The 72,089-nt window shown below is 35.3% G+C and overlaps 2 protein-coding genes and 1 non-coding gene across 3 annotated transcripts; 2 read left to right on the top strand and 1 right to left on the bottom strand.

The window, feature by feature from the left end:
* The first annotated feature begins 17,354 nt into the window (after nt 1–17,354).
* On the top strand, nt 17,355–17,466 carry LOC125492111 (small nucleolar RNA R71). Its single transcript, XR_007268558.1, has one exon. It is a non-coding gene; the product is annotated as a small nucleolar RNA R71 (small nucleolar RNA).
* Nucleotides 17,467–25,259: 7,793 nt separating this feature from the next.
* LOC104899389 (subtilisin-like protease SBT1.2) lies at nt 25,260–27,693 on the top strand. The gene has a single exon (XM_010686565.4). It carries the CDS (start codon nt 25,279–25,281, stop codon nt 27,598–27,600), a length of 2,322 nt encoding a protein of 773 aa, XP_010684867.1. The 5' UTR covers nt 25,260–25,278; the 3' UTR covers nt 27,601–27,693.
* Nucleotides 27,694–28,717: 1,024 nt separating this feature from the next.
* On the bottom strand, nt 28,718–31,244 carry LOC104899390 (photosystem II reaction center Psb28 protein). Its single transcript, XM_010686566.3, has 2 exons — nt 30,982–31,244; nt 28,718–29,494 (listed from the first exon to the last, which is right to left on the bottom strand). The coding sequence occupies exons 1-2, from the start codon at nt 31,058–31,060 to the stop codon at nt 29,019–29,021; spliced, it is 555 nt and encodes a 184-aa protein (XP_010684868.1). The 5' UTR covers nt 31,061–31,244; the 3' UTR covers nt 28,718–29,018.
* Nucleotides 31,245–72,089: the final 40,845 nt, after the last annotated feature.

Here is a 72,089-nt window from a genome sequence, read left to right as displayed (position 1 = left end):
GTAAATAAAATTTATAGAACCGAGGATGAAACCAAATTGTCGCAACATGGCAAAAGCATTGTCTTAAAGACAATTTCACACTAACCTAGTGCAAGAAGAAAATCGCGATTGCCCTCTAAGATTTGCACAACATTGCAGTTCGTATGCACTCATAAAACATTTAGTTGGAGATCAAGATGATAGTTTAAGGATTTTGTGTGATAGATAAAGCTCATAAGAGAAAAAAACATCTCATAAGATCAATAAGGCTAGGGGAAAAAATGGGAAGGCTAAATATAAGGGAAGAAATGAAGGTGGAATTCTCGTATGTTAATAATACAAACTTTTCCCATTTTACTCATAATAATACAAACTTAAGATTATTTTGTAATATATCAAAATTTGCACCAAAATGTCTACAGTAGGTCAATATGACTTGGAACCTGTAAAACAAGTAAAAAAATGTTAAATTTTAAAAGCCCAAAATCTCTTTCTCTCCTCACGTCCCCCAAGGACCTGAAACCATCCCCATGTCATGCTCCCATCCACACCTTCCCCAAGCAACGAAATCACCCCTCCCTCACCACAAAACAACCTTCACCTCCCTCTCCTACCACAAAACCACCCTCTCTCCCAGCTAATACACGTCATATAACACCAAGACCACCATTTTGTTCATCACAAAACAACCCTTACTTATGAAAAGTTACAAACATGACAAAACCACTCTCATGTATAACAAGTTGTAGACATCACAAAACCACACTCGTGTTCATCGACCAAAATCTAGGAGATCTCAACCTCAACCAACCATAAATCTCCATGCATCTTGGATGTGTAATTTCATCGATGCGACGCCATTCTCCCCCTATCCTGCCGCTTTTATAGGAACTCAAAGGCTTGGTTTGGTAGGTAGGGTGGATGGATTTGGTGTTTTTTGGCAATGAAGGAGTGGAGGGGTGGTTAAAGAGGGTAGGGTAACTGAATTTAGTGGTTTCGGCGTGTGGGGTAGATGGGTTTGTGTTTTCGGGGGGTTAAGGAGTAGGGGTGGATGGTTTTCTGGGGTGGGATGGCTAAGTTTGGTGGTTTTCGGGGGTGGGTGGTTGGGTTCAGAGGCGGAGGCAGCATGGGTCACGTGGGGTCACATGACCCCGCAAATCAAAAAAAATTTAAAAAATTTTCGTTAAAAAAAAAAAGAGAGAGAAATGAGCAATTTAAGGCAACAGGAGTGCAGATGCTGGGGCTGGGTGCAGTAATCAAACGGCTATATGCCAATATTAAAGAGTTTTCTTTAATTCTTTTTGGCTCACTTGGCCACTTGCCACTTGCATATATTAATAATTAATGATAGTGGTCCCCAATTCTCAACTCCCAATTCTTATCAGATTTTAAATTAAATTAAAATTATTAACAATCATTTAATTTTAAAAACTATCAATTTCTCTCTCCTTCCTTTCCAAATTCCAATTCTCACGCTCAAATTTTTTTTTACTCACACTCTCATTGCTGCCAAGCCGACTGCCAGTCTGCCACAGGCAATCAGGCACCGCTGCACGCCTGCGCCGGCATCGCCGCACCACAGGTCGTCACCGGCAATGTTGTTAAAATCCCGATCCGAATCTTACGATTCTACGATTTTACGATCCTGGAGGACCTCACCGATCCCGATCCTACGTAGGATCTTAATTTTGTAGGATCTTTCGATCCTGCTCAACCACAAAAAAATCACATGGTAGGATCTTAACACGATTCTACGATCCTACGACTCAACGATCCGATCCTACCATATAAAAATCATAAAGTAATTTCACATATTATATTTCTCCTATTAGATTTGATCGCATGTTACTTCAATCTTATTGTATTGAAAAACTATCATCATTTGCTAACTAAGAAAATCATTATTAATATGTTTAAATTTTTAACATGAGGTTCTCACCATATTTTAGTATAATTATCTGTATTTCACCGAATTGTAGGATCTTACGATCCTACGATCCGATCCCACCGATTCGATTCTACCAGCCCCTACGATCCAAAGTAGGATCCCGATCCTGATAACATTGGTCACCGGTCACCGACTCACCGCGTCAGTCAGCCGTCAGCCCATCAGGTATTATTGATTTATTGAATTCAATTTTTAATTCTTTTACATTATTTATTTTCTAATTCCTAATTTTTATATTTAAAATCTTATTTGGTTGATATTAATTGTAATATTTGCATATATATGTGAATTTTTGAATTTGTAATGTGTGATAAGTGATTGATGCATTTAGCTAGTTTGTTGTTTATTTTTTTTGTGAATGTTGAAATTGTGAGATGTAAATTTGTATAAATTAGGTAGTGTTAATTAATTTATGGTATAATTTTCTATGATGATTTAGTTTCTTTATAATGGTAATTTATTGATTGATTTTCATATAATTTAATAGTTAGTTCATAATTTCATATGTGTTAATTTGTATTAAATAATGAATATAGGAAACGATGAGTGATACACCTAGATAAAAAAAATCAAAGACAATGGGAAAACAACCCGATCTTCGACAAGTTATATTCAAGAAAATGAAATCTCAAGATAATTCATGTTCTTCAACGCCACCGGTAGATAGTGGTACTCCATCATCTAATGTTAGTGCATCTCCATCTTATGATTCTCCTCAAATTAACCAAAATGATATGAATTTGGGTGGTTCAAATACGGATAATGTGCCATTAGAGAATGAAGAGTTGGTTTATGATGTTGAACTTCTTCCTCATGACCCGGGAAAAAGAATAAACATAATGGATTATCCTTCAAATCAACGTAATGCGATTAGGAGGGCATATATCCTTAAAAAACCTTGTCAACCAAAAACTCATAACTTTCCTCAAAGAGATCTTGGTGGGCCGCGTCCTTCAAATCAACGTAGAGCGATTTTTTGGACTTGTTCATGTTGGGGATACCACCACTTTGTCTCTTAGAATTGCAATTATATATATCTTTGCTTGTTGATCATTTATTAAGTCCTTCTAAGATTCGAGGGCAAGGTTATGATGGGGCTAGTAACATGAAAGGTGAAATTAATGGCCTTAAGACTTTGATTATGGATGATGCTCCAAATGCATACTATGTTCATTGTTTTCCTCATCAACTTCAATTAACTCTTGTTGCCGTTGCTAAAAAGAATAATGAGTTTGGTTGGCTTTTTGATACACTTGGAACCTTGTTGAATGTGGTTGGAAATTCTTGTAAAAGAAGAGAAATGATTCCAGACATTTGATAAGTCATATTTATATATAGTTTTTAGGTGCATTTAGGTTGCATTTTAGAGCATTTAGTTTCATATTTAGGTTCATTGTTGCATTATATTCTTAAGTTATGCTTTTCTATTCCTATTCGGTATGTTTTCTTTTTTTTGATGAATTTCAGGCATTGAAGACTTATTTGGAGTATGATTAGCTAAGCTTAAGGATTAGGAGCACTTGGAAAGAAGCTACAATGAATAAGGATCGTATGGATATGTCATAATACGAGTTTGAGCAAAAATGAAGCGGAAAATCATTAGAAGAAATGTGAAAAAAGTCACGTCTACTCTTCTGATCATAACTTCTGATGTGCTTATTAGAATCGAGTAATTCCACCAGATTTGGAAACTAGACTTGAAGATCTTTCCAACGATAGGTGGCACCCCGAGGAGACTTCTATGCAAGGAGTTATGCCTTTCGGAAGATTGCACTGTTTCTGCTGGAATCTGCCACGTGTACGCGCGGATCACTAATCCGCCTATTAATGATTTAATTAAGACTTTCCTTATCTTGTAAATTACTTTCCAGGTCATATTAGGTTATTGAATATTTATTTAGATAGGTTTTTCATTCTTTCTTTCCCTCCCCCCTCCCACGTTATTCTTAGGTTTTAGGTTTTAGTTTTCTCTTCTCTCTTTTTCTCTAGTTTTTAGTGTAAACCCTAGTTTTATTCTTTTTCATTAATTCATGAGTTCTATTAGTTTCTTTCATTGATTTCTTTAATTATGTTTTCTTTTATAGTTTTAGATTTCATCATTTATTTCATGATAGAGTAGTTTCTTTTATCTATGGTTAAGTGAACCCAAGTATGATTTAATTCATGATTGTTTCTTTAAATTCTCATATTAATGGTTGATTGTTCTTGCTTAATTGATTGTGCATATTCCAATACTAGATTAGGGATAACTAGTATTGTTATTATTCCATTGTCTTGATCACAACGGGAGTTGGATTTTGACGGATTTGAGTATTTCAATTAAGGACATAAAGTTCTCCACGGGAGTAGGTAGAATGGATTGTTAGGAAGTTAAAGTGCCGTGTTTAATGTCTTTAATTTGCATGATTCCACGGGAGTAGGCTTAAATGCATATTAGAGAAGCCATAGATACTCGGGAGAGGTTTATGGTACTTTATAGGGAGTACTTTTCCTTGTGAACATTTAATTGATTAGTTTGGGGTAGAAATTATTTTGTATTACTTTGTGCTAGTGGGGATACTTAACTGTAGAATCTTTTATTTATATATTGATTAGTATAGTTACTTCGACGATCATTGATATTAATCTCCTTTAGTTTTACCATTATTTAAGCACTAATCATAGAACAACTTTCTCTCTGTGGGATCGACTCTGACTTACCCTACTACATAGTTAGGAGGATTAGTTAGGTTATTTATTTTTGTTAGGTGTGCGACACGCCTATCAAATTTTGGCGTCGTTGCCGGGGAGATGGTTTTGTTCTATTTAGTTTTTATTGTTGGTGAGACTAAACTGTATATATATTATTTTTTTTCTCTTTTTGTGAAAATTTATATATTTTTTTTAACCTTTTTGAGTGAGTTTTACTCACTTTGGTGTGTTTATTTTTGTGTTTGTTGTAGGTGGACGGAGATTAAAAAAAAAAAGTTCTCCACACGAAAAAAAAAATCAAGAAAAACACAAAAATCTGCACCCTTTCACCACGCCACCACAGCCCTACACTCCTTCGTCATCACGCAGTTCTGGTTCCTCAGGCACCCTTTCACCACGCCACCACGGCCCTACAACCGACCACCACATCACAACGACCCAGACTACTGGCATCTTCTCTTTCTCCTCGCCGGCACCCACCATGTGCCATACCGCCGCACCACCACCATAAACGGCCGACACCCCCACGCTCCCACCCTCGCCGGAATCCCGCGACACAGACCGCACCACCACTCGCGCCGGATCTTTTTGCCGACGCCCCTGCCACCGGAATGTTCACCTCTATCCCGCTTTCCGCCCAGTACCGCGCCACTTCCACAACCAGCGCCCCCCTACCATTTGAACACACCTTTCGATTCTTTCTTTCCTCCTTTTTCTTTTTTCCTTTTATTTTTTTATTATTCTGATTTTTCTTTTCTCTTTTATTTCTTTTCCTTTTTGTGTTTAATTTTTTTGTTAGTATATTTTTTTCCCCATGTTTCTAATTTTTTTTTATGATCTTATAGGTTCTTTCAAATAGGCATCAAATTGGTCAAGTTGCCTTCGTGAAGCATTATGACATGATTTTTGAGCAATTTGACTTTCTCCCCAATTAATTGGGTAGTAAGCATCTTTTCTCACTCTATATTGTTTAATGTTCATCTCAGATTTTTGCTTGGATTTTTGTTTTGATGCCATCTTGTTGAGAATCTTGTACATTGATTGAATTATTAGTTCGCGATGTTGGGATTTGTGTAGTTTTTTGGTGTTGTGGCTTTGTTGGGGTTTTGGTGATTTGGTGATCTAGGGTTGGTTTTCGTTCTTTTCTGAACTGGTTTATGCAGTGAGGACACTGCAAATTCTAGCTTGGGGGAGGAATATTCTATCTTTTATTGCTTTTTAGTGTAGATTTCATTGCTTTCGTAGGATGTTGCACGGTTTGTACTGCTTATTAGGAGTGGGAGTTTACGTGTAACCAAAAAAATTGTACTGCTTTCTTAGTTGCATTAGCATATTTCATCTCATATTAGATTTCATCTCATTTTAGTTGCATCTATGGGACTACTGCTAGACTTTTTGAGCACTTTGTTGATATTTTACTACATTTGTTAATGTCACTCATCTTGTTCATGATACTTCTAGCACGATTGTTTCAACTGATTGTTTGTGGTAAGATTGATTGATCTCTCTCTGGCTCGATTTAACATTACTATGCAGACACCTTAACCTAAGTGAGCTTTTGTGCCTATAAACTGACGTATCTGTGTCAGTTCTGTTCTTTCATGTGTGATTAGTTCCTCGTTGTTGCATTGATCTTGACTTTGACTTGGTACTCCTTGATATTTGATAGTGCATACTTTTTGATATGGTTGAGGCGTTTCATTTGATGATCTTAGCTCCAGAGTTATTCTTCTTTTCATATTATCCTTTACCCCGCTGAGCCTTTTCTGACTTTGTTGATTGATTACCTACATTACAAGCCTTGACCTCATTTGATTCTTGTCCCAAGCCCAGCTTGGGGGAGCGAGTATTAGTTTTGGTTTGGTTTTTATTTAATTGAAGTGCTCTATTTGTGGTTTAGAAGGATGGAAAAGTATGTTTAGTGAGCTTGGAAATTGAAATGAAAGTTTGAAAAAAAAAAAGAAAAACAAAAAAAAAGTGAAAAAGAAATGAAAAAGAAGTGAAAAAAATGAAGTTAAGTAAATAAAAAGGGTTATGATTGAATTTCTTGAGTGAAAAGGTTGTTGATTATTTTGGAGATTGTTGGTCGTTGCATGGAGTTGTTATGACCTTTATGGTCATGTTTTCAGTTATATGATGCTCCCCCTTCTTGGTTTTTCCACCACAATTCCCAAATTATTTCCATACCTTTAACCTCAGCCCCATTACAACCCTTAAAAGTCCTCTTGATCATTATGTATTGTATTGTTGAGTATTAAGTGAGTCAAAAAGTCAAAGTTAAAGAGTATTTGCTTCATCTGAGTCGACTGATTTAGGTTGAGAGTCATTATTTATCCCTTAAACACATGAGAGATTTGAGTGCACATAACTATAGTGAGGTCTGTCAGGTTTGGTTAAATCTAGCTTGGGAGAGATGGTTTGTGGTATGATTGGAGAGTCGATTGCGATACATGATATGCTATGCGGCTTTGTTCGAGCTTGTTTCGATGCTTGGCTTATGTAGTGATTATATCTCTTGTGTTTTCAATTGAGTGTTTAGCCCTGTTGTAGTCCTATATTGTAGGTTGTCTAACTTTTCCGTGTCTGTGTCTTATTGCTTGAGGACAAGCAATGGTTTAGCTTGGGGGAGTTTGATAAGTCATATTTATATATAGTTTTTAGGTGCATTTAGGTTGCATTTTAGAGCATTTAGTTTCATATTTAGGTTCATTATTGCATTATATTCTTAAGTTATGCTTTTCTATTCCTATTCGGTATGTTTTCTTGTTTTTGATGAATTTCAGGCATTGAAGACTTATTTGGAGTATGATTAGCTAAGCTTAAGGATTAGGAGCACTTGGAAAGAAGCTACAATGAATAAGGATCGTATGGATATGTCATAATACGAGTTTGAGCAAAAATGAAGCGGAAAATCATTAGGTAGAATGGATTGTTAGGATGTTAAAGTGTCGTGTTTAATATCTTTAATTTGCATGATTCCACGGGAGTAGGCTTGAATGCATATTAGAGAAGCCATAGATACTCGGGAGAGGTTCATGGTACTTTATAGGGAGTACTTTTCCTTGTGACATTTAATTGATTAGTTTGGGGTAGAAATTATTTTGTATTACTTCGTGCTAGTGGGGATATTTAACTGTAGAATCTTTTATTTATATATTGATTAGTATAGTTACTTCGACGATCATTGATATTAATCTCCTTTAGTCTTACCATTATTTAAGCACTAATCATAGAACAACTTTCTCTCTGTGGGATCGACTCTAACTTACCCTACTATATAGTTAGGAGGATTAGTTAGGTTATTTATTTTTGTTAGGTGTGCGACACGCCTATCAGACATCCAAGCTCAAAATGTTGCTCGATCCTTAGAAATGGGTGAACATGAAACGGGATCGGGGTTAAATCAAGAACTTGGTTTGAAAAGACCGGGTGACACTCGTTGGGGGTCTCACTACAAAACTCTACAAAATGTCATGAACTTGTTTCCTACACTTGTTGATGTACTTGTGATGATTGGAAAAAATGGTTCAAATGTGGATGATAAGGCAAAAGCTCAAGGTGTTGTGCTCTTACTAGAATCGTTTGATTTTGTTTTTATGGCACAATTAATGTCTACAATATTTAGATACACTAATGACTTGTATAATGCTTTACAAAGAAAAGATCAAGACATTGTTAATGCCATGAGACTTGTTTCTTTGACTAAAAAAGTATTGCAAAAAAATGAGGGATGGTGGGTGGGAGATTCATTTGAGTAAGGTTACCTCATTTTGCAAAAATTATGACATTGTTGTTCCCAACATGGAGGATAATTACATTCCTCAAGGAAGATCAAGGCGTTTTGTTAAAGAAGCGACATATCTTCATCATTTTCGGGTGGAAGTGTTTATAGAAGTAATTGATCTACAACTTCAAGAACTTAACAATCGCTTTGATGAGGTTAATATGGAGTTGCTTAAATGCATGGCTTGCTTATGTCCCAAAGATGGATTCTCTTCTTTCAACAAGGAAAAGGTACTTAAACTTGTCACTCTTTATCCTTCCAAATTTACAACTAATGATTTAGATACTCTTGATTGTCAACTTGATATATTCATGGAAGATATGCGAGATGATAATGGTGAATTCCAAGATGTCAATGATCTTTCTTCCCTTCCAATGAAGTTTGTTGAAACAAATAGAAATGAAGCTTATCCACTTGTATTTTTGCTCATCAAGTTGATGTTGATTCTTCCGGTTGCTACGGCAAGTGTGGAAAGAGTGTTTTCGGGAATGACTTACATAAAAAGTAAGTTGCGAAATAGCATGGGTGATCAATTTTTGAATGATTGTTTGGTTACTTTTCTTGAAAAAGATATGTTTCTTCAAGTTTCCGATGATGATATTATTGATCGTTTCCAAAAAATGAAGACCCGTCGAATGCACTTGTAATTTTTTTTATTTTGTTTGTGTAATTTTTTCTTAGTTTGGAATGTATGACAATGAATATTAGACAATGTGCCTTTGCGTTGTAAAATTTCAATATTGAATATCCTTTGTCTTTTTTTGCGACCCCTGGATTTTGAAATCCTGGCTCCGCCACTAGTTGGGCTTGGTGGTTTTCAAGGTGGTGGAAGGGATACATGGTGTTTTCGAGTGTTGAGGAGGGAAGCAGTGGTGTTTTCCGGAGTGGAGGAGGGGATACGTGGTCAATGGTTGGGGTGGGGGAGGGGTAGGGGTTGGGGTTGGGGTTGGGGTTGGAGTTGGGGGAAAGTTCAGTGAAGGGAAAGAGGAAGAGAGAGAAAAAGAAAAAGGAAATTTTATAGTTTGTTTTGTTTAGCAATATCCATTAAAAAACAACCAAGGAAATAGCGATAAGTGTCCCATTTAACCTGTTTATCATGTTGAATTCGATTTTGTCGTACTCTGGATTTTCGGTGTAAAGTTTGATACATTACAAAATAGTCAAAAGTTCGTACTATTATGAGCTTAACGGTCGAAGTTTGAATTATTCTAGTTGTTTCAATCTCATGGTTTTTAGAAATACGCATTTGAGTTTGAATAAGCTCAGTTCACCAGATAACCTCGAACAAAAATTTAGGTGAAAAGAAGGAACACACATTAAGGAAGAAATATCTTCTGATAGGTTAAGAGATGTATGATACAAAAATTCTTCAAATCATTAAATGAAATTCAAATTCAGCATCACTACTGACTACTGAGAAAGGATGAAAAAACAGGCATCAGTTAACAGGAAAGGTGTACTATTCTATATCTCAAAGAAAACACAAGCAAGAGCAATGGATCAACAAGCATTCACATGGTCAGTTCCAAAAAAGTAACAAAGTCCATATATCAACAATAACATACTAGTAAAATTATATAGTACTGAATATTTCTTTATATCGTGTTGACTCTATATGCTAGAAATAAACTAAAAATCAATCCAGGTACTTCAAGAATTTAACTCCTAAGACAGTAATTAAGCAATTAGCTAAATAATCAATATATACTTTTAAGATGATAAGGTTGAATATTATTCCATAGCAATTACATATCATGCCGGTCTAAAAGGATTGGTAACTACACGCGCGTGAGATATCATGTTTATACGATTATGGTACATTAAGGAAGAAAGAAAATTATGCAACTCTTTGTATCTCAATGAATATATGTTAAGATTATAGCATAACTAAAATCTATTTCATCACAAATAGAGTAATATGTAACTAATATTAAACCAAATTTATTCCATCACACAAAATTTTCAGATGTAAAGAAATCGACTGATTATTCTATTGAAACTTTTATAGAGTCCTATTAATCATACTATATAAGTTCAACGTTATAGATTCAACTTGATGTGTTAAATTTCATTAAATATATGAGATCATGATATTTACGTTGGGACTACATAATATCAATAATACTTCCTTTGTCATAATGGTAGGTAATAAGTTATAGCGGGACATTTAATTAATTAATTAATGAATATGACGCAAGATATATTTGATAGATGAGAAAGTCTGTGAAACCTAAATTTTTAGTATTGGGTAAATAGTTTACATAAAATGATAAAATATAAATAGTGTTATGATACAAATTATTAATACAAATACAAATGTTATTATAGAACAAAAGAGGAACTTTTGAGATTGCCACCTCTGCCTTACAGGCCGAAGCCATAACTTGCCTACGTGGCTATACGCAAGGTCTTGGGCTCTGCAACAAAGTCTTACTCATGTTACCTTTTTCACTGATTCTACAAATCCAACATTTTTTTACAGGGCAACCCTGCTCCAAATATTCGTTTACTATGGACGATTAGGAAAATTAAAAATCTTGTCAAATCATTTATGTGGTCTTCGGTTATTAATGTTCCTCAAGCTAATATAGAAGCAGACAACATAACCAAACAACGTCTTGCTACTATGAAGACTTTTAGTACTTCTAGTTTGTAATTTTTTTTAGAATAGTGCCTTGAATGTGTTTGTCAAAATGCGTCAAAACGGGGGCTCTGGGGTACCGCCCGATCGGGTCGGGCGAGACCGCCGGATCGGGCCCACGATGAACTTGAGAACAGGCCAATTGGGAAATCGTCTGATACCATCGGGCTTGGTTGCCAGATCAGGTGAAGTACCGAACAACGAGTCGGGCGAGTCTCGCCCGACCGGGCGCGCAACCAATCTGGGGAAGGAGTAAAACCGCCCAATCGGGCGGTGTCGCCCGACCCGATCGGGCGGCTGCCTGATAAACGCGAAAACGCGTTTTCTGAACGGGGATATAAATATGTTATTTATATTCTAGGTTTTAGAGTACGAAAAACACTCTGTTCTCTCTGTAATTTGGTTTCTTCTCATTATAAAATATTCTCTCTCTCTGCCGTGGACATAGCCAAATTGGTGAACCACGTAAATCTGTTGTCTTATTTTATTGTTTTTGAGTTCATTATTTGTTTCTCTCTCACATCTGTTATAACAAATTGGTATCAAAGCTTTGGTGTTCCATCTGTGTGAGAAAGATGTCTGGGATGAATGTCAAAATTGATAAATGTACTGGGAGGAATAGTTTTAGTCTGTGGCAAATCAAGATGCGGGCTTTACTGAAGCAACAGGGGTTGTTGGCACCGTTAGCAAAGAAGGCAACGGATTCAGTTACCACTGAGATGGTTGTTCTGGAGGAGAAGGCTCATTCAACGATTATGTTGTGTCTGGCAGATGACATAATTACTGAAGTCGCGGAGGAGGAAACCGCATCTGGTCTGTGGTTGAAATTAGAGAGTTTGTATATGACAAAATCTCTAACCAACAAGTTGCTTTTGAAGCAACGTCTGTTCAGTTTACGAATGCAGGAAGGTATGCCTCTTAGAGATCATCTAGATCAATTAAATACAATTTTGCTAGAATTGCGTAATATTGATGTGAAGGTGGAGGATGAGAATGCCGCTTTAATTCTGCTTGTTTCTTTACCGATATCGTATGAAAATTTTGTGCAATCTTTCATCGTTGGTAAAGATTTTGTGTTTTGCATACTAAGGAATTGCGCCATAAGGCATCTGGTGGTAGTACAAGTACAGAAAATCAGTATTCTAGGGTAGTGGCCAGTAGTAGTGGTAAAGGACATGGTAAAAAGAATTTAAAGAAATCTGGATATTCTAAAGGGGGTCCTAAACCTTATGATATCTGTAATTACTGTAAGGAAAAGGGGCGTTGGAAGAAGGAATGTCCTAAAAAGAAGCATCTGGAGAATAAATCTGGATCTGGTTCAGCTGCTTTTGAATTCTTAGGATGACCTTGCTCTAGTTGCAAATGAGCAAACATATTGTAGTGATGCGTGGGTTCTTGATTCTGGAGCGTCGTATCATTGAGTCCTCATATGGAGTGGGTTACTACTTATGAGCAGGTAGATGGGGGTAATATTTCGACGGCTAACAGTGCAGTCTGTAAGACAGTTGGAATATGCTCTATCAAGATCCTGACACATGATGGTATTTTCTATACTTTGAAAAATGTTAGGCATGTTCCACAAATGACTAAGAATCTAATTTCACTTAGTTATGGTGGCTTATGCACTGCAGGTTGCTGAAGAGGTGGATGTCTATGAGCCGTCCACCTATAGGGAAGCAGTTACATGTAAAGAGTCTACCCATTGGCTTGCTGCAATGTGGGAAGCCATGGAGTCACTTCATAAGAACGAGACTTGGGAGCTTGTGTCTAAACCTTCAGGGAGAAAAATTGTTACTTGTAAATGGGTTTTCAAGAAAAAGAAGGGGATAACATCTGAAGAAGGGGTCAAGTATAAGGCTAGACTGGTTGCAAGAGGGTTCACACAAAGGGAGGGTGTAGACAACAATGAGATTTTCTACCTGTCGTCAGACATATTTCCATCAGGGTGCTACTAGCAATAGTTGCACATCAGGATTTTGAGCTTGAGCAGCTAGATGTAAAAACAGCTTTCTTACTTGGAGAGTTAGAGGAGGAAATATATATGGCTCAACAAGATGGGTTCCAGGTTCAGGGGAAGGAAAACAGTGTTTGCAAGTTGAAGAAGTCCTTATATGGGCTAAAGCAGTCTCCAAGGCAATGGTACAAGAAGTTTGATAGCTATATGATGAAGCTAGGCTATAACAGGAGCTCATATGATTGTCGTCTGTATCATAACAAGCTGACAAATGGGTCTTTTATCTACTTAGTGCTATATGTAGATGATATGTTGATAGCTGCTAGGGACAAGTCAGATGTTTAGAAATTGAAGGAACTTCTCAGTGCTGAATTTGAGATGAAGGATTTGGGTGCTGCAAGGAAGATTTTTGATATGGAGATTTATAGGGAGAGGGATCAGAAGAAACTTTTCTTGTCACAGAAAGGTTATATTGAGAAGATATTGTCAAGGTTTGGCATGTCAACAACAAAACCTATAGATATTGGTCACTTGTCTGTAGCTTTTGCACCTAAGTCTGCTGAAGAGAAGGAGTGCATGAGTCGGGTTCCGTATGCTAGTGCAGTAGGGAGCTTGATGTATGCTATGGTTTGCACTAGGCCGGATCTTGCACATGCAGTCAGTATGGTTAGTAGGTTCATGGGTGATCCTGGTAAGGAGCATTAGTAGGCAGTCAAGAGGATCTTTCGGTATCTTAGAGGTACGTCAGATATTGGTCTCATTTATGGAGGTGATATGGCATGCTTAGTTACAGGATATTCTGATTCTGATTATGCTGGAGATGTGGATGGTAGAAGGTCTATGACTGGTTATGTGTTCAATCTTGGTGGTTCTGTGGTAAGTTGGAAAGCAACTTTGCAGCCTACTATAACTTTGTCTACTACTGAGGCAGAGTACATGGCCTTGAAAGAAGGAGCTAAGGAGGGAATCTGGCTAAAGGGGTTAATCAGTGATTTGGTTCTGCATCATGATCATGCAACGGTGTACTGTGACAGTCTGAGTGCAATATGCTTAGATAAGGATCATGTCCATCATGAGAGGACTAAGCATATTGATGTGAGATATCATTTCCTAAGGAGTGAGACTAGGATCAAGGTGAAGAAGGTAAGAACTGTTGATAATCCTGCTGATATGTTCACCAAGCCGGTTTCGCAGAGTAATTTCCAACATTATTTGGACTTACTAAATGTTTGTGATTGTTAGTTGCCCTCTTGGGGCAATTCTGGGGTCCTTAGGGACTAATCTGGTCTGGTTGTCTTTTGGGACAAATCTGGTGTTTGGGAGATTCTGGGCGTTCTGATCAATGCATCTGGTTTTCTGGTTATTGTGAGAGGATTCAAGTCAAGGTGGAGATCTGTAAGAATAGTGCCTTGAATGTGTTCGTCAAAATATGTCAAAACGGGGGCTCTAGGGTACCGCCCGATCGGGTCGGGCGAGGCCGCCCAATCGGGCCCGCGACGAACTTGAGAACAGGCCAATTGGGAAGTCGCCCGATCGGGCGAAGTACCGAACAACGACTCGGGCGAGTCTCGCCCGACCGGGCGCGCAACCAATCTGGGGAAGGAGTAAAACCTCCCGATCGGGCGGATGTCACCCGACCAGATCGGGCAGCTGCCTGGTAAATGCGGAAACGCGTTTTCTGAATGGGGATATAAATAAGTTATTTATATTCTAGGTTTTAGACTACGAAAAACACTCTGTTCTCCCTGTAATCTGGTTTCTTCTCATAATAAAATATTCTCTTTCTCTCTGCCGTGGACGTAGCCAAATTGGTGAACCACGTAAATCTGTTGTCTGATTTTATTGATTTTGAGTTCATTATTTATTTCTCTCTCACATCCGTTATAACATTTTTTTCTGTCCTCATGTGTAGAAAAAACCAAATATACAAAGGAAAAAGTAGTAACATCTACAAAATTCAAAGAATAAAAATCCAACACTTTTAGAATTTTTGTAGTTAGAAATAGTGTTGCATTTATTCACTATATTTTCCAGTGACAATTATTTTTTTATGGAAAGTGCCAGTTTTAAACATTAGCATATCTCTATTATATAAGGGAAGGGGGGAGCAATGGTGTCCTCTTTTGAAATGCCTATTTTACCCCCTTACCTTTCTAAATTACAAAAAGAATGTCAAAATCAATATCGACACTCAAAGAAAACTACCGAAAATTAATTTATGACTCTCATTTAAAAATCACTCACAAATTACTGAAAAGAAGAGACTTTACAAATCACTCATACAACTGAGAAAATCACGTTATAAAAATCACGCAAATCACTCAAATAATCAGGAAACTTTATTAAAACTTAAAATTAACATACAAACTAAAACTTATCATGGGGTAAGCTTCATCTTTATCTAGAAGATCATATTTAAGAGAGTTGGGAGGGGTTTTAGTTCGAACTTAGGATGATGCGTTGGTCTCTTCTCTTTTGATGTTACCTCAAGCACCTCAAACTTGCCTCTTTGAGGTTGGTAGATTGATGCTTCATTTAAACTTTGTTGATAAGCAAGAGCCTCTTCCTCTTGCTCAACCATTTCTCCCATCATCAACTTTTGCAAAGGATCTTTCAATTCCTCCATAGACGTGAATTCATCCAAATCTCACCAGCATTGGTGCTTTCATCACTTGATGAAAAGTGAACTCCATCTCTCATCTCCCACATTCGAGGTTAATCTCCCATTTTTCACATCTATGACGACTGCAGTCGTCTTCAAGAAGGGACTCCCAAGAATAAGGGGCATGACATGATCCTCTTCATTTCCACAATCACAAAATCATAAGGGACAAATACTCTTCCCACTTGAACGGAAACATCCTCAACCATACCCAAAGGAATACTAACGAAACGATTCGTCAAATGAATTGACATTCTTGTGGGCTTTAACTTTTTGAAAAGGAAAGAGGGATGAGGCTAACACTTTCCCCAATATCACATAAGGCATTCTCAGCATCTATATCACCAATCTTTACTGGAATGAAGAAGCTACTTGGATCTCCTTGTTTCTTGGGGGTTTATTTTGAAGAATAGCACTCAATTCTATAGGTAAAGAAATAGTTGCCTTTCTCCAAGCGTTGCTTTGTTAGAGAGAATTTTCTTTAAGAACTTGGCATATGCCAGCATTTATGAATTGTCATGAAGAAAACGGATGTTCACTTGAAGTCTCTTCATGACCTCCAAGAACCTAGAGAATATTGCATTCAACTTCTTTTCAACTAACAGGTGTGGAAAGGGGACTGGAGGTTTGTAAAGTTTCATTGGTGATTTCTCATAGACTTCTACATCTTTTCCAATTTCCTTCTCAAGTTCTTTCTAACTCAATCTCTCCTCACTTTGATGTGGCTCTTCTTCAACTACCTCACTCTCAAATTCAATGTTCATTTCATTGTTCCCAACTCCCTTATCTCTATTAGTGTGATATTCCTCTCTTATCACTAGCCCCTCGTATTCTTTCCTCGATCTCGAATTTATGGCCCCTATGAAGGGCTTAGGATTTAACTCGGGTTGGCCCGGCAATGAAGTTTTGGAGTTTGAACAAGAACTACCCACTTGTTATGGTAGTTGAGACAATTGAGTTTCAAATATCTTGTTGTGGGCTTGGACTTGTTGAATTAAGGAGGAAAGCTCATTGTGCCTTCGATCGTTTTTCGCATTGGCCTTGGTTTGTTGAATTATGAAAGTTTCCTATGTTGACTCAAGGTTGGATTTGGGATTCGAAGGTTGGTTGAATGAAAGCCTTTATTATCGAGTTAGATGGAAATCCGGAGGCTTGTATGAAGCTTGTTGGGATTGTAGAGTGGGTTTCTAAGTGTTTTGAGGAGGTTAGTAGGACTTTTGAGGAGTGGTTTGATTGTTTTGGTTTTGTTTGCACCAAAAGTTGGGATTATTTCTCCAACCTGGATTGTAGGTTTGAGAGTAAGGGTCATTTATTTACCGCACCATTGCCGCTTGTTCCATGGTAGAAACACAATATAAAGAGTTGTGGTCAACCCCTCCACAAGTCTAACGTGATAGAACTTGTATAGAAGTCAAACTAGATGATGCAAAGCTAGCTTTCTCCAATTTCTAGGTCAACAAATCAACCTTAGATGTTAGAAGGTCAATGCTTTCCAACTCATGATTAACCACTTTCCTCGATTAATTTTTCCTTCTTTATCCACTCCATGCATAGTTTTTCACAACCTCTTCAAGCGTTGCTTGTACTTGATCCACCGAAAGCTTCTTGATTTGACCTTCAAATTCCGGAATCTAAGTTGGCTCTAGATGTTGGTGTGAGAACATCATAGAACTTTTGCATGAGGAGCACTAGTTGAAACCATGACGAGGACATTCTCGGATATATTGGTTGAACCGCTCTCAAGTTCACTCAAAGTTACATCTTCATCTTCATCTTGAGAGAAATTAGAAATTTTTCTACTCATTTTTGCGGTTTTATGGGGTGGGCAATATTTATGCAAGAATTTCGTTGTAACTTGTACCCATGTTGTAAGAGAGCCCTCCAGAAGCGATCTCAACTAATGTTTTGCCTTGTCCCGAAGAGAGAAACCAAACATACTCATTCTTATGTACTCCGAGGTAACATTGTGATGTTCAACCGTAGCACACAACTCCAAAAAGCTATCCAAGTGGGCTAAGGGACATTCCTTGGAATCTCCTCCAAATTGATCGTTTTTATCATCCGTATAAGTAGTTGTGGTGAAAACTCAAAATTATTGGCGTTAGTGGTAGGAAGTGCAATACCACTTCGAACCTCAAAGGCCTCGGGATGCCCATAGTCACGGAGTAGTCTTTGAGGTGGATCGTCTTCCGCCATGTCTTACGCAACTAACTCTTCCAACTCGGAATCTGAAAATTGAATTGCAAACTCGGGTTGATCTTGAAGTAGCCTTCTCAGACTTTTTAGAGTTTTGCCCAATTCCGGATTATAGGGTATAAGTGGTGATTGTTTGCTCTTCCTTGTCATGCACAATCAAACAGAGTTAAGTAGATCGTTAGCAATAACAAGTAAGGCACTCAAATGAAACCAACAAAACACGATATTTACATGCAAATAAAGATTTTTTCTCATCTACAATAGCTTTTTCAATGTAATGCTAAGCCTCACCGACAACGACGCCAAAATTTGATAGGTCATCGTCGAGCCTCACAAAGATAAACCTAACTCAATCTCTCTAATTAAATAGAAAGGGAAAGCAAGGGTCGAATCCGTAGAGAGACAAGATTAAACACCAATAAGCTAATGTCAAATAAGCTAAGAATTAGCAATGATAAGGGTTTACGATAATATTAGAGGGACTAGGATACGGGATTCACCACTCAATTCAATCATGAACTTCAACAAATAAGATGAAAGATAACAATAGCAATGGATAAAAGAGGTCATCTCTTAAATCCCTAATTATCGTTTTAAGCTAAAAAGGGCTACCTAAGTTAAGGATTAGGGTCTATTTTCATGCACCAAAACTCCAACTTAATAACATGAATGATAAGATGACAAAATAAACCTCTTAGCTAAAACCCTAACTAGTAGAATAAATGCTTATTGTTGCAGTCATTAAGTGGCCTATTACGGCGGTTTTGGCCGTGCAACAATAGGTAATTAATATATTGCTTCGGTTTTCAACCGCAACAATATTTCAACATATTGCTGCGGTTTTTAGCGAAAACTGCAGCAACATATTTATATTATATTAGCAAAATAGAGTATATTGCTGCGGTTTCTAAGGCAAATCGCAACAATATACTCTATTTTATAATAAATAATAAGCATATTGATGTGGTCCTAGCCAAAACCACAGCAATAGGTAGAGGTGTTAAAAAAAAAAAAAATTTTTACATTTTACCATCAAATTTGAAAGAAAAAAAATGTAGGAAAAATACTAAAACACGAACTAATGATAAAAACATATTTGTATATTAACATATCATATACACAAAATCCAACAGATAAAAAAAAATATAAAATAAATTAAAAATAAAAATAAAAAACCCTAATTTCATATTGATTCTAAACAAAATAAAAACGAAAAATATCCTAAAAGTGAATAGCAGTGCGAAGCAGATCTGGCGGATTAGATAAAACTTGAGCAAATGCCATTTTCCTCAAAATTTCTTCCCTCTAATTCAAAATCAAATCTCCTTAAACCTCACCAACAATGGCAGAAAAAAAAGTGGGTGCAATTCGAACTTCAATTACGAAATCTGCTTTACAAAAACCCAGATCCGTCAAATTGCAATTCGAACTTCAAATTGATGGGATTTATTGATTCGAATTGATTCAATCCCTAAATTCGCAATAGATATAAATAGGAAGAACGATGAGAGAAGAAAGAACTCGAGCGGCCGACGAACTGAAGAAGCGAAGGAAAACTCGAGCGGTCGACGATTGATCGGTCTTTGCTGCTTATCAGCGAGCCATCAACGACACGAATCGCAGGTTGACGAACTGAAGAGCCTTCATTGCTTCTCAACGAGCCACCAACGATGAAAGAGAGGATGGGGGAGGATGTGTCGTGGAGTGAGAGAAAGAGGATCTGATCTATCTGTCGTGGAGAGAAAGAAGGGGATATGGGAGAGGCGGTAGTGACTATGAATAGGAGAGAGGCGGGAGTTATAAAAAAAACCCTAGATTTTTTTTAGATCTGGCTTATCTATTGCTGCGGTTTTCACCAAAACCGCGGCAATAGATTTAGAAAAAAAAAATTAAAAATATTTAAATGTATTGTTGCGGTTTTGGGTTCGAACTGCAGTAATAGATTTGGTTAAACCAGTCAAAAAATTTTAAAAAAATTCCCGTTGGCAACTATTGCTGCGGTTTTCACAAAGAACCGCAGCAATAGGGTGATTTTCGATTTTTCCTTTTCTTTTGACGTGGTTTATTGTTGCGTATGAGTAAAACCGCAGCAATTCAGCTGCAACAATAAGCAATAATTCTACTAGTGCCTATTGTTATATATGCAAGTCTAGCTAATTGAACATATGGGGATTCAACTCTTCAATTTCATCTTTCAATCCTTAATTGAATTGACTAGCATTTAAGTCTCTATGGAGGCCAACCACAAACTACCAGTAGAAACTCCAATGGTTCATTTAAACCTATCAACCAAATTAGAACCCCCAAAAAAGTGCAAAGTTCATGACTTTAAGGAGGGTTTCACCCCATACCATATAAAAGAGACTACTCACTATTCATGGGATCCACCATACAAAATAAATGATTCAATGCCATTAAGGAGATGTAAACAAAAGAGATTTCAAGACAAAAGTAATCTCAAAACATAAACAACAAGTATTGAAAGCTAGTGACAAAGTAAGAGACATAAAAGATAAAAGTGAGATAAAGAATTATACTAGAAATTTCTAATCTTCATGAGCATCCAAATATTCAAACTTCAAATTCAAAAATATTCCCTTCCAAAAACTACAAACTTTCTTAGATTAGAGTAAAATAATCCTTAGGCTAAAACAAAGTTGCTAGGTTTAGAATTGATGTCCTAAAACGGCACAAATAGAGTATTTATACCCCTTACATTTGTCCAAGAAAAACTGGAAATCACGAGAAAAATAAAAGGGCGTGCCCGCGCCATATAGTCCGGAGCTCCCGCACTTTGTAAACTCCCGCCAGTGCTAGGTGCAAGGGAAATGAACAGGGCGCCCGCACCATACTCTCCGGAGCGGCCGCTTTGTGCAAATATTGCAACTTAAAAAGTTCCTCCCTCGATGAAAATGAGTGAAGAGCTCGCGCTGGAAACAATGGAGCACCCGCAACATACAAAATGGAGTGCTCTCCTCTTAGGCACTCGAATGAGTCCTCCAAATGGGATAGAGGTGTAGGCTCTTACTTGAATTCGGCTTTACACAATCTTTCTCCCTTGAGTCTTTTGTAAAGCACTAAAAATATCTGCAAGAAAGAGGAAACCAAAAGAATGAGCAAAATAGGGTCTTTATAGAGAAAAATGCCTAAAACGCGAAACTCATCATAGAAAAGGTCCTAAGTGAGATTGTTAGCAAAATGGAGGTAAAGCTAATGAAAATAAAGCAATATGTATACGAAATGATGGGAAATAGGAGGCTAAAGTTAGTTAGAAACTCACTTATCACTTAGCTCAAGAACTAAGATGAAAAGTGGACAAGGTACATATGGAGAAAGTGATTCGGATATATATTCAATTAAGACCAGAGAAGGTTGAATATTTTGTTATGTTATGTTACGTTACGTTCTGCCAAAACCTGTACTTGCCAGCGATTTGTGTTAAGTGATTGATCTACGCCAGTGATATATTTTAAGGGATTAATTCTTTTTCGAATAATTACCAAGCATGATAATAATAGTTTTGTCAAATTAGGCACTCCAATCGGAATCTTTAGCTGTGATAGGAGGATTAAAGCAAGGGTGTAATAGCGGACCCTTAGTATAAGTACGGATTTGACAAACATTGTTTAGTACCTCCAAAAGCTGACAACAACACCGGTAATTATTACAAACATTATAGAAGATATCATGCTCTAAGCCGTGATGTGCGAGGGTGTAAGTATAAAGAAAGTAGGTAGACAAAATATGGACATAGCGTATAGGTTAGCAGTGGCGGCGCCAATGGTTGTCCCATTTGATCCGGGACCAACCATTATTGGAAAAAGAAAACAAAAAATCTCACAATTGGGGGAAGAAAGGCAACAACCAATAACAAACAGGACAACCCAAGACAAAGGAAGGAGAAGAAAGGCAACAACCAGCCTATTGGTGACGATAGACCGTCGGCGACGATGGTTTGTTAGTCCCAAACGGGTCGGAAGTAAGAAAAGTGTAAGCACGAGTGAGTAACGGAACTATATTTTGGGTTTCGTCCAGTAGAAATTTTGTGGCTCCTGCAAGATGCCGAGATCCTAACATCCGCACAAGAAGAGGGGTGAGGGGTAAAGCTGAGGGTGAGGAAGAGAATGAGTAAGTGAGAGCGCAATTTAGATCCTGCACCAGGGTGTAGGATGAGGAACCTACACCTTGGCCAAAACTAATTTGTTTGATTTTTAGGAGGGTCAAAATTTGGCAGGCTTTTGGCAGAATTTTTAGGTGGGCCAACTCTTTCTTCTACATCATCATTCCCTCTTTTTCTCTCTCATTTATTTTTCAAGAACCATTTCAATTATCTCTCTCATTTATTTTGTTCTTCATTTATTTCTCCTTATTTTCATTCATTTCTATTTTAAATTTCCAAATGTTGATATTTGATTTTATATTCTGTTTTGCTTTTTAAAACTTTTTTTAATGTACAAATGATATGGTTTGATGTACAATAATATACGAGTGTACATTTGGGGATTTTCAGTGATCAAAGTATTGACCATCAGTGTACATTGTGATTTATCCTTATTTACGTTGGTTGCAGAACCTTTTTTTTCTTATTAGCTCCACCTATTGCATGTACACTTTGTTGACATTCATGTACATTAAGTGGGTTACAATCATGTTGTTATGTGTTGAACTTTTAATCTAGTACCATATTGAGTTTTTTTTTGTTTTGTTTGTGTCTATAGAATATGTTAGATGCATGTTAGTGAAGCTAATGTATATTTAGTCATACACAATGATCATTAACGCAACTTTAATGTACACAGAACAAAGTCAGCTCTATAAAATAACTTGAACATTCAGTCATAACAACATTGTACATTCAGGCTTAATAATTGAACAATCTTGTTAGATAATTGTACATTGAGTATATCAGTGAACATTCAATAACAATAATGTATCCTTATTTTCAGTGATCAAAGTAATGACATCAGTGTACATTGTGATTTATCCTTATTTACGTTGGTTGCGGTACTTTTTTTATTATTAGCTCACATACAGTTGCATGTACATGCACGTACCTTGCATGTACACTTTGTTGACATTCATGTACATTAAGGGTTACAATCATGTTGTTATGTATTGACCTTTTGTTTTAATACTCATATTGAGTTTTTTTTGTGGCACCTGGAGCACTATGAGGTATAGGACTGTAATTGTACATATTGAATTTCATTAGCGAACAAACATCAACACACCAGTGTACAAAGATTGCAAATTACTCACTTGACATCAGCTTTAGGAATTGGGTTACTTTTATTCTATTATGTTTCTTTGTACATTCTTGGCTTCGTGGTTGTTCATTAACAAAATCAAAATGTACAATGACATCCCCATAAAATCGTCAATAACACACAATGAACAATAATAGACATCCAAAACAAAAAAAAACTCAAAACGAGTATTAAAACAAAAGGTCAACACATAACAACATGATTGTAACGTTAACCCAGTTAATGTACATGAATGTCAACAAAGTGTACATGCTAAATACTACCTTGGTGTAACAAAAGGGAATGAGTGAGTGATGAGAGAGAAAGAGCTGGCCCACTTTCATAAATACTACCAAAAGCCTGCCAACTTTTGGCTCCCCTAAAACCATCAAAACTACGTAATTTTGGACAAGGTGTAGGATGCTCATCCTACACCTTGATGTATAATCTACTAATTGAAGTGAGAGAGTAAATTTTGAAGGGGAGTTTTGACCTTTGACTTTCTTTTATCATGAAAGTTGAAAATTTTGACAACAAAGGAATTTTTTGGCATTACCACAATAAGCCACTAGAGAAAAGGCTTCCCTTCCTTTTTTTCAAGCAAAAGTAAATAAGGTTTCATAATACTAAATTTTTAAAAAATAGATCGTGTATGGACTGTACAGTGTAATACATATTTTTGAGCATGGTTTAATTGATTGTTTAGTATATTTATCAAGTTTTAGTTCGAGTTGCTAGGATTTGATTTTTAACTTTTTTTTGACATATATATTTGTGAATATTTGTTTTGGATAGGTATAGGATCTGTATTTTTTAGTAAGGTGTTTGGATGAATTGTTTTACCATATTCATGGACAAAAAAAATCTCTCACAAAAGGATGTGAATGCATAATTCTCTTCATTTTATTTCTAATCTTCGTGTTAGAAAATTCTCTCATGTGATGTTCAAGGCATGATTTACTTCATTTTTTTTCAGTTTGTGATTTACAATTGGTGTGGTGGTTTACTTATTTAGTAAGGGCCTGTTATCTTCGGCATAAAATAGTTGAATTGAACTGAACTGAGCTGAATTGAATTGAACTGAACTGAATTGAACTGAACTGAACTGAAATGAAATGAATAGTGATATGTGAGTGTAAAAGTATTGTCAACAGCTGAACTGAACTGAATTGATCTGAACTGAACTGAACTGAACTGAACTGAAAATAAGTTGGGGAGAAGAGGCCCTAAATTTAAATATTAGTTTGGGTTGGAAAAAACTAAAATGAGATTAGTAGATTAGTCACATATATTAATTTATATATTCAAGGCTATGAAGTTGGTAGCTTAACAAAATGACATCGGTTCGCTCAACAACATTATTCCAAATATGAAAACTTGTCAAGAACAATTGTGAGACTTTGTATCTCTTTGGTTATAATATGAATCTTTATTGCTTTTGGAATGGAACTTTTTATGAACTGTTTTTTAATTATTAGCTATTGGTTATTGTAATATTTTCGATGGATGGTGGCATAACCAACCATTATCAAATTACTAGATCCACCACTTTAGGTTAGCAACAGAAAAATCACAGGATAAATTCCCTTTTACCCGTTTCCAAACAAAGAAAACCCATCCATTCTTTTAAAAACTATCAAAAACATTCATATAAAAATTTGAAGGCCCATGAGACCTTGAACCAATGGGCTCGCCTACCCAAGAGAGAGGCACACACAAGACACAACTACACACTGGAGCGTTTCTGATTGTGGAATTAAATGCAGTGAACTCGTCACCTCTTTTCCTATCAGTAGACTTCTTCCATGTCAAACAAACCAATACTTCAAAAAACAGGTATTTTAAAAAATAAATTGAAGAATATATATTATCTATAGAGCAAAGTATTAATAACATTATCAGAACAAATTTCTGCATGTAGATATTAAACAAAACCATAACATCTCGTGAAAAACTCAAACCAAAATTCCCATTCCCATATTTCTCAGCTCCTCCCAAAGATCCTCGTGAGTGAGAGCCCTGCCCTCTATTGTAATTTCACGGGTTTCATATTCTTCTCTCAGCACTCAACACACCATTTTTGAATTCTCAACAAATCCCTTCATATATACCCCTACATTCTAACAACAGAGCACCATGAACAACAACCTGAGTTATAACCTTCTAAGTATCCGAAAATGGCAAAACCCAAAACTCTCCTTTTCCTTACAACACTACTCTTTTTTGTGGTTTTTGTTAATGCTCAGTTACCCCTCCGAACCTACATTGTACAACTACACCCACAAAGTGAAACTCAAACCGCCTCTTTTATCGACTCGAAGCTCAGTTGGCACCTCTCTTTTCTTGAGAGAACGGTGTCTTCTGAGGACGATGTCAGCCCTTCTTCTCGTCTTCTCTACTCTTATAGTTCGGCCATGGAAGGTTTTGCAGCTCGTCTCTCTAGGTTGGAGGTAGAGTCCCTAAGAAGCTTGCATGATGTTATAGCTGTTAGACCTGATAGGAGGCTTGAGCTGCATACTACCTACTCTTACAAGTTTTTAGGACTTGATGCACCGGGTGTAGGGGCGTGGTCGAGGACCGGGTTTGGGAGGGGGACGATCATTGGTGTCCTGGATACTGGAGTTTGGCCTGAGAGCCCAAGCTTTAGTGATCAAGGCATGCCTGCGCCTCCTAGGAAATGGAAAGGGGTTTGTCAAGAAGGGCAGAACTTCAACGCTACGAGTTGCAATAGGAAACTAATTGGCGCCAGGTTCTTTATTAAAGGTCATCATGTGGCTAATTCACCGTCACAATCGCCAGATTTAAACCCCGAGTATGTGTCACCGCGTGATTCTTCTGGGCATGGGACACATACATCATCCACTGCTGGGGGATCAGCAGTCCCAATGGCGAGTGTGCTTGGCAATGGGGCTGGCAAGGCCCAAGGAATGGCCCCAGGGGCGCATGTTGCTATCTACAAAGTGTGCTGGTTTAATGGGTGTTATAGCTCTGACATATTAGCTGCAATGGATGTGGCAATAAGAGATGGTGTTGATGTCCTCTCCCTCTCCCTGGGAGGATTTCCCATCCCTTTCTATGATGACACTGTTGCGATTGGCAGTTTCCACGCAGCGGAAAAGGGCATTTCAGTCGTCTGTGCAGCAGGAAACAACGGACCTATCAGCAACTCAGTTGCCAATGAAGCACCCTGGGTTACCACTGTCGGAGCAAGTACCCTTGATAGAAGATTTCCCGCTTTTATCAGAATGGGAAGCAGGAGATATCTCTATGGGGAATCGATGTTCCCAGGAAATCATTTCCCAAGGGCAGAGAAGAAGCTTGAAGTAGTCTATATAACAGGAGGTGACACAGGAAGTGAATTTTGTCTTGAAGGGTCCCTTTCTCGAGCAGAAGTTGCTGGTAAAATGGTCGTATGTGATCGAGGAGTAAATGGAAGGGCAGAGAAAGGTGAGGTTGTGAGGAGAGCTGGAGGGGCTGCAATGGTTCTAGCAAACACAGAGATAAATCTTGAGGAAGATTCAGTCGATGCTCACGTTCTGCCTGCTACTTTAATCGGATTTTCAGAATCAGTTCAATTAAAGAGTTACATCAACTCTACAAAACGACCAACAGCAAAGATTCATTTTGCAGGGACTTTCACAGGAAGATCCAGAGCACCAGCCGTGGCACGTTTTTCATCTAGGGGACCGAGCTTGAACAACCCTTCAATCCTCAAGCCAGATGTGATCGCGCCAGGTGTAAATATTATAGCTGCCTGGCCCCAAAACTTAGGCCCCACCGGCCTTCTAGGAGATTCTAGAAGGGTTAATTTCACTGTCATGTCAGGAACTTCTATGTCTTGTCCTCATGTCAGTGGCATTACTGCTCTTATCCGTTCTGCTCACCCAAGTTGGTCCCCTGCTGCAGTCAAATCTGCACTTATGACAACAGCAGATGTAACTGACCATTATGGAAAGCCAATCATGGATGGAAATCTTCCGGCAGACTATTTTGCTATGGGTTCTGGACACATCAATGCAGGTAAAGCAGTCGATCCAGGATTAGTATATGATATCAGACCAGCAGACTACATCACACATTTGTGCAGTCTGGGATACACAAGATCTGATATCTTCATAATTAGTCGCAGGAACATAAGCTGCAAAGAAATGCTACAGAAAAGCAGGGGATTCAGTTTAAATTATCCTTCAATCTCTGCCATTTTCAAGGGCAGTGAGACAGTGAAGGTGATAGATAGGAGAGTAACTAATGTGGGCAGACCGAATTCCATTTACTCATTGGAAATTAGAGCTCCCAAAGGAGTCAGAATTGTAGTCAAACCGAAGCGGTTAGTATTTCGAAGCATCAATCAAACATTGGGCTATAGAGTTTACGTTATAGCCACCAAAGGAGCAAAGCCAGTTAGCTCTGCTCAAGGAGAATTGCAGTGGGTGCACTCTCGTCGCCTCTACAAGGTTAGAAGCCCAATCACAGTGTCTTGGGAAAGCAGGAAATCGTAAATGAAGGATAATTCTCGAGCTTGATAGTCAGGCAGAGACATAGAAGCGCATCTATTCTTGATAATTTAAATTTCGAAGCTACCATGTCGAAGTGGATAGAGTTAGAGTACATTTCTCTGACCTGCTACTGGTTGCAATGATTTCTAACATGTTCTTTATGTTATTTGAGCTCTGATCTCAAAATTTACAATAGAAAAAATTTCATTTGAGTACAAGATTGCTATATTTCATAACATAAGATGAAATTAACCTGCAGGCAATTACTTCTGCTATGAACACCATCAATGAAGCTTTAAGTTTCCAGAATATGAATAAAAAAAGGGTGTATAGAAGCGTTCCAGGCCTTCTTCATGGACATTTTGCAAGTTACATAATGCAATAATATTGAAGAACTCTGATCTAGCTCAAGCAACTAATAAGAAACAGAACGGTACATGTAGCCTCTTACATGTCTATCACGAAGCTTTATTTCATAAGTTGGAAGTTTTCTCTTCTTGCCATAAAATTATAGGCCGTTTGACAGGTTTCAACTGGTTTTTTTTGTCCTTGGGAGTGCAAAAATTAGTTCTTGAAGTTGACTCTAAAGCAGCAATCTTATGTCTTTCCTTAAAACGTCGAGTAGTCTAGCTTTAATTTGCAATATCTATCTTTGCAAGTCTATACTTGGAAGATAGGGAAATTTGAGCAGAGCATGTACTCTATAAGTACACATTGGAACATATGTGTTCCCCAAAGTAGATTTTTTTACATCCAAAGTGTAAGTGAGGCAACACTCTCCAACTATGTAAGTTGGACTCTTCATTTTACCTCAAGTACACGTGTCCGGTCCTACACGCTTTGATAGGAGTATATACACTTCGACAATTCAATTTTGGCCAAGATACACGAAATGCTTCATAGAATAGCCAAGTCTCACACTTGAATACGTAGCCCCTTCTCATATGAGTTCCCGGCCTTTCTCTATGTAGCATCCTTAGGGGGGGGGGGGGGGGGGGGGGGGGGGGGGGGGGGGGGGGGGGGGGGGGGGGGGGGGGGGGGGGGGGGGGGGCGGGGGGGGGGAGGAACCAGCACTATTTTCATCTCATTAATTCAGACGATTACTAAAATAATCACAGGGTTCAAGAACTTTATGCTTTCTCCATTTATACAGGAGTAAATGAAATAGTGAAGTAAAGCAATTTGCCTTTTCACTAAAGTTATTGCATTCACATAGGACATGGAGGAGTATTTTAGTCATCTCCAAAAGAAACGAATTAGCAATCTTAAGTGATTTACTGTCAAGATATGTAACTTGTCAGATCAGATGACAGAACAAACAATACGAATCAAAATGGAAAAGAACCAAGATTTCGAGCTATATAGGACTTGCAAAACCATGCAAAAATCTGGTTTATGATAAAGAAAGGATGTACATTGCCTTAACTTTTAACGAATTGCAAACCATTCGCATTGGCATAGCGTTCCATGAATCTCATGAACCTGTCCCAGTCTCGTGGGGTGCGCATGATGTACTTTGCTTCAACCCCTGCTGGCTTCCCGTTGATAAACCTTGCATTCACACTGGTTGTCTGAAGAACACCTTCCTCATCGATCATGTAGAACCCAGTTATATCGCCGACTTCCTTAGATGAGTCAAAGACAGAGGGCTGATCAAATTTAAATAAAGCCATGCCATTTGTCCCATCCTTCGATTTAGTTAGTTTCACATCTGGTATTGTAAGTTCATCGGTCCCTTGGATGAACTGAATTTTCGGTTGAACCATCATCACTATGCGGCCAATTGGTGCAGATAATGACCTTTGTGATACCCATCTCAAAGGACGCAACCTCAGTTGAAGCCCATTGAACGACGAGTGTACACGCTGGGGATTAGCCGAAGATAAAAGACAAATGCCTTACAGACAAGAAAGGAATATTATCAGATTTTTGAGGTCAGACAGTGATGTGATCACTTAAAATTCTAGACTAACTTAACATACCCTCATTCATCTCAGTAGTTATTCTACATGAACTTATAAATCTACACTCTAGAGCATTATCCAGAGTTCAGACAGTGCAGTAAGGTTTGATATCATTGTCAAAATCTCATTGTTATCCAAACAGTTCTAAACCTTGAGTAGAAGAACAATCAGCAGGAACTGGAATGTAAACTTTACACTCATACAACTAAATGACCCTTCACGCGCACGCACGCACGTGCACACACACAATAAAAATCTCAAAACAACTTGAGCCGTAAACAATTACGCATAGAATGAACTTATGGAACTCAAAACTAATACCTTAAATCCTTCTTTTCTTAATATACTTCCTTAGTTGCAAGGCTTTGATGTTCACGACTTGACAAGCACATCTTTGGGCATACATATATTCAATTATCTATTTGTGAAACTTGCAAAAAGTTGATAATTTTGTGAATCTACATTTAGATAAAACCAACAACTTACATAATAAAATTGTTTTGTATATTTGTCATAATATTCCGGTTAATGGTAGTTATAAATAGCTCAAAACTCAAAGCATTACAACTAATAAAACACAAAGTTACTACTCCCTTCCTCCTATTTTATAGTTCTCGTATTTCATTTTGGGCATCCCAAAATGTTCTTCTCATTTCCCTTATTTCCATTTTAGAACATCATTTTTTTACTATCTCTCTCCACCTTTTCACATGCGATTTTTTACATCATCATTTAATACTCCTTCAATCTCATTAGTTAGATACACCAAAAAAGCAATTTTTTTTTTCTTACTCTATATCTCTTCTTTTTACATAACCACTCATCTAATGTATCCAAATTTTTCATTTTTTTATGATAATAATTTCAAAAAACAACTCTTTATACAAATACATCAATAATCATTGATTCCTTAATTTTCGTGCCCAAAATGAGATGGTACTATAGAATGTGACAGAGAGACTACAACATTAATAAACCCAAAAAGAACAACCATCCGTTGACCTATTTTTCATGACCATATAAGTAACATTAATTAATCAAGCTCTTTTTGATGTGAATTAGCTGCTGGGCGTGCTACAAACTTATGAAAAACAGAGAGAAAAAAAAAATTAATCACTTGCTTAGGCCTCATTTAACAATGCCAAAAAAATTGACCTCAATTATTTTAATATTTCAATAACGAGCTTATAAATGAAAAACTGCTACAAATTCATTAAAGCTTCCAAACTCAGGAGAATTTCCTTACAAACAAGTTCAAATTGACAAACTGTTATAATTGTGCATTGATAAGCCTAAAAGTGAAATTGTAAGTTGTAACAATTAAAAGGATGAAGTATTTCAAAAGTGAATATAACAACGCAAGAGTGTATAATTCATAAAACAGATAGATAGGAAGAGAGAGAAACAGTTATAAATATACCTGAGTAAGAGGAATATTTGTGAGACGAACAATGAGAAGGTGGATAAGAACAAGTGAGAGATTGCAGAGCTGCTGCCATGCTTTGATATTGAATTTGTTTTGGCAAGTAGAAAAAATAAACGAGAAATGTTTTGAAAATAAAGTATAATTCAGTGGATTTTTGAGGAGAGAGATTATGATGATGATATGGTCATCTCCATTTTCAGAAGATGTGTTGCAACATCAGCCATTCACTGATATTGTACCCCTTGCAAAAGCTAATGACCAACTCTTGTGAAGATTTTCAAATTTGTAGAAAAGGTACAAGGATGTAATTGCACAGCCCACTTTCGACCCAGCCCAAAGATTAATCTTGGGTCGAACCCAAAAATATTCAGAAATTAACTTTACATTCAAGATTTTGAGTAGGATATTATTTTATTGAAGCTTGATATTTTGTATTTGTACTTCGTCCCTTTTTTAGATGATCTGTTTTGATTTTTTACGTTATTTATATATGTAATTTTGACTATTTTTTGTGACTTGTACTTAAATAAAAATATAGTCATGTTTGATCTCGTTCGATTCATCTCAATATATAGTTTTCAAATATCAAATTTTTGTAATTTTTGCTTATTGGTAATTAAAGATATAAAGGTTCAAAATAATTAAAGATATAAAAGTTCAAAATAATGCATTGACAAGTGTGCCCAGAGGAAACGGGTCAACTGAAAAAAAAAAACAGAGGAAGTAATTGCGAAAGTTATTTCCTACGGCTAATGACCATGATTTCAATGAAAATCTAAACCCATTAGCAAAGTACTCCCTTCGTTCTCTTTTATTCTTCCTGTTTTGACTTGCGCATTTGTCAATGCACTTCTTTCCGAGAAATATCACTCACTACATCTTAGTAAATTATAATTATTGAATATTTATAAAGTACTCATTAGACGGATCAGATAAGATCACATGTGGTTATATTTTTTCTTATATATTAAAAAAAAATTAGAAGATTCTCACTAATTATGAATAGTATCAAAATTCGAAATTCGAGTACTATAAAGAACAAAAGGAGTAGTTTTATAAGAGCTTATATTCTAACATTAATTGGGTTATACTCGAGCCATACTCAATTTTTCCAATTGATGTTAAAATGAATTTTTTGGTTCATTATAAAACTCTAATTTTCAACGCAACTATTCATATAATAAGTGTCCCCTTTGTATTTTTGTTATATTTCCTATTAAATGTGCGCGTTTGTCAATGTATTTATTGAACCTCAAGTATCTTTCATTACATATTAGTAAAAATTATAATGATTGAATATTGAATAATGTTCAATAAATCTTCTACTTAGCATACCAGTACAAACATTTTGACTTTTATATTACATGCACCCCACTTTATTTTTACCACCTTCGTCCCATATTAATTGCTATACATCCTTCTATAAAAGACTTTTACAAGGTTCATAAAGCACCCCATTCATTTCACCTTAAAACAAGTTCAATTCAATAAATTATGTTTAATTTAGTAAAGTTTAATTCAGTAAAATTATGTTCAATTTTGTAAAGTTCAGTTCAACAAAAATCAACACTTTAGTTAAAAATAGTAAAGTTTGACGAAAATCATTTTAGTTATGTGAAAATTTGTAAAGTATATAAGAGAAATAATAGAGAGTTTTGCAAATTAAGTTCATTTTCGCAAAGATAAGTTTAGTTTAGTAAAATATTGTCATGCTCAACATGAATAAGTCTAGTTCAGTTAAAATAAGTTTAATTCATATAAAATAGGTAAAAATAAGGTCAAGTGAACAAGGACAAAGTGATACATGAGTTTTAGTATATTATAGCGAAGCTTAATTTGATAGAAGATAGTGGCTATAATTATATTATAGATAAATTAAGTGAGTCCTTTAATTGGTGGGAGGAAGTGTAGGAATTAAAATTGGTAGAACAATTCTAATGAACTTATCTGAAAGTCGTGGCGTGAATTAACACTGTCCTAAAGTTGAATTTACCATGTTACGTACACATGAACTCTTGGCAACCAATTGCTCCTCAGTTGTAGTGCAGAGTCATAGTTTGATCGAGAAGAGCTTGAACAATTCCTAGAAGAGGAGAGAATAATGAGATGTGTTTAAGACTTTTGAGGAAAGTAGAATTTTTTGTGTCTGAACAAAACACCAAGTTGCCCCTTATAAAGAGGCTTGCAGAAGACAAAAAGGCCAACCAAAATTTAGGGAGAAATTAAAAGAAAAACGGACGAGTTAATCAAGGCAAGAATGACTAACAACACAATATCAGCGAGAATAACGGTAATGAAATCAGCGAAAATCTGAAAATGTTGATTTCGGGAGAAAAATATGGAGTTGATATTAAAATATACCACAATTGCGCTGCGCTGTGCCACACGCCCTTGCCCGGCCTTGTGCACGATTTGTTCATTCTAGGACTGTGCAAAGATCAGGGTCGGACTGGAATCTAAACTAGACCGGAACGAAAATTCTGGTCCGATACTCAATCGAGAGAAAATCTCGATTTCGGGTTTTCGGTCCGATCCAGTCCAAACACGGAAAATTTCGGTCCGGATCGATGGATCGAAATTTCTGATTTTTTTTTGTAAAAAAAAGTTTTTATATAAAAATGTTTAAAAGTAGAAAGTTAGAAAGTTTAAAACATACTATTTATTACCTTTAGGCATATTGTTATTAAAAATTATTAATTATTAATTTTTAATTTATCTAATATATAATTATGCTTAAATCAAATAAAAAAAGTTTTTTTTACAAAAATATAGATTCCGGTGCAACAGGTCCAAAACCGGACTGGACCGAAAAAATTATGATCCAAGTCCAAAAAAATTTCAGATTCCGGTCCAGCCGATTCCGGTCCGGTGCGGCATGGACCGATGAACACCCTAGGTTACTTCCCGCTCAACCTTTAACAATGTATAATTATATAAACTCTATATAAAAGAAGGTATGGTACCTCTAAACTATAGATGTGTGACAAATACCTTTTTGTTCTTTTGAACAACTTTTGGAGAGAGAAATACTATCACTACACTACTAATTCCAACATTCCCCACATGATTCAAAAGGTAAAAGAAGGAAAAGTAAACTTAAAATGAACTATGGGCACGTATTTGCAGTTTTTTAAGCATTAGGTAGATTTCTTATATATTAAGAGAGTTTTGCTCATCCTTACACACATAATAATAAACAAATACGTATTACATCACTTTTTATTTATAGGAATGGTAGTAGTTACACAACTTGAGCTATTTTGTGACTTTGTTTGACCCTTTGAACTTAGAAAATCCTGAAAAGGATATCCACCAGAATTTACTCCACAATAGGCTTCAAACTCATTGCTTATGGTGACTCCAACACCATTTTTCTACAAAGGCATGTGATGAGAGGATCAACAATATTCCTCTCTGACTTTATATAGTTGAGTGACATAACATCATTTCTGATTAGATTTCTCAAAGTAGTAGGCCTTAAGCGAATATGCCTTCTCTTTTCATCATAGGCTTGATTATTTGCTATCCCGATTGTTGCATCTGAGTCACAACGCATGAAAATTGTTGAAGCTAGCTTCCCCCACAATGGAATATCAGCAAGCAAACTCCTTAGCCACTGAGCTTCATGTCATGCCAATTCTAAACCAATAAACTCAAATTTCGCGGTAGATTTGGTAATATATGTTTGTTTCGATTATTTAATTTCCAAGTTATAGCACCACCAGTAAGAGTAAAAATAAAACCACTACTAGAATTATTCTCATAGTTATCTGACACCCAATTGGTATGACAAAAATCCTACATGAACACAAGGTGATCTTAGATAATGCGAACTCTATTTGATAGTGTCTTTGAAATAATTAAACGATCTAATCAAATCATTCAAATGCTCATGATTAGGACTTTGAGTAAACATGCTTAATGTACTAACGACATATGCTATATCAGGTCGAGTGTAATTCATAAAAAACGTGACACTTTCAATTATCTTGGCATATTGTTCTTGTGACACACTGCCACCCTTATTCTATTTCAAATAATAAATATTAGAATCATATTGGGTTTTCACAAGAATACAATTAGATTGATTAAACTTCTTTAAAATTTTCTCAATATAATGAGATTTGTTTAAAGACATCCCATATGCAGTTCTATTAATCTTTATACCAAGAATAACATCTGCCTCACCCAAATTATTCATTTCAAAATTAGAATTTAGGAAGGCCTTAGTTACATTCACTATATCTATACTATTCCCAAAAATTAACATATCATCCATATGTAGACATATGAAAACACAACCAAGTTCATCAGATTTGGAATAAACACAAGCATCATGATCTACCATACAATCATTAGGAGCAATGGTTTGGTGAAATTTACCATACTATTGTTTTGGTGCTTATTTTAAACCATACAAGGATCTAACAAGTTCACATATATTGTATTCCTATTCAGGATCTACACATCCTTCAGGTTTTCATGTAAATCTCTTCATTTAGTTCACCATTCAAAAGAACAGTTTTTACATCCATTTGATGCGCAATCAGATCATGAATAGATGCAAGAGCAATTAAAGTTCTTAGGGTGGCAATCGGAAATATCCTAAAAACTTAACTATGCTTAATCAATTAATTACAACTATCACTAATTGACTAAAATGTAAACTTTTAAAGGACTAAATCAATGCTATAAATTACCATAAGACAACTTATATTATTAGTTAATGTAAGACGGTAATTATTTTTGGTTTAAGATAACATAAAGGATTAAGGTTAGATTTAATTTATTGTCTATCCCGTAGGCAAAAATTTTAAACACTCATTAGCTACTACAAGTACACGTGCAAGGTGAGGTTGAAGGAATGAGAAAGTTTCTAATTTTATTTAAATAAAAGGAAAGGGAAATATTTTTTCTTCAAAGTCTGACTGATGACTTCTTGCATTTTTCTTCTTCATTCTCCTGCCAACAAGCCCAACATGCCCAACTTTACCAGAATTTTGTTTCCCCCATCATGGCAGAACAACTCACACCTTCATTTAAGTCAATATTTCAATAGACATGGTTCCCAAACCTCTAACTTCATCAGAAATCCATGGTCCCAATGCACGATTTTACCGAAAACCTTGAAAGAAAGCTCATAATTTTGAGCTCGAACCATGACTACAAATAGCCACGTCCTTTGCTCAAGCACACTAACAACTCTTGATTTCTCCAGCCCTTCCTTCCCTAAAGCTCACTGGAAACAACCAATAGAGAAGGCCGTAAAATCTCCTTCTCATCTCTCTCCTCTATTTTTCGGGTTGCGAAGCCCAGCCGCCACCGCATCATCGTCGTGCTGCACCTCGCTGCCATCATCCGCCGCGACCCTTTGTCGCCTTCAATTGCCTCGCCGCAGCACCACACCGGTAACCTACCGTCACAACACTGCTCTGCTTCCTATCTCTCTCTCTCCTCTTCGCTCATGCATTGTCCCTAGACCTGGGAATGGATCGGGCATGTTCACGGGCTCGACCCGTGGGCTTGGGGAAATGACGGGTCGGGCCTAAAATTTCCATATTTTGTCCACTGCCCAGCCCAAGCCCATGGGCCCACGAGCCGGGCTCGTGCCTCATACGGGCCTGGCTCATGTGTTTATGTTGTGTTTTTGGATATTTGAAAGTTTTAGGCTAAAAATAAAAGGAAAGGGGCATTCGGCCCACGGGCCATCTCGGTGGACTCGTGTCGGTGCGGGCCTGAAATAAAATTTCTTGATCGTCACAGGCTCACGGCCCACGCAGGGGAGAACGGGCCAACCAAGCCTCGAGCGGGCACATGTCGGGCCGGGCCCAAACCGGGCCGACCCGAGTGCTGGCCTGGCCCATGCCCACCTCTAATTTGTCCCCTTCGTTATCTCATCTGCTTTGTTCGACAACGATCGCGCCGGTGCTCCACCACTCGAACCGCCGGCCTCGTCGCCTGTCCTTTGTCGTGTCGCATGTTAGAATAAAATTATAGGGCAACATATGTTACTAATTAAAATGTGAATCATGATATTAATATGCCTATGAAAGTGGTCCATGAATAATTTAACTTGGCTTAAAGTTGTAATTGTCATGAAAAATTATCGTGTAGATACTGCAGCAATATCACTAATTCGGTGACGGGTCAAATTAGAAATATTGCATTTCAAGTGATTTGAATAGATTGCGGTTATGGCCCCAGTCTGTATTTTTGTAAGGATGCTCATAAGGTTTATTATGTTATAATGGGTGATTAAGGGAGAGTAATTGAGAGTTAACTCTTCACCTTCAGTTGTTATAATTTTTGGGTCTTTATATCCCATCTATGAAGACTGAAGACAACATCACCAGAAAACATAAAATATTACAATGGAAAGTCATAATAGAGCATTTGGAATTAGGAGGGACGTAATTGAAGAAATTATCTCATGACTGCCACGGAAACTCAATGTAAGTTTTCCAATCAATTTAAATTTTTACCTTTCATGGATTTACATGGTTATATGTATTTTATGATTAATAATGTCCTTCAGTTGGTATCAGAGCGACCATGTTAGATTCATGAATTATGCTAGAGTTTTAATGGCGAAAAACGTGATTTTGTTTTTCGCATAATTTTTTGTTGCAATTCCCTATTTTTGGAGCCATTAGTTTGTCTATTGTTGTTCAATTATGTTAATTATCGTTTCCCATTTTTTTGGATGTGAGATGTTTATTTTTGAGCATCTGTTTCAGATGTATGATTTTCATATTTCTTAAATATAAATGACATGTGGTTGGAAATTCGATTTGGTATACGGGGTAAATATATCCTTATTGTTGTGTGTGTAATCCCGCATCTGGTATCTTTGGTTTAAGATACTGCAATGTAAGTTGAAGTTTTTTCGTGGGCCCCACCTCAATTTTGACTCGTTTATTTCTCCTTTCTCCCCTCTTTTTGGTACCAAGTACAATAAGTTTTTATTTCTTTCCTAGTTTAGTGCTTCGTGGGCCCCATTTGTTGTTTATTTGTTATTAATTTTCTCTTTCAAATTTTCTTGAAAGTGTCGTTGTTGTACATTAGTGTTGCTTCGAATTTCAATACTTCATGTTAGCTTTCTAGACTAAAGCTATGTTTTTCTTTAGGATGGGTGTAGTTTAGCTTTAACAAATTATTGCTGCAAAGCTCTACAATGTGCTGTAACATATTATTTGTTGTAGAGATTTAATATATATCATAGAGATATTGAAATTAGATAATAGAAGTCAAATATATTCCGATTGAGTTAACTAAAACAAAATATCACCAAAGTGATCCATATTGTGTAAATTGCTCATGAGAAAATGTTAGATGCTATGTGTATGTATGTTTATGCAAGTATATTTGTCGGCCTAAAGGAAGGTGAATATTTTGCTAGATTATGTATAGAGTTGTGATGATAAACATGTAACAATTATAGGGCTATATTTGTGGGTAATAAACCAACCCAAAGGCGGGTTTATTTTCTTACAACTAGAGCGCCACTAGCAGTTAATATTGTTGTCCAAAGACTTAATGTTAATAGTGCATTTGGTATCTTTTGATGGGTTATTCTATTATTTAAATTTTAATAAGATTGAATTTTAGTTTATAGTGAGCATATATATATTTATGTAATTATATTTGTTTTCTTGTTCTCTTTATTTACAACTAATTTTACTACCTTATCTGCTAATCTGAATTCAATTTTACTCCTTAATGGCACTAACTTTAAGGAATGGAAGGAAAATGTTCAGATAATTTTGAGCTGTATGGATCTAGACCATGCTTTAAGAGTAGATTCCCCTTCTTTTACGGACACTAGTTCTCTTGATGATAAAAAATATTATGATAAGTAGGATTGCTCGAATCGCATAAGTCTTATGATCATAAAGCGTGGCATAACATTTTGGGGTGCAGTATTTGTTGATGTTACTAGTGTCAAGGATTTCTTTGCCGAAATTGAAAAGCGCTTTGCAAAAAGTGATAAGGCGGAAATAAGCATGCTATTGAGCAGCTTGACTTCCAAAGAGTATAAAGGTAAAGGAAACATAAGGGAGTACATCATGGAAATGTCTCATATTGTTTCAAGGCTCAAGAAAATAAAGATCGAGATATCAGAAGATATTTTCGTGCATTTGTTCTTGAACTCTCTCCCAAACAAAAGTTTAGAATCATTTAAGGTCAGTTACAATAACCAAAAGGAGAAGTGGTCTCTTAACGAGCTCATTTCGTTTTTTATTCAAGAGGAAGAGTGGTTGAAACAAAACAAGACTGGAAGTGCTTAGTTGGTAAGCACCTCTAAAGAAATGGGGGAAAAAGAGGAAAAATGGTGCTTATAAGAATGAACGCCAAAGGCCTAAAACAAAAGAAACATAAGGAAGGGGAGACCACTTGTTTTTTCAATAAAAAGCATGGGCATATGAAGAAGGATTATACCAAATACCAAGCCTAGAAGGTTTAAAAGGGGATGATTCTTACTTTAGGTTGTTATGAGAACAATTTAGCTTCAGTACCTGAAAACACATGGTGGTTAGATTCCGTGCAACTAGTAACATTAGTGTTTCAATGCAAGGTTGTCTGAGCCACCGCAAGCCAAGTGATGTTGAGTTATACATCTATGTGGGAGACGACAAGTCGGTGTTGGTTGAAGTATTGGCATTTTTAGATTGTTATTGTCTTCTGGTTTCTATTTGGATTTAAAAGACACTTTTATTGTATCGTCTTTTAGGCGGAATTTGATTTCTGTTTTCTTTTTGGACAAGTTAGTTTTTATTGTTCTGGTGGAAACTATCAAGTTACTTTGTCTTTGAATTCTAATTTCGTAGGAACTGGTTCATTTATGGTTTATGACAATCTTTCTATGATTGATATGATAGTCTCTTATAACAATAATTTGAATGTTGAATCCCGAGGTACTGAGCGGAAAATTGATAATGCACAATCCGGAGCATTATGGCACAAGCAATTAGGACACATCTCTAAAAATAGAGTTGAACGACTTTTGTCTGATGGGATACTTGATTCCATTGATTTTGCAGATTTACTTGTTTGTGTTAAGTGCATCAAAGGAAAACAAACCAAACATAAGAGATTGGGTGCATATAGAGCTACAAATGTCTTAGAACTCATACACACTGATATATGTGGGCCATTTCCTACTCCTTCATGGAACGGTCAACAATATTTTGTGTCATTCATAAACGATTACTCTAGATATGCATATTTATTTCTTATACATGAAAAATCTCAAGTCTTGGACGTGTTCAAATCATATAAGGCTGAAGTTATAAATCAACTCAAGAAACGCATTAAGAAAGTCAAATCCGAATGTGGTGCTGAATATTACGATAGGTATGACGATTTAGGTGAACATCATCCATGACCTTTTGACAAATACTAGAGGAATGTGGGATTGTTCCTCAATACACTATGCCAGGTTCACCTATAATCAATGGTGTAGCTGAAAGGTGAAACAGGACCCTTAAAGATATGATAAGAAGTATGATTTGTCATTCTATCTTACCTGAATCACTCTGGGGTGAGGCATTAGAGATTGTAGCTTACATTCTTAATTGAGTACCAACTAAAGCAGCTGCTAAAACACCTTATAAGCTTTGGACAAGAAGAAAACCTAGTCTATAGCACTTTCGTGTATGGGGTTGTCCAGTTGAAGCGCGGCCTTATAGGCCACATAAAAATAAATTGGACCCCTAGGACTACAAGCAGCTATTGGTTATTCAGAATGATCTAGGGGATTTAATTTTTTTTGATCCAAAAGGAAAATACAATTTTCGAGACGGGAACTGTGACATTTTTTAGGATGTCGAGTTCGGGGGGAGAAATAAGGTTAGAGACATTGTCATTGAGGAAGAATCTTTATCAATTTCGGAACCGTTTCATACAGATCTTACTTATGAAGCTATCGAAGAACCTCAACAAGACAATGTTACAAATTCTCCTGACCAAATTGAAGTTGTTGCTCATAATGAGCAAACTCACCATCCTCAAGAGCAGGTAGAGCAAGAACAAGTGCCTTTACGACAATCCACTAGAGAAAGGAGAAGTGCAATTTCAGAATGATTACAAGTGCCTTTAGGAACATGATGAAGATAATGGTTTCCTGGAAGATGATCCTATCAACTTCCGCAAAGACATGGAAAGTTCCAATTCAGAAAAGTGGATCATAGCAATGAATGAAGAGTATAAGTCTATACAAGATAACCAAAAGGTGCAAAATCTATTGGTTGTAAATGGATTTTTAAAACCAAAAGGGATTCTAAAGGTAATGGGAAGAGGTATAAGGCCCGTCTTGTAGCTAAAGATTATACTCAAAGGAAGAGACTAACTATAAAGAGACCTTTTCTCTAGTGTCATCAAAGGACTTCTTTAGGAAAATAATGGCTCTTGTTGCGCAATTCGATTTAGAGCTTCATCAGATGGATGTGAAAACAACTTTTCTCAATGTTGACATTAATGAAACAGTCTACATGGTGCAACCAAAAAAATTTGTATCAAGAGATCCAAAGAAAATGGTTTGTAAATCGAGTCAATCCATCTATGGCTTAAAATAGGCATCTCGACAATGGTACCACAAGTTTCATAAACTTATTCTCTCATTTTCTTTTGAGATAAATGATGTAGATGATTGTATGTATCATAAGTTCGGTGGGAGCAAGATGACTTTCTTGGTCTTGTATTTGGATGATCTTTTGCTTGCCACAAATGATATAGGTATGCTTCATGAAACCAAGAGATTTTTATCAAAACACTTTGAAATGAATGATCTTGGTGAGGCCTCTTTTGTGTTAGGAATTGAGATACTTTGTGAGAGATCACAAGGTATTCTAAGGTTATCAAAAAAGAACTATATCGATAAAATTTTAAAAAGATTTAGCATGCAAGATTGTAGACTAGGAGATACCCCTATCTCGAAGGGAGACAAATTTAGTCTCAACCAATGCCCTAAAACTAATCTGGAAATTCAAGAGATGCAAAAAATTCCATATGCATCAGTTGTAGGGAGTCTAATGTATGCCCAAGTTTGTACGCGTCTAGATATAACATACATTGTTGGAGTTTTGGATAGATATCTTGGCAATACAAGAATGGATCATTGGAAAGTAGTCAAAAGGGTTATGAGATACTTGAAGAGAACAAGAGACTATATGCTCACTTATTAAGAGATCATATCATTTGGAGATCATTGGATACTCCAACTCTGATTTTGCGGGATGTGAGGACTCTACTAGATCTACTTATGGATATGTTTATCTACTAGCAGGTAGTGCCATATCTTGGAGAAGTGTTAAGCAAGGTATAATAGCCACTTCTACCATGGAGGTAGAATTGATAGCATGTTTTGAGGCATCAAATCACGGAATATGGCTATGTAATTTTGTCACAGGGCTGCGAATTGTAAACGAGGTCGAGAAGCCAATCAAGTTATTTTGTGACAATAAGTCTGCAATGCTTTATTCCAATAATAAAAAAAAAGCTCGACTAAATCAAAGAACATCAAGGTTAAGTATCGAGCTGTTGAAGAAAGAGTTTAGAATAAAGAGATTTCTATAGAACATATAGGGACAAAGTCCATGTTAGCAAATCCTTTGACCAAAGGTTTTTCATGAGCACACTGCTCACTTTGGAGTCTTAGAGTTTGAGGAGTCTTAAACTTAGTGCGACTTTGTCAAACGATTTATATGTTAAACAATATGCATATGGTTATTTTGTACTTATCTAATCAGAAATAAAGTTGAGTATTCAGTTTTTATATGTATTCTGAACAATTATGTTAGCTATGGTAAATTAAAGTACCAAAGGGCCAGTTGAAAATCGACATGTACAGACCACCTTCGTGTGATTTTCATGCTACACATTTCGTGATTGATCTATGTCATTCGGTTGCATTTGTATCAGTGATTGTTGGTGATAAAGTTCTTATTGAAATAACCAAGCTGCAATTGTCCTATATTGATGTGGCTAATGGACGAGATTGATACGGTTATGCAAAGTTTATGATGATTAAATTTTTGAGCTCATAAGGAACAACACATTTTATTAGGATGCATATATGGCTCAGTGGTAGATTGTTAGAATAAATTTATTGGGCCACATATCTCTATTCTATATGGGAGGAGGGGTAGGATACTTAAATATTAGAAAATTTTACCTTCACTACATTAAAAAAAATTACAACAAACCCTCTAAGAAACACAAAATTGAAAATAGATATATTACCTAACTAATTTATTCAAAAAGCAAAAAAAAAAAAAAAATACACCTACATCAACGTGGGAAAACAATTCCTAATTACATGGTTACACACTAACTACACAACAACAGTTTCCTACTTCTACATTTCCACTCCTTTCCCTTTCAATCATCCCAACTTCTCCATTTCCACCCCTTTCCCTTTCAATCATCCCAACTTCTCCCATCCAATAATCTGAAAAATACACCAAAATAGTTGCATCACAAAGTATGGAATATAGATCATTAATCAGGTAATTTCATAGCATAACAGATTGATTTGGTTGAGAGCATTAGTCATTTTTTGTGTGTGAAAGGTATGTAGGGTATTGTTCACAAGCCAAAGGACGTAAGAAATTAAAGACTACACATCATTGAATTACAAGGTATTTCTTAATTCTTTCATAAAACACAAAAATAGTTCACAACACACAAATCATATGAATTGATAGCGGTTTTTGTGCGACTTTTATTCAAATGAATCACTCATTGTAATCATGCATAATTCCTCAAGCAAATAGCAGGGAAAACAAGGCTAAGGCAAGCACTATTAATTTGTTATTGAGAAGACATCAAGCAAACTAACTAAGAAGAAGAATAGAACAAACAAGGTTTGGTATGCAATTGTATGTGATAAGAAATCTGTAACTTCTTATTGGCTTCATGTGCTTCAAAATTCATTTATTAAAATTAAACCTCCTCGAATTCAAAATTTATTTCTAATCGAATGATATTTTTCTTGAAGGATACCCACGTAAATTGGACGCAAACCCACTTTTTAAAAAGAAACAACATTTAAGAATTCTGAATCAACCTTCTCAATGCATGAAAATTCGAAAAACCAAATCTTATCAATGAAATGAAAAATAATTTTTAAAAACTGACCTTTTCACCATTTAAGAATTTTGAATAATTTAACAAAAAAAAAAACAATTTTTTCAGGTATAATAATTCCAAAATACTTAAATCTCCAACAAATAGAACACTCAAATTTTATAGCATGCAAAATTTGCTACACTGATCTCAAGAATTTTCTTTCTCCGCCTTCAATCCGCTAAGAGCTTTAATTGACCCAAAATTCTTCCTCTATCTCTAATTATTCCCATTTACAGAGAGAGAAATTATCAAAAGTAGATAAAGATGACATAAGGAGCGATAGGAGGAAGAGACAGAGTGGGCGGGAGCGTTGGGTTGTTATCGTGCGTTCGGTAGGGAGACACGAGGTAGGCTCGGTGGTGGTCCGATAGTGGGCTTGCATTTTGATGGAGGTGCAGTGTGTGTCGAGCGATGATGATGGTTGCGCAGATTGATGGCGAAGAAGATGGCAGGGGTTGGGGTTGGGGTTGGGGTTGGGGTGGGGGTGCGTTAGTGCGTTAGTGGATAGGAAAATGTACTAAATTAGAGCGAGAGAGTTTGAGTAGTTGTGACTGTGAGTACTCTATTTCTTTGAAACAAAGCTGTGAGCCTGTGAGTACTTAATGGCTAATAATATCTTATCCTAGAATAATATAAGAGAGCTATGTTGTGATTTTGTTTTCTACTATAAAATAAGAGTTATGTTATGATTTTGTTTCTAGAGTAGAGTATAAACTGTATAATGATGTAATTGAACTTATAAAATAAGAGAGCTATGTATGAGGGTATCACAAGTAAGACTTATATATGTAAGGCTTATAATTTATCCAAGACTTATATCACGCCCAAATAAATAAATGATTATTTTGCCTCGTACCACGAAACTGGTTTGGACCCTTACCTTTTGGTCCTTTACCTGCATTCTAATATTCAACAAGATTAGCAGCAAAGGAAGAATGGTTAATAGATTTCCCTTTGGCTTGGCTTCGGTTATGTTCCTCAATATTGATATGGGAGACAAGCTCTTGAAGGATAAATTCTCTTTGTTTGTGTTTCATGGAATGGGCATAGGTTTTTAAAGACGGGGGTATTTTCTCAATAAGACAATTAGCTTGAAAATTTCACAAATTTTCTACCCCTCGGCAAGAATATCAGCATATAAATGCTCATAATCATGAACTTGGTCAAGGACAGGTTTAACATTAGTCATATAAATTTCAACCAATGACTACCACCATACTTCTTGTCCTAAAATCATTAGTACCATATTTGTAAAGCATCCCAAATATCCTTAGCATCTTCCGACTTACTATAAATCATATACATTGCTGTTGTCATATAATGCAACAACATCCCACAAGAAGTCTTATTATCCTTAGCAAAATCCCTAACATAACTCTTTGGTGCAACGTCAGAAATAGACAATAATCAACACTGTCAACACTAGGCCAATTTTTTCCAAAAAGAACTCCATCTTATCAAACTCCATCTTATAATTTTACCATCAAATTGGGATTGGCAGAAATAGGCACAACGGTAGGAATAATATTTTCACCAGCCATAATAGTTTTCCACAAATGTACGAAATAAAAACGAAAATTCAACTTTAGAATGTAGGAACTAAAACTGGTGAATAATTCTAATGAACTTATCTGAAAGTGGTGGTGTGAATTAACACTACCCTGAAGAAGAAAAAAAACGACAGCCAAAAATTGAGGGAGCAATTAAAGGAAAAATGAACTTAATATAATATTAAGGGAAAATTCCTCAAGTACCCCTGAGGTTTGGCGTAATTCCCAAATTACCCCTCACATTTGGAGAATTCCTCAGGTACCCCTGAGGTTTGTGTTTGTGCTCAAAATACCCTTACTCATGACGGAATCCTAACTCCATAACTTTATCTCTCTTTCTCTTCAGTTTTCTCTCTTTCCTCCCACCATCCTCCGTTGATGAACCTTCAAACCTCCAAGTGTTCTCTCTCCTCCCACCTCCGTGTCTTTCTCCCTCCTCCCAATCTTCATCTTCCTTCGTCCATCGATTCTTCACCCACTGATTTGTTGATGATTCGATGTACTCTACAAACCACCAACACACGACCAACACCAGAGGTGGCAGCACCACCAACGAATCAGCAGGGAAAAGGGAGGACAGAATGCAGCAGCAGCACTGGTGGTAGACGTAGCAACACCGACGTCAGATACACGCAAACAAAGGAAGGAGAATTCGAGTAGTAGGCGCATCTCTGGCGGTGGCTGCAGCAGCTGCGAGAGAAGAGGATAGAACAACGACACCAAGGGAGCAACGGCGAGGAAGAGGAAGAATCTCCGGCGAGCTCAGTGGTTAGTGAAAATGGAAGGAGATAGAGGAGAAAAGAGTTGTGAGGGAAGATGATTTTCAAATTATTTTAACAAACTAAATCTGATTTTATTTTGTCAATTTAAAAAACTACTCGAAAATTCAAGAAAAATAATAATGGAGGATGGTGGGAGGAGAGATATAAAATTCTGAGGTCTAGAATATCACAAATGGATGATGGTCGGAGGAGAGAGAAAGCTTGGAGGTTCATTAATGGAGGATGGTGAGAGGAAAGAGAGAAAACTGAAGAGAAAGAGAGAAAAATTTAACGACGTTTGGGTTCCGTCAAAAGTAAGGGTATTTTGAGCACAAACACAAACCTCTGGGGTATATTAGGAATTCCCCAAATGTGACCTAATTTGGAAATTACGCAAAACCTCAGGAGTATATGAGGAATCTAATATTAAAGTATACCACAACCGGCAATTCGCCACATACCCTCGCTCGCCCAACCGACACGCGTGTGAATGGTGACTAGTTTCTTCACACTCAACTTTCAACAAGTGTATAAAGAAGGAAATTGTATATAAAGAGGGTAGGGTTCTTACTCTACCTTCCATAAACACATGTTGAGTCATGTAGTATTTTGATGATTGTAAACAAATGATGATTATCTAACTAACATGTGTGTTTGAGATGTGCATATTACATTAACATGAAACAAGTCATCAAAGGTTGAATATATCACACCATGAAGGTAATCCAACAAGTGAAGTTCCTAAAAGAGTTCTTATAAGGAACACAAATAGAGCGGTTCCTAGGTACATCCTATGAGGAACATTGAATATGAAGTTCTGGAGCAGTTCCTGAGTGGGAGCAGCAAAATAGCGTTTCAGAGTTGAAACAAGAAGTTCCTAAGCAGGAACTATGAGTGCGAAGTTTCTTAAAGGAACTAGCACACTGAAGTTCCAAAGGTGGAGCTATCAACATGCGGTTCTTGAGTTGGAGCAGCATGGAGCATGAAGGCAGAAAATATGAGTTTATTTTCTAGGATTCATGTAAGTATATGGAAACATGAAAGGTAATGGAACAAGGTCTAAAGGAACTCGTAAGGTCAAAGGAACTCGTGGAACTTAGAGTCAAAAGTATTTAAGAGTCAATAAATCTGATGCATATTATTATCTTAATCTATAAGAATTTATTTAGAGTTTATTTCTTAATAAATCTCTACGTGGTTAAATATTTATAAATAATGTGCATTAGTTGTTTTAAGATAAGTTTTAGTTTTAAAATAAAAGATAAGTTTTAGTTTTAAAATAAAAGATAAGTTTTACTTTTAAAAGATAAGTTTTACTTTTAAAATAAAAGATAAGTTTTTAATAAAATCGGTTTCTTTGGAAATATGATTTTAATTAATTTAATTTTATCTTTTCAGTTTTTGGAAAATAAAAAGCTTAGATTTATAATACGTATAATGAGTATTGTTAAAGAAATTGTCTGTCTGTTCCTCTCTAAAGGAACAGACGTGGTAGTCTACTAATCTAAGTTAAAGGAACTAACTATTAAAGGAACTAGACTGGGGATAAAACATTACAACAGTTGATTTATGTCAGTTGAGTAAATTACGCCTAGATTCTAGGTAACCGTTTTATTTAAGTAAAAATCTGATTTTATGGAAAATCTTTTAAGGAAAAGATTTTATTTTTCAAAAGATAATAAAAATATTATTCGATTTTTACGGAAGAAATTTAAAGATAATATTTTATTAAAATGATTTAATTTCAGATTTAATAATTAATATGTTTTTAATTAAATCAGATTTTCAAGTAATGCTTAAAGTGGTTGCTAAAATTAAGGAGCAGTAACTAAAAACACTCCCACGTTTAACAGTGATCATGGAGATCATGGGATGTGTTAAGGAACGTGTTCCTTAAGGGAAGGAACATCATGGGATAATGGTTTAACCACTAACACATGATTCATCCCACGTTCATTGTAAAAGACTGCTATAAATATACAAGTTCAATTGAGTTTCAAATTGTCTGACTAGTGTCTTTCCATAGTGTTAGACTTATGTCATTCCATAAGTTTGGCTTAAGGAATAGCGTTACAAATAAATATATTTTCTATTCCTTGTTTGAGTCAGTTCCTTTGAGTTTCAAGTTCCTACGAGTGCCATGTTCCTTTACAGTTATTCAGTTTCTATATACTAGAGTTAAACCAAATTATCAAGCGTCTGTATTTGAGTTTGGGGTTAAAGGGTTTGAGTGAACTCTTGTAATGGGAACTTGGTAAAGGGTTTGAGTGAATTCTTGTATCAAGTTCGAGTTAGGCACTTGAGTAAGTTCTTATTGTGTATGCGTAGACTTAGGGTGAAGTCTATTGAGGGGTGAAGGGTTTGAGTAAACCTTTGGTAAAGAGTTGTGGGAACTCTTGAAAGACTTAGAGTTAAGTCTAGAGTATAGAGTGGAGATTGTGAGAGAGTTGGAGTTCCGAGTGGAACGTGAGTATGTAATAGGTTGAATCATAGGAGATTTCCTATTATAGTGAAGAGTTTAAATCCTGAGTAGGTCGTGGTTTTTCTTCTTGTATTGAGACAAGAAGTTTCCACGTAAAAACTCTCTTGCACTTTCAGTTCCTTATTGCTTATGTTTTAAATTCCGCATTATTTGGGCAATAAGTTCCACACTACAATTCACCCCCCCTCTTGTAGTGTTCCTAGTGAAATAACAACACACAAAATCAAATTCATATGCAGCCACATTCTAACCCATTTTACACCCATGGTCCGCACACTTTCACGGTCTATATTGATGCTACTTTTGGGAGTTCACGTACCCCTATTGACTTGGGAAGAGGCTCTATTCAGGACCCACAAGATAACTGGGTTATGGGCTTTTGCAAGCAAAGTTATCCAGTTAGTGCATTGTTCAGCAAGACTCAGGCCATTAAGGAGAGATTGCAATTAATCTTAGCTAATGATATTAACAAATGTATTGTTTACTCGGATTGCTTGTACGCCACCCAACTCCTCGCAAAGGAGTGGGAAGCTCTTAACATGTTTACCAATATTGTAAATGAGTGTAGAGAGCTTTTCTGAAGAATCCGTGAAGTGGAGATTATTGTAGACACATAATCGTGTCTTCCCATTCAAGGATCTGATGATGAAACATACCATGTTCTTAATTGGTCCGACCCAAGGACAGAGCAGTATGAAAAGCCATTCAAAAACTATTTTGAAAAGTGTTAAAATCCTATCTTAACGCCCAATTAATTTTTCATGATAATTAATTGTATTTAAGCCTAATCCTTTGGAAAGCCCAATTAATTGTTTAATAATAATTAATTATTTTATTATAATAAATAAATATTTTCAAAAGGTATTATTTTATAGTTAAAATAATATTTTATCACGTAAAATCAGAATTTCAGAATTAAAGGATAATTTTTTTTTTTTTAAAATGCGTTTTAACAAAGCTGGCAAAGGCACGATAGGAACCATGCTGGTGCGCCTGGCGCACCTTTGTGCGACAGGTGCAGCTCTATCCACCTATGTCAGGTGCACTAATCTGCACTTGACACGTGGATTTCTGGTCCACATAGAGTTTGCAAAGAATGCTTTATAAGGTTTTTTTAAGCAATATTGAACATTTAAAAGGTTTTTTTTGACAAATTTTCCTTTTTTTTTTAATCACACACATGTATATTATTGTTAATCAAAGACCTAAAGAATTGCTCTAATATTAATCAGATTAATTTGGACAACCTGCTAGGTTCGCTATAAATTGATTGCATAATAACATGTCACTAAAAATAGTCTTTTTAAGTGTTTTCTGAACCAACTTAAACTAATTATTTTAGGGGCGCTTCAAACATTATGTGGTTATTCTATTGCATAAAACTTTACATGAATCGATATTTAGTAGAGGCCAGCATTAGGCAACATGGTTCCTGGCCATGTTTGTACCATCACCTCGAACTTAATCTTCGGTTCATTTTAACCATCTATGGAGTCCTGACGGGAAATCTACATTGGATAAGTCCCTATTTTGTCCCTATGATTCCCAAAATCCAATTACGTTTATGATTCTTCCTTTAAATAATCTTTGGTGACTTCAAAAACGTTTACAATACAAAATCCGTTACAATGAGCTAGTCAAATCTAATACGCGCTCATCCGACGTACGCGAAATAAATAACGCCTACAATTTGGTGACTTCACTAGGGAGGATTTTTTTAAAAATGAGGGGGTGAAACTCAAAAAATACGATTCATACTCTTTTTATGTCTTAGAATAACATGACAGTTTTGCATATGCATGGCTATTGTTTAAGCCACCATAAGGACAATCTACCTTGACTCATTAGCACATAATCCATGTGTGAGTTCACCCCCGAGGGGTTTGCGCTTTGTCCTTCCAAAAAGCTTCTTGATCGACAGTTTTGGATCTTAGTTATAAGCAAACCTACCCAACCATGGCATTGTTCTCTTGTTCCTGACTTGAGAACTGGAGTGCGTCTTAAACATAGCCACCTCTTTAAGCAGGGGTACGAAGCGTCGGATCAATATCTTAGTCATGGACCCTTTTCAGACTGAACCTAAACCTGACCAATAGTTTCAAATATAGAACTAGACTTTATGTTGGAACTTTTGCATCAATGTTATATGACATTTGCCTGTGATTGCAATTCTTATCCTGACAATTTGTCATATTATGCGTCGTTCCTAAAAATCGCGTCGAAACAAAATCTTTAGTCGACCAAAACTTTGCGTAAATCCCCGAAAAACATGTCAGGGGAGTAGTGCATCAAGCGTATTAAGCTGCATTTGGCGCACCACTCCGGCGCCAAACGAACGGATTTGCGCCACACGTAGCAATCCTGCGTGGCACGCAGTCCGTAGATCATATGCTTTTTGTCGATTTAGTCGTCATGCTGGTCGATCCTATATACCTATGTTTGTTTGTTTGCATACGCGTAGTGCACAGTCTAATTAAAGGTATCACCTAATTCAAAACATAAAAATCATTCTTTTCATGCAAGGTCGAATCTATCCTAAAAAGTGCATCTAGAAAAGTGGTCATGGTAAAGTTAGGAGTGTCATGCATGTCTACCTCTTCCCACTTTCTCTCTATCATTCAACTAATCTTCCCTATCATATTCAATCGATTTGAAAAACTAAAATTTATCAAAATCAATCCTATTTTATTCTACTCTTTTTCTAAAAGCATTTATTAAACACCATCATACATGGCATTAAAAAAAACATTTCCAAAATTAATCTATCATATTTTCCTAACAAAAGGTAAAACAAAGGGGTCCCTTTCAAAATACGAATTTCAAAAATTCTAACCCCATTCTAAGCACCTTCATACGATCCAAACGACTCCATCCAATTCACTTGCATTCATTTTAGGCCCATATGCATTAGAGTCCATTTTGCTTTCATATTAGGTCCATCTACATTCGAGTCCATGCATTCATATTAGGCCCGCTAGCATTAGAGTCCATCTTACGCCCATATAGGTCTAGCTCATGTCAAAATCTAGGCTCATTTGCATCTTTATGTGAATCGTAGTCTATATCAAGTCCAATCCAAGTCTAATCCAAGTATATTCCAATCCAACATCAAGCCCATGTGCATCTCCCAGTCTAATTCAAACCAATATAGGATTAAATCCAAAATTAGGTCCATATAAGACCCAACTCATTTTCTAAGTCTAATCGAGTCCATTTCCAAACTTATATAGGACGAAGTCCAAATCATTAAGCCTAGTGAAGCTAGCATCCCTTTGAGACCATAATGGCACCCTTTTGACTTAGTTAAGCTAGTCACCCTTAAGACATTAACGGCACCCCTTGACATAGCAAAGCTAATCACCAATAAGTCCAAAAAGGCAATCCATTAAGTCTAGTGAAAATAACATAAAACCCCAATCATTCATTGTGCTTGCATAGTCCAGTCCATTCCATGTCTGCATTTGCATATAGTTAGGCCAGTGTCTCCATCATGGTCGAGCCCCTACTAGTCCAATAATCATACCCATTCCCATTTCCACTTTCACCTTCATCTCGCATCTCTCATTTCCATTTCTTCATCCCTCATTTCCATTTCTCATTTCGAAAGCATCATTTCTAAAAATTTACAAGGTCCATTCAATTTATGTTCAGGACAGGTCGTGAGATTTATAACTTAGGAAAACTAGATAGAGAGGCAACAAGGTCGACCTACTCCCAGACTCGTCAAGCGTATCCTAAAATTTTTAGATGAATCTTTCGAAACATCTGAATCATCATCCGAGAGGGAAGACACTAATGAACAACTCAGTGCTATCATGGCTCAACTTACACTGATGAAGTCTCGTCTTGAAGAACAAGACAAAGAGATTAAGGCACTTAGAGAAGCTAACTGAAAAAGACGAACAAGGCGACACTCCACCACCACCACCACCTCCAATCAAGTCCAACACGGACTTGAGATTCGAAAAACTCGAGCAATTGATCCAGTCAATTGATGCATTCGAGAGTCAAGCTCAAGGTCATGACATCATTGATCCTGAACTCAGGGGCAAGCTCCCTAAAAAGGTAACATTTGGTGACCTCCCAAAATTAAAGGAGGTTGAAGAACCAAATGATCATCTGTGACATTTTTCCATCTATATGGCTCTCAAGGGGATGAGCAAGGACCTGTTTCTTATGTTTTTCCCTTGACCTTGGATGCACATCAAACCAAGTGGTTCAGATCACTGAACAAAACCAAGCTGAATGAATGGGACTGCATCAGAAAGGAGTTCCACAAATAATACATATATAATACTCAGCTTCCTATAGGCTTACGTGAGTTTGAGTTAAATAAACAAAACTCCAACAAAGACTTCGTTACCTTCCTCAACAGATGGAGGGAAAAGTTGCACAAATGACTAACATGCCATCTCAAGAGGATCAAGTCCGACTAATGATCTGTAACTTGCAGTATAAGTATGGGGATCATATTAAATTCCAACCCTTAAAGTCTTTCACGAAGATCTATAAGGTAGGCTTGCTTATTGAGGAAGAATTACAAGAAAACATGAACAAGGGATTTCAACAACAATAGCTCTTTCAAGAATAGTGATAACAACCCTTCTAACTCTAACGTCAATGCCCTAATTACTAAAAAAAGAGGTTATCAAGGCCCTCAAAGGACATTCACTCCTTTAGGGATGTCTCTAGAAGAAGCCTTCACTAGGCTTTGTGCAAAAGACTTCAGCCTATTGGCCCTACCCCAGACCTTGCTATTGAGGAGAGATCTAGTAAATGGAATCCTAATGCCTATTGCAAGTATCATCAAGGAAATGGGCAGATGACATCATACTGATGGACTTTGAAGCATCATCTGTAGGATATGGTTGGAGATGGTAGATTACCAGTTCCGCCTACAAAAAAAGTCAGCAACAACGGCGACCCCTTAGGCAGCGCCTAATAATGCAGGAGGCTTAGTCATTTAACGCTAGTTTTCTAGGTTGTGTCGGAGAGTCCCTCCCCTAACTCCTTCATTTCATTTCCTGTCGAGTCTGTGTCCTTTAGGACTATAATGTTATCAGCCTTGTTTCCTTCATTCTTTTTTAATTAATAAAACAATCACATTTTTATTTTTATTTTCATTAGCCTTCCATCATTTTATTTATGCTTCTAATTCAATGATGAAACTTAGATCACCTAACGAACTTCACTAATAATAATAAAGAAAGAGATCTAAAATAATAAAAGAGAAAAATAAAAATAATGGACATACCTTGGATTAAGAGTTATTCCCCATCTTCCCTCCATCATCCTGAAACCATCATTAGACAAATATCCCTTCGATATCAAAACTCCACAAATATCCTCCAAACCTTCCACTATTCTAAACCAATAACTAGTCTGCAAGCCTTATTACATCAAAATAAATCAATGTCAGACAAAAACAAAAAAAAAAAGTGAAAAAAATTCAAAGTGCAAAAAAAAAGATGAAAAGAAAAATGCACAAAAGTGCAAAAAGAAATAGCCAAAGGCAAATAAATAAAAAGTTAAGCTAGGGGGCATCCACACAAGCTCTACCCCTTATTCAAATCCTTCTAACCATCAAACCTTAACCATGTAATCCAAATCCATGAACCTACATTCGCCCAACTAATTAAACTTTCATCAACCCTAACTCATTCAAGGTATGTCCAACCTCGCTAGGTTGAAAATCCGAACGGGCGGCCTAGGCAAAAATTAGGGCACAAAAATAATAATAATAAAAAAAATCAGATCAAGAACTATGAATGGTCTGATTCCGCAAGGATACGTAGGAATCCTCATCTTGAGGTCCGATCGCTTCAATAAAAACAAATTAGTCAAGGTTTAATGATTTGACTTTGTAGAGTTCGTGAGCATAATCTCTTTCTAGATCCCGACGTAGACTCGAGTCTGAACTTAGCCTCGTTAAAAACTTTTTCCACCTACATTCATTTGAGTCACAAATTTAAACTTCATATTTTTCAATCCAAGCTCTCCTTTTCCCTGAAGGACTCTCTGACAATTCCATGGTTTTTGGCGATATTTGACTTTGCTTAAATCAACTTCCCAATGAACAATCCCTAGTAAAAACTCTGAACGCTCATGATAGATCAACTACATTCCAATAAAGGCTCATAGTACCTCATACAAGACAAGTTCACCCGAAGTAGGGGCTTCCTATATGTGGTGGTGCCTCCAAATCAAACTCCCGAAAAGTTGTAATTTGCAAACCTCGTTTACAAACCCCGATTACTTAAAAAAAAAACAGTTTTCAAAAACTATTCTATCTACTTATGATCATTCTATCATTCTATACATCTTCTAGCCTTGCAAAATCCTGATCTTCCATTGCAGCCTTGCAAAACCCTGACATGGCATTGCATACATTCTAGTCTTGCATAACCCCAACCTTGCATGACGTGTCATCCCTTAGATTTACATAAACTTAATCCTTGTATAACGTCTCATGCATTCTTAGAGAGTCTAAGTTTGCATTGTTGCATCATTATGTGCTTATCTGAGTTGTTTGCACCTATATGCTAACATCTTCTTCTGCAGGTAATCGATAAAATTGCTTGTAGTTATTGTCCTGCACATTATCTTTGTTTTACAGAGACCACCGTATATAGATCATGTAATAACTTGAAAAAAAATATGTTATTATAAGTATGTTAGTAAGGGACTGAAGGTTAAAGTATTATTATCAGATAAACTAGTCCTTAAGATCTTATGTACATTATTTTGTCGTTTATATGATTATTTTAGGTGAAGTTATGTGTTTCTTTGACTTTGTGTATTTGCTCAAGGCAAGTTATATGTGCATACATATATTATTTATGTTAACATTATAGTTTCTAAAGTACTTTAAGAGTAAAAGATTAATAAAATTATCAATTACTAGTTTATGAGCTTATAAATATATCTAGTAGAATTTTTTAGTAAATAACGCATAAATTTTTAATGCTCCTAACTTATAAATGGTGAAGCTAACAACCAAAGTAATTTAGTTTTTGGAATCGTCACTAATGATTTTTCTTAAGAACGGACAATCGCTACCCATTTAAGACAATATGTAAGACACAATATTAGTTGGTTTCGGATTTGGTGATTCTATGACATTTAGTTTGCCAACCTCTTTTTGGCTTCTTTAATGATTATGAGTTGAGAAGTTATAATAACTTACGTAGGTTGTCGATGTCAACTAACTTAAATTGTAGGCTGATAAGATTACAATACCATTTTGACTACAACTAACCTAAATTGTGGGATGTAGCAATCAACTTGATTTTTGCTTCCAACCACTATAAATAGGATGCCATCATTCATAAACTTAGATACAACAAAAAAAACCACGACAGTTTAACAAAGAAAATAAGGGGAGAGAGTGTGAGGACGAAGCTTCGTAAGTTTAATATTAGGTATCACTGATATTATCAGGTACATTCTTGAATATCCTTTCTTAATTTTATTTTGCTATAATGTGTTGTTATATTAACCTTTTTAGATAAATTATTAATATTAAAAATGGTTTTTCCTTAATAATAAAGGTATATTATGATTTGCAAATAATGTGTTTATAATGTAAATAATATTTGTCACATTATGATTTATATACAAGGCGATCCTAAAATGACTATCATATGTGGTAATAATGAGGTTATATAAAGATATTACTATAATAAAAGGAAATGGAGGTTCGTGGTGGAGGAAATATGTTATTATAAAATGGAGGTTGGTGGTAGAGGAAAGATGTTATTTTAAAATGGAGGTTCGTAGTTTGTGTTGGAGGAATGAATTATATATGGAGTGACGTACGTCATTGTCGGGGTGTGTATACAGAAGTATCATGAGAGGATAAAGCCCTAAAAATATTACCCGGAGTGACGTACGTTATTATAGGGGTGTGCACATAAGATTTGTCGGGAGGAACTAAACCAAATAATTTTATATAATCATGAGGAACTAAACCAAATAATTTTATATAATCATAACTGATTATTTTATATAATTATCTACAAAGTGTTTTTACATGGTATTGAGAATGTACTGGACCCTTTTAGCTTGACTGTTATAAAATATTTTATTTTCAGGTACCAGTATTGGGAATGGGTAAGAGTGCGGAATATAAAATATTAGGATTAATATACGATATGTTGTTAACTTGTGTTTTATAATATTAGTATCATGTTTTATTTTGTTTTTACCTTGTATTTCTATTATTAGGAATACAGTAGTAATGTCTTGTAAACTCTGTATTATCTTATAATAAATAAAAATGTAATATTTGGTTCAATACTGGTACCGACATTTAATATTCTTTATTATAATTATATAAATTACAGGGCGTTACAGATCAATTCCAAACCGTAGAGCATTTAGAATCGTTGCCCATTCCGATACCACATACTTTGACTTTCGATTTCCTCAACCTCATTAAAGGTGGAGGCTTCTGTAGACACATAATCATGTCTCCCCATTTAAGGATCCGATAATGCAACATATCGTGGTCTTAATTGGTCCGACCCAAGGACAAAGCAGTATGAAAAGCCATCAAAACTATTTTGAAAAGTGTTAATAAAGTCCTATTTTAAAGCTCAATTAATTATTCATGATAATAAATTGTATTTTAAGCCCAATCCTTTGGAAAACCCAATTAATTATTTAATACTAATAAATTGATTGTTTTACTATAACATATGAACATTTTATTATAGTTTTATTATAAAAAATATATATTTTATAGATATTTTTAATGTTAAATCAGATTTTATCCTATAAAATCAGATTTACTGAATCAAATGACAAAAGAAAATAATTTAAAACGCAAAGAAACAAAGCTGGCAAACGCACGTTAGGAACCAAGCTGGTGCACCTAGGCACCAACCTACGCCTGGTGCACGTCTCTGCGTCAGGCGCAACTCTGTCTATCTGTGTCAAGTTCACTAATCTGCACCTGACACATGGTTTTCTGACTCAAACAGAGTCGTGCGTCAAGCGCAGTTCTCTGCGTGAGACAGGAAGTTTCTTTTTTATCCTTTTCGAAACGTGTGCCACATGTATGCTTTTTACTAGGCATGTCGCTTCATGTGCTTGACACGTTATCCTACGCCAGACGCAGCTGATGCGTGAGACGCATTGTCGTCTTCCCTATTAATTGGCCTGATTTCCGTATAGATTTCAGAACAGATTTTTCACATTAACATACTTCGAACTCGACGACTATAACCTCCATACGAACTACAAAACTCATACCTTTCAAACACAAATACATTAAATCTACATACATATACATTCAGATTTTCAGGCTTCATAATTACTCGTCCCGAAGGTTGTCAATCTCGTAGACCAAGCCACGGTATAATCCTGGGGGTCTGTAAATAAATTCCTATTTTTTATATTGAAGTTACTAACCGTTCTTTTTTCTTGATGTAGATCTTTAATATACAAACATTCTACTGTATATTCTAAAAAAACTTCTTTCTTTTTATTTATATTTATATATTATTATAACTGTCTGATTATTCTATGTATATTACATGATTGTCCCAGCATTATTGTTTTTAGGAAAATTTATCAAAAAAAACCTTTAAAATGTTCAATTTTGTGAGAAAAAACCTTTTAAAACATTTTTTGCGAAATAAACCACAAACTTAATTTATCTTGCAAGATGAAACCTATTCTCATTTTTCAGTGTGGTTTTTTAGATGCATAGGGGTGGTGCTGCAGTTAATGGAAATAGGGGGTTAAAGAAAGATAGAAGGGTCAAAACCAGAATTGAGAAAAAACACACCGAAAATGGGAATAGATTTCTTCTTGCAAGAAAAATTAAGTTTGTTGTTTCTTTTGGCAAAGAATGCTTTACAAGATTTTTTTTTTTTGGCAAAATTGAACCTTTAAAAGGTTTTTTGACAATTTTTCCTTGTTTTTATTACCCACATGTATATTATTTTTAATCAAAGACCTAAAGAACTGTTCTAACATTAATCAGATTAATTTGAACAACCCTGCTAGATTTCTTGTAAATTGATTGCATAATAACATGTCAATAAAAAAATAGACTTTTATGTGTTTCCTGAACTAACTTAGACTATTTGTTTTTAGTGTGCTTAAAATATTATGTGGTTATTGTATTGCATAAAACTTGATATGAATCGATATTTAGTAGAGGCCAGCAATGGACAACATGTTCCTGACCATGTTTGTACCCTCACCCCCAAACTCAGTCTTTGGTAAATGTTGACCATCTATGGACACATGATGACGAGGAAACCTACATTCGATAAGTTCCTATTTTGTCCCTACGGTTTTCCAAAATCCAATTAGGTTTATGATTCTTCCTTTAAAGAATTGTTGACGACTTCAAAAATATTTTCAATACAAAAAGCTTTACAGTGGGGTAGTCAAATCTAAATACGCATTCATCGTCCTGTGTAGGCGAAATAAAAACACGTCTACAATTATGCATACCCCAAGAAAGTATAACAAGACAGCTTGCGCACTAGCTAAAGAAGCGCGTAGATTAGATGAATGCACGAATGTAACTTGTTGTTCTCTCCATCCTCATAGCTTTTGCATGAATGCTTACATCTCAGATTGTAATAACACTATTTAAGTTTTTCCATTCTTCACCAAAAAAAAAAACTACTAATGAGGGACATAGAGCTTTTTGTTCTTTTGAATCAACTTTTAAAGTGAGAAATACCACTAGGGAAAAAACGGAAGGGTTGCGGTGCAAGGCTGCGTTTTTCTAAAAACGCAGCCCTTAATAGTGAAGGGCTGCGGATATCCCAAAACCTGCAGCCCTATAAGTAATAAAGGGGATCCAGGGCAGCCCTTTATGGGCTTTTTTTTTAAAAAAAATGACTTTAATTTAAAAGAAATTGCAAGGGCTTTAGGGTTTCTCACAAATTAAAACTCACCCTCCTCTCTCTCACGCACGCCTCTCTCACCCTCCTCCCTTCTCTCTCACACACGCCTCTCTCACCCTACTCCCTTCTCTCTCACCCTCCCTTGTCATCACCATACCGGTCATCATCTCACAACAATAACAACAACGACAACATCAACAAACGCAGAAAGAGGAGAGAGAAAGAGAATACCTTCTATTCGGTTATATTCCTTTTCTTATTATTAATAATTACTCTATTTACAGTTGAATCTCGAAGGGAAGGCTTAGTTTTTACCTTCTATTGATTTATTATCATTTGTAAAGTTAAAGGTAACAATCAGTAGTTAGATAATGATATTGAAAGGCATGAGAAATTTGGCAGTCGGAAGAAGGATCAAAAAATGGAGCAAGAAGGGTTATGGTGTATAAGGATTGAAGAGGAGTGAGAACGGTGAAAGCTAACAGATGCTTCTAAAGACGTGTTGTGCTAAAACCAACTGAAGCAAGGGGATCCAGGAATTTCGACTGTGTTGGCTTAGTTTTCATTCGTTTTTTTCATTTCCATTTATTTTTCATTTTCTTTCATTTTTCTTACTGTAAATTTCGACTGTTCTTGATATGTAATTTCGTTTTTTTTGTTCGTTCTTGTTGATATATAATTTCATTCTTTTTTTTTTTACTGTAAATTGTAATTTGATGTTCTAGTAGAATTGACAGGGCTATAGTGAATATGGAATGGATTAATCATTTCTCTGAGGTGGTGATTCAGTACCTAGAGCCTAGTATATCAGATCATACTCCTCTGTTGTTTGATACTGGAGAGGGTCAAAGTCAAAAAGGTAAACCTTTTCGGTTCATGAACTTTCTAGCTGAGCAAGAAGGATTCCTAGCAGTTGTTCAAGAGGCCTGGAATTCTACTTACAGTAATCATAAAATGAAAAGTGTGTCGGTTAAGCTGAAAGCTGTGAGTCAGCCTTGAGAAGTTTTCATAGTAAAAGCTTCTCTAAGGCTCATGTTAAAGTGGAAGAATTAAGAAAAAAGTTGGCTGATTTGCAAGCATTACCTGACCTGTAGTATGAAGCTGAAATTCAGCAGGGGGAAAAATTGGTTATAGATCAACTCAGGAAGTGGTCAGGCATTGAAGAAAGCATCTTACAGCAGAAATCTAGAATTCGGTGGCTTTCGTTGGGAGACTCCAACTCCAAGTTCTTCTTCAGTGCAGTTAAAGAGAGAACTGCAAGAAATAAAATTGCAGTGATGTATAATGATCAGGGTGAGAGGTTAACTAATGAAGTTGAGATACAGGGAGAAATCACAAGATTCTATAACAGTCTCCTTGGGTCAAGAGCAGAGCAATTGGAGGGCATTAACCTGAGGGTAGTTAGAGAAGGGGCTAGGTTGAAACCATATGAGTGTAGTTCACTAATTCAGGAGGTAACTATTGATGACATTGATACTGTTCATGATTCTATAGATGATGCAAAGGCCCCAGGCTTGGATGGGTTTAATGGTGTGTTTTTTAAGAAAACCTGGCATATAATTAAGAAGGATATATATGCTGCTGTGTTTGAATTCTTTGATCAAGCATTCCTTCATAAACCAGTTAATTGTACAGCTATCACCTTGATTCCTAAGAAAGATAATGCTTTGTATGCCAAAGATTATAGGCCTATTGCCTGCTGTACTCTTATCTACAAACTGATCTCTAAAATATTGACTCATAGGCTGCAGAAGGTAATTACCACAGTTGTGAGCTGCTCTCAAACAGGTTTCATCCCAGATAGATAAATTATGGATAATATATTATTGGCTACTGAGTTGATAAGAGGGTATAATAGGAGTCACATGTCTCCTAGATGTGTGATCAAGGTGGACATAAAGAAAGCCTACGATTCAGTTGAGTGGGTGTTTCTTGAAAGTATGCTAAAGGAATTAGGGTTTCCAGAAAGATTCTCTCAATGGATAATGGCTTGTTTGCAGTCAGTGTCTTACTCAATCCTGTTGAATGGGATTCCTGCAAAACCTTTTACTGCAATGAAAGGTTTAAGACAAGGGGATCCCCTCTCCCCTTTTCTTTTTGCCTTAAGTATGGAATACTTAAGTAGGTGTTTGGGTGATATGAGTAAAAACCCTTATTTTAATTTTCATCCAAAGTGTGAAAGGATTGGTCTCACACACCTAATGTTTGCAGATGATTTGCTCATGTTTGCTATAGCAGATAGTAGTTCAGTTGAGAAGATTATGGAAGCTTTTCATAAGTTTTCAAGAGCATCTGGGTTAGAAGCTAGCAATGAGAAGAGTTGTATCTATTTCTCTGGGATTCATCAGGATGAGGCTCATCAAATTGCTGAAAGGATTGATATGCCTATTGGTATTCTTCCTTTCGAATACCTAGGAGTTCCATTGGCAGCAAAAAAACTCTCCTTCACTCAGTGTAAACCACTGATTGATAGGATCACAGCCAGAGCTCAAAGCTGGATGATGCATCTGTTGTCATATGCAGGCAGACTTCAATTAGTGAAAACCATTCTTGGTAGTATGCAAAATTACTGGGGGCAAATCTTTCCCCTCCTTAAGAAGCTGATTAAAGCAGTGGAGAGCATTTGTAGGAAATTTTTGTGGACTGGGGGCTTGGAGTCAAACAAAGCACCTGTGGCTTGGTCTTTTATTCAACAGCCTAAGGTCACAGGGGGCCTAAATGTAATCAACATGATACTTTGGAATAAAGCTTCTCTCTTAAAGCAGATATGGGCTCTATCTTTTAAACAAGATAAGATGTGGGTGCGCTGGGTTCATGCTTACTATATCAAGAGGGGCACTATTGTGAATGTTACTATTAATAGTAATACTTCTTGGCTATTGAGGAAAATCTTAGACACCAGGGAGCTGCTGAGGGATATAGGTGGTTGGGAGGAAGTGAGTAATGTGCAGAAATTCAGTATTAAAAAAGCTTACAACCAGATCCAAGAGAATTTTGAGAGAGTAAATTGGAGAAGACTCATTTGCAACAATCAAGCCACGCCTAAAAGTAAGTTCATTCTATGGCTGGCGCTTTTGAACAGACTGGCAACTACAGATAGAGTGAGTAAATGGAGCAGAGTCTTCATCACTCTTTGCAAACTGTGTGGAGTTCAAGATGAAAGTGTGCAGCATCTATTCTTTGAGTGTGATTATAGCAAGTCTGTTTGGGTTACAGCTCTTCAATACCTTGGGATATCTCCTGTGAACTCTGCTGTTGGTGAACTAAGGAGGGCTATTCAGAAAGCTAGGAGCAAGAGAAGTAAAGACAGGTTGTATGTGATGCTCTATACTGAAGGTGTGTATGCTATTTGGCTTTAGAGAAACTGTAAGCATTTTAAGGGCACTAATCTGAGTCCCCCTGCTGTAATTAAGAAAGTTCTATTTAAAGTAGCTTGTAATTGTAATGAGAATGATAGATATAGGCTACTTTTGACTTAGGCTTTGTTTGTCTGGTGTCTGGAGGCAGCCTGTTGCTCCTTTCACTTTGGTTGTGACCCCCTATTTTTTTTGGTTATCAATAACAACTTTGAATTGCCAAAAAAAAAAAAATATTTCGTTTTGTTTGTTTGTTGATTCTTTTTTTGATTTTTCCTGTTGTAAATTTTTTGATATATTTAGGAGTAAAAAATTGCCAAAAAATTTGTTTTTGGGTCAAAAGGGCTGCGGTTATGGTCAAAACCGCATCCCTTTGTAAAAAGAAGGGCTGCGTTTTAGGCCCAAAACCGCAGCCCTTCCAATATAGAAGGGCTGCGGTTTCGGGCCTAAAACGCAGCCCTTCATTGTGAAGGGCTGCTATGGAAAGGACTGCTGGCCAAAAACGCAGCCCTTAGGCCTGTTTTAACCGCAACCCTTCCTTTTTTTTCCACTAGTGTATTATCACTCCATTACTTACTCCAACAGGTGGGTGTGATGGGTACAATAATCCTAGATATAATATAATTCATGAAAATTGTTTCTGCCTAGAAATTAGTCAAAAGAGTAGCGTGTTTATGGTGAGAGTCAAATCCCGAGTTAGGTTATAATCACGAGTCTTGTAGCTGCCAATCCTGCAAAATAAGGAAAAACTAGCCCGAGGGTGTTCCCAAGAAAGCTCCTTCGACGCTTAAGTCAGTTGAGATTGAGGTAGAGAGAGAAAGTAAGCAGGTCTTGAGAGAGATGCTCTGGTTTTGTTAGGTGAGAATTCAATACATGTTCATTGATGAGATGGTTGATATTTATAGTGCTGGGGATCTCCCAAACAAGAAACACTTTTGGGGAACATCCCAATACCTAGGGTAGCCACCACCTTTTTAAGGTAAAGTTGTTTTGTTTCCTAAAAGCTGATGAATCTCCTTTGACATATAAGACCTAGGCCTTGAAAGAAGTGCCTTCTGATATTAATTGGGCCAAGCTATGAGCCCAAACAAAAATACATTTGTAGTTTCTTAGAATCCTACCAGTATTTACTCTCTACTCCCCATAAGTGAACTTTAGCTCAATGTTATGTGCTCAATCTTCCATAGGGAGGTGTTTGTGGACAAATTTTATATGGAGCTAATTAGTTGGTTTAAGGGATATGATAATCAATAAAATTAAACTAAAACTAGGCTTAAGTCTAATTCAAAAAAAAAAAAAAAAGCCTCCACAGATCCTTAAATCTCTCCCAATAAAATCTATTTTCCCTGTCTAAAACAAGAATTTGCAAAATTTTAATATGTATTTTATGTTCATAGCACCTTCCTCAAAATTGCCCTAGTAATGAAACGACTTATGGCATACAACCAAAGGCCTCCCAAGATAAGTGAATCTATTACCATATCTCTCTCTCTCTCTCAATAATGGAACTAAAGAGGTGTGGACTCACATGGCAACCATTTAGCTCAGCACTAACTGCTAACCCAACGATTAGCAACACTTCCATCTCTCAAACGAAAAGAATATGATATTAAACATTTCGTTTTATATGGTGTAGAGGTAGTATGTACCAAACTAACCAATTCACTTTGTAGATGAGCTGGGCCACATGTGGGCATGTGTAAATCGGCGAAATAAATACGTTTTTGTATCTAATTAATTGTTTTTATTAATGGGAGGAATGAGGTTTTGGTGGGTCCATGCTATGATTGACATTTGACACTAACATGTTCACCACTTTTCTCCCATTTCTTCATGTTTCCTTCACTTAACGTCTTAATCCTTCATTTCCTTTTTTAAGTTACTAATATTAACCCGTAAATATTTTGCATGTTTTATTTCATTCTTGATGGCCTAAGCCATTAGTGATATCTCTACATATGAAGTGTAAAATAAACAATATGTACCCTTTCTAATAAGAAACTACTCCCTCTGTATTTTTTTATCTTTCCTACTTTGACTTTGCACGTTTGCCAATGCATTTATTCTACGTTGAATATCTTTCATTACATATTAGTAAAAATTATGATAATTGAATATTAATAAAGTACTCATTGAGACGAATCAAACAAGACCCCATATGACTATATTTTTTCTTATATATCGAGAAAAATCTAAAAGATTCTCTCTACTTGTGAATAGTGTCAAGATTCTAAGTGAGAAAGATAAAAGAATACAAAGGGAGTATTATTTTGACATGTACGAAGCTCTGCGTCAGTTATAATTATCAAATATGTTATTATTTATAAATTTCTTAATTGATTTTATTAGTTTTTTTGAAATTACTTTTCTAGTGAGAACTTGAAAAATGAAAGTTATGATATGCATTATAAGCGGTTTAAAAAAGCTTCTTATGAATTGGGGATAAAAATAACAATTTCATTGGAATTGCGATAAGAGAATGTTATTACCTAAATAAAAGTGTTTTAGATCAAAAGGTTTATATATGTATTTATAGTTACATATAATTATTATACTTTATTATATTTTACTTTAAAACATTAAACATTGATAGTAGTGGATTGGTGGTTAAATTCTCACATTTTATTTCAAAAGTCATGTGTTTGATTACTAGTAGCTACACATTGTTAATATTTTTAAGATCATAAAAATGTGTATTAGAAACTTGAAAAGAATGTCACATGCCACGTATATTGGAGAGTGTATGGGGCACCGTTCATTTAATAAGAACGTCTTTTAATATATTTGTAAGATAGATTTTATCATTGTCCCAAAAAAAAAGCAATTTTGTTACACTTTATCACTGAGCTCTTTTTTCCCCTTTCTCCTCATAATATGGTAAGGACAAGTAATTTTTAAGGATAATATATTTTTTCGAGAATCAAGAGTGCCTTTTCTTCGTTTATTTTTCTTGAAGTTGTTTGAAGCGAACTTGTATAATATTATTGGAACTTAATAAATTTATTCTTACTCTATTTCTTAATATATACAATATATTGTCTTTTATAAGTGTCAATACACTACTTTGATTGTTAATATCTTAGTTATTGATTAGTAAAAATTTTAAAAAAATGATATATTAAAAGCACAAGTTGAGCCTCATTTAGTAACTTATTACCGGATGAAAGTCTATTTTGTAATAATAGCATTGAAACGCGTTTAAATTTAGTATTTGATAATGCAAAAATCTCGTATATTCTTGTATTGAGAAATGGAGGTAGTGTGAACCTATCAAGACATATTATTATAAGATTTTAGACCTTTAGTGGAATTGAATTCAACTTATTGAAACATATTAGGTTTCCTAGAGTTAAGAACAAGATATGTAGATCCTAATAGAAATGCTTAAGGGTACATCCTCTTCACCTTAACAAAAAAGTTTCAGTGCATATTAGTTTAGATATGATCAAGAAAGTTCAAATCGATTGAGACAGTTGAGATATGTTTTGATAAATTTCAATTAGATCCAATCAAGTTTAAGTAGTTTTAATTAAGTTATATTAGGTTCAATAAGTTATAAGCAAGTCTAATCAAAAGTTTCAACCGAATCTAATAAGTTTCAAACAGGATTATAAGTTCCAATAAGGTTTAACCAAGTCCAATAAATGTCAATCAGGATTATAATTTCCAATAAGGTTTAACCAAGTTTAATAAGTTTCAATCAGGTTTAAATCAATATAACATACTAGCTTATTCATTTATAATTGTCAATTAATTTATTTTAGATACAACTAGTGATAATTTTGAAACTAATAATTAAGTACAATGGCTAGAAAGTTTAATAAGTTTCAACTAGGCTTAATCACGTCTAATAAGTTTCAAATAAGTTTAATAAGATTTAATCAAGTTTAAAGAGGTCCAATTAGGTCTAGTAGTTCTAATTAGGCCAATCAAGTGTAAATAGTTTTAATCATGTCCAATCAGATTTACACATTCAAATAATTTTAAATAAATTAAAATAAATTCGGTTCAGAGTAATTCATGAATTTAGTTAAAAGAGAATGCACCTAAATTTCATTAACATATACCCCCTCCATTTCATTTTAATCTACACACTTACACTTTTCACGCATGTAAATGCAAAACTTTGAGGACATATATCTTTAGTTTTGTCAATTGTAAAAAGTACATATTAATAAAATACATGTTATGATGAATCTAACAAGATCTCACATGACTATATTTTCATCCACATACAGATTGCAAATGATGGTCAAATTAAAGTGAAATTTTTGAATAGTGTAAAATATCAAAGTGTAACAATTAATATGAAACGGAGGGAGTATAACTTCCTAAAATGTTATACAGATGTATATGTAATAAATTTATGGTAATGAAAACTAACAATTCTTTCAAACATTTTAATATCATGGAGTAATAAGTACATGGCAACGAAAATTAACAAGATGTAAATCTATTCTTATGGACATCTATATTGGACAATCCTTCTTGCATACTTCTTTTGTTTTTAGATAAGTGTCATAACTTCGATTTTTTTGTGCTAGAACTTTATCTTATAAATACAAAAATATTGTACGTTCTTTTCTGAAAAGATTAGGCTCATAATTTTTAAAAGAATTTTTTACGGAGGAAGAAAAAGTTATTTCGTTGATCTTACCAAGTGATGCTTCTACTTCACGAGAATTATATAAAAGGTGTATTTGGTATACCTTGACATTCACGTTTTACCAACTCCAATTTTTTACCATTAATAACATTAATAATGTATTTGTTTAAATTGTAAAAAATTGATATTAAGATATTTATTAAGAGTTAAGACAAACCAAATAACATTCTATTATATAAAAACTTGCTTTATATTTTAGTAAAAAAAAATACTTCCTCCGTTTTTTATTAGATGTTACACTTTTCAAATCACGGACTTGTAGGTAATTTTTGGAGAGGAGAGAGATAGAGAGAATGAAAAATAAAAGGGTCGCATGTGAACATGTGATAGGAGAGAGATAGAGAGAAGTTATTACTAAAGATAAAAGTGTAACATCTAATTTAAAACTTTCTAAAATATAAAGTGTAACCTCTAAAAAAACGGAAGAAGTAGTTAAATTGAATTATGTGAATAGCGCAAAAGTCAAACTGTTTTATTTAATAAAAAATAAAGAAAATGTAGTATAAACTAGTAAACTCATATATAGTTTGTATTATTTTAGTCTTGGAGAAAACTTTAAATAAAGATTCAATAAATTATTTTGAGGTACAATATGTTTGACTGTTTTTTCTACTATTCACTATAACGATAGACAGTTGAAAATAGAGGTAAGAGTTAGAAACATTTCTTTAAAAGATAGAAGGGAAAAGCATAAGACAATGAAATATTATAAATTACAAAGGAAGAAAAAAGGAAAAATAAAGAAGGAAAGGAACAATCGCATAAAGTTCCTGGGTAAAGTCCCCTCAAAAAAAAAGTAAAAAAAGAAAATCCTGGGTAAAGGGCTAAAGTATTTCAGAGCATCCATGTACAAATATGATGCTCGAATTGCAAGCTTTTTTAAGCAGAATCTTGTTAGTGGCGGTAGTTGCATTTGCATATATGTAAACTAAAATAAAAAACTTTAATTAAATTTGGGTTCGATCCTGACATTTTGTGAGCCCTAAGCAAAATTATAGACAAGGACGCTCTTATTTAAACTCTAATAATTATTTCAGCAAAAGTGAAGCACATGACTTTATGGAACGTAGTATGTTTATTATATTAACAAAACTAGCTTTCCACCCGTGCAAAAATGCACGGGAGGTTTTATGTAGAAATGATTTGGAGCCATGTATAATGTACGACAATATTATTTTGTATACTAAATAGTTTTTTTATTCGAAATATATTGAATCCGTGATTATTAGAATCCATGTATTTAAGATTAAAAGAATATAAAAAGTAAAATTATATTTAATATATATAAAAATCCTTTGTTACAACATTTTGAACTTTAAAAATATTGTAATCGTGATATATACATTTATAATTACGTAAATGAAACAAAAAAACACATTAAAATGCGGGGAATACTTTGTTTATAAATTTAAGATTTTACGGATGTTTCTCCGAAAATCATGATTTGAATAGTAGCTGGTTGATTTCAAGTTTTTATAATCATATCGTGTATTAAAAATAAATTTTAAAACCGACTTACGACCCATATGTATGTTCAGTGATTGATGTAACTAATGTCATGATAAAACATGTGACCAGCCAACTTTTTTTTTGTTGCTTAGCAAAGGTTTGCTTTCTCTTAGTTGGTTTTAGGTTGTAACTGTTTGCTCTAATTAATATAATTACTTGCTTAGCAAAAAAAACTTTCTTAAAACAAAAAAAGTTAAATGAAGAAAGCTTTATTTCTGCCTATCGTTTTATACAGAGGCTTATATAAAAACACAATGCGCAGCACTACTGTCACTTAATCATGCAACAACTTTCACTCCTTGCTTTCTGCAGTTTCGCTCAACTCCTCTCTCTTATTAAACTATCTCATTACATTTTTTTATGATATGATTATCCAAATTGTATTAAAAAACAATCTCAAAGTTTATATAGCATGATTTTCATCAAACTGAATGGGGTTATTTCTAAATTCTAAGTAAAAAATTAATTTAAAGAGACAATCACTCAAGAAAATTATACAAATATGGCATTTTTTTTTCTTGATTTGCCTTATTTTCTTAATCACCATATGACCTGTTTTTTCCATATTCTTTTCGATTTTTAGAATTGTATTGTAGAACAATTTCAAACTTCTATATTTACATTCCAACATACTCGTGAATGAGGTATCTCGTAATTTTAGGTTGAAATATTTATTATGGCCTTGTGATTAAAAAATTTAGAATCTTGTAATGAGAATAATTTAAAACTGGCTTACGACCTTGTGCTGTAAGATTATGACTTGTGAATTATCTATAATTAGTAGTATGATTGTTCTTATTTTCTTAGAACGGGCCTTATAAAAAATGGACCTGCTTAGAGTCATTTATTTAACTTCTAACTTTTTAGCGGTAAAACTTGTCTCATAGATACTTTAAACTCACGTAATTTTATGCCATTGTTCCTTATAGTCAATTTTAAATGTCTATATCAATTTCTTTACACACAAAAAAAAGTATACCCCCCTAATACCATGGTTCTCATGTGTGAGTGGACATAATTTATGCTACTAATAAATTTGATTCAAAATTTTAGTATAGGTTTTTGACCCCTGCAAATTACATGGGAATGAAATATAAGATTTTATGATAGTTTCGCCAAAAATATGTTGTAAAGTTCATAAATATTTACCGAAATATTATAATTAAGCCTATGTATTAAATATTATTTAATCAAAGTAAAGAGTGATTACGTTTTCCATCATTTTTTTTAAAAAAACATGTGAGTTAATTTATCAAATAGACAATATATTTCATTTATATATCTTTCATTAAGACGCTCCTTATAATTGGATCTAGATTTCGAGCACCAAGTCAATAACTCTTGTATGATTTTTAGTACTGAAATTATGATTGGTCGTACTGTTAGATATATCCAATAAAGGGCTCTTATGAGTTAACAATATAATTTTTTTTCTTATGTTATGTAGCACAGTCCACAAAAATATTCTTCAACTATATCTAAAAGCATACATCATATATCAAGTACGTACATTATGCATCAAAAAGAAAAACCAATTTTTTAACCTAATAATTAGTTATGTATACATCAAAAAATAAAAACCATAGTAATATGTTTAAAAATTGTTTTTTTATATATAACCTTAATATCAACTTATACAATAAGATATCAGACTTTATTTTCAACTCTTTATATCAAGCTTTATATACAATACTTTATAAGTTGTTACACTTTATAACAAACTTATACAATTGTTTGTATTCAGATTATTCAGGGAACTTAAATGAGATACATTCTTACTTATTGATGTACCATATATTAAACTTCTTTATGAACAATTATCCATTACCAACCGCCAATCTTCTTCCTCTTCGATTTTCCATCAAAACCCTCCAAAAATTAAGTCCAAAAAATACGCCTATGCATCTTCTAAAATCTAGAACTTCAAGCAAATCAAATTACAATATCTCATTTATAAGTAGCTACATTTTTATACTTTAAAGCCACAAATTATCGATCAAAATTATACTCCAACATCTTGAATTGTTATCTTCTCAAGTCATCGATTTTTGCAACAACAACAATTATAAAACTCACGCATGTAGGTTTTGTGAAGAAATTAAGCCTTTGATTATCTTTATTTCTTCTCATTTGAAGCATGGTTACTATAATCCCTTAATGCAACCAAGGTGTACATCATTCGATCTACAAAGTGAAGAAGATTTAAAGACGCATGCAAAACCACAAATCTGTGAAGGAGTTGGATTGAATGGAGTTCGAATTTTTTTCTAAATGGGTCAATATTATAGGTTGGAATTATTTGGTAAGTTTATTTTAAAAAAATGATTTTGACTAATTATGATGAAATTTCCATGATTTTATGTTTGCATGTAGTTTTTAGCAATTATATATATCTTATAATTATAATACTAAAATGAGTCATATAATTCCTAAAATTGATAACAGTGAGTGAGGAGAATCAAGATTCAAATTATTTGAAACAATAACATGAGGTTGAAATGAAATAGTGAATATGCCAATCTATAGAAAATATTCTAATTTATTACAGTTAGTGAGTGAGAAACCTATTGAAAAAAATCAAAATTCTAAGTTTTAACAGTTAGTGAAAATTAATTTAATATATTAGTAGTATAACTGTCATTTAGGAATTTAGAATTGAAATTTAAATTAGGATGAATGCACATTTTAATTTTCTAGACAATCAGTTTATATTAGGGTGTGATACATGAACATCTTATATAATAACATTTTTTACCTTTATTTTTCCGCAACTATAATA

Source organism: Beta vulgaris, chromosome 7 (assembly GCF_026745355.1).
Source record: "Beta vulgaris subsp. vulgaris cultivar EL10 chromosome 7, EL10.2, whole genome shotgun sequence".
Taxonomy (NCBI): domain Eukaryota; kingdom Viridiplantae; phylum Streptophyta; class Magnoliopsida; order Caryophyllales; family Amaranthaceae; genus Beta; species Beta vulgaris.
The sequence above is the reverse complement of the archived record's forward strand: the minus strand, read 5'-3'. Positions and strand labels throughout refer to the sequence as shown.

Bases quoted from the DNA above. Each gene is read 5' to 3' on its own strand.
- LOC104899389 (XM_010686565.4), top strand. From the start codon at position 25,279: ATGGCAAAACCCAAAACTCTCCTTTTCCTTACAACACTACTCTTTTTT.
- LOC104899390 (XM_010686566.3), bottom strand. From the start codon at position 31,060: ATGGCAGCAGCTCTGCAATCTCTCACTTGTTCTTATCCACCTTCTCAT. The intron at 29,495-30,981 runs GTATATTTATAA...CTTGTCTGTAAG, and splicing joins CAAATATTCCTCTTACTCAG to GCATTTGTCTTTTATCTTCG.